Source organism: Populus euphratica, unplaced genomic scaffold (genome assembly GCF_000495115.2).
Source record: "Populus euphratica unplaced genomic scaffold, PopEup_1.0 scaffold500.1, whole genome shotgun sequence".
NCBI classification, from domain to species: Eukaryota; Viridiplantae; Streptophyta; class Magnoliopsida; order Malpighiales; family Salicaceae; genus Populus; species Populus euphratica.
The window spans coordinates 160,161-232,249 of NW_011500179.1; the positions used below are offsets into that span (position 1 = coordinate 160,161).

The window sequence follows — 72,089 nt, forward strand, 5'->3', positions numbered from 1 at the left end:
CTACTCTTCAACTTCTATTATTTTTTTCTTAATCAATTTTGCCACCCGCATTTTATATATACAAAGAGGGGAAAGGAGAAGTCTTGCAATTTGTTGTTTAATTGCCATTATTTTTTAAACATAAAATATTTGGGGATAATACAATTGATAAACAAAAAACGACCCTACACCATTGATGTCAAATAGAAGGGAAAGAAAAGGACAAGGGACAATGGGAAACTAAATCTGGTGATGATATCACAATACAGCCTCTTCCATTTCTTCTTCTTTTTCTCTACTTTTCTTGCTATTTTATTTTATTTATTTATTCTTTATATAGATAAGCAGTTATTTGCACTTCCCTATAAAAAAATTTTAAAAAAAAATCATGGAGAGTACTTGAAATAATGCGATATATTATCAAGAAAAAGAAGAATCTCAGTGGTAACTAGGCCCGTGTTGCAAGCAAGGGTTATATCTCATTCAAACGGATCCTTACTCCAGATTTGAATAGAAAAGTGTTGCTATCCATTAACATCATTTTGGATCCTGGAAGTAATATATATTGCTTGTAAATGTAAATCTAGCTAGAATGAAGACAGTGATTGCGAAAAGCGTGAAGCAAGTAGTTTCTTTCCCCTGTTTCGTTGACACCACTCTTAGAATATAATACCTTGATTTCTTATAGGTTTAAATATATGTCAAAATTATTTGAGAGTTAATAAATATAAAGTTATGAATGACATCTAATTCAATAGATTAAATATTTAGATTGAGATTATTTAAAAAAAAAAATAGTTGGAACTTGATATACATGAAGCATGGCACTCTTTATTTTGAAGCAATTAGTTGTATCTTGATGTACATATTTGAAAGAAAGCATTCTAGGCATGTTCTCATGAGTATGCGGCCATATTAATATATATATATATATATATACTGAATTGATTTATGTGAGAATTTTATATGAAAAAATTATTTATGTATATAATTATATAGAGAACAAATATAATTTAATATAAATGATATATTTTATGCTTTAATATTAAATTAAAATGTTATTGATGAAATAATATTAATTACACTGGGAAATCGGTCATTAGAAGGTTAAGTCTAACTGCTAATGACTTTAATAATATTTGGGAATCATGATACATTGCTAAATAATGCATCTGATCTTCAAATATAAATTAATCAATTATTGAATTGATAATAAATTAAATTATTTAATTTATTTAATTAGAATTATATCATATTTGAATCAACATATTAGAAACCTAATGGGTTTCACACATTAAGAATCATTAGTTAGGAATTAAACTGAGATGATTTAATTAAGTATGGCTTGATTAAAATATATTTTAGAAATTAAGAACTACAATATAATTAATATAGAGATTATATTTGTACATCTAGAAAAATCAAGTATGGAATTGATTGAGTTAATTTCTAAAATTATCATGGAATAATATATGGATATTACTGAGGGGTGAATTGATTTTTGTCAATTTAAATGGTTTTTTCAGTTTTTTCTATAAATAGTAAGCTATGCCTTTTATTTCATAGTGGTTGTTTGTTAAACAGAAAAACTACGTAAATCACAACATAAAGAGCCAGCACTCTAGACATTGCAATCTCTCTCTTCTAAATAAAGATTTATGAGATTTATCATTGGTGGTTCGTGTGGATTATCGTTGGAGGCTTAACAATTGGACGACTTGTGGTTTGTGATAACTCAGCCTTTAAAGAATTATTTAAAACCGAAGAAGATCAAATCATTAGGTAATATATCCCTCAAAAACTCTAGATCTCTCTAATGAGATCCCAGAGACTCCTGAATAATTTTGTTTTATTATTTCTAGTGCATGTAATACATTTAAAAACCCAATATTGCTTACTACTTTTATTCCATGGCTTGAGTCCCTCTATGTTTGCTCCATTTTCAACCTTACTCATTTTCAACCTTACTCCAATTGTAACATCATGATGAACTAGTATGAGCTAACCTGCTAAATGGCTGGAATATTTTTCATTTCACCTATTTAACCTTATTATTTTTTTTTACAGGAAAAAAAACAAAAAGAAAAAAAAACATAAAACTAAGCTCTAAAATTAGCTACACCAAACTAGTCTGAAAATACTAAGTTCAATATTTATCTATAAAATAAAAATGTGTATAAAAACTTAAAAAGGAAAAGTTAAAAGTAACTAAAACACTAAAAATAAATAAGGAATTTGATTACAAATAGTATATTCCAATAAGACCTAGAAATATAGGGAATGACTTAACTAAAAGTTCAGATAAGAAATTCAAAAGTGGTTAAATCCTACAAGTATATGATCTACAACGGTTTGGAAAAACCTAAACTTGGACATTTTGAAATGAAATGTTGATGGTTTTGCTTTGGAAAAGCTAGAAATTTCAAGCATTAAAGGTGTCCTCATAGATCATGAAAGGAGATTCCTTTACATTTTCTCTATATCCACAAGTATTAAGAAATCTAATAAAATTAAAGGGCTAACAATATAAATGGCTATGGAGACTAGTATTACTCATTCTCTTGCAAATAAAGTTTATTAGGTTATAAAACTTATTTAATGAGTGGAATTAAATGGATTAGGGGTAAAGTAGAAAATAAGTCATAAAGAATGTTTTCTTTTCTATCTAGCACCATGTTTAGTAGTAAACTTAATTTTATAACTTTTAGCCATGTAAATAGAATGAAGAATATAGTAGTCGACTCCCTTGTTAAGTAAAACTTAAGTAGACAAAATAAACTTTTTACTTGGATATTGATGAACTTGTTAACAAATTTCATATAGAATATAGGCTTTTAATGATTATATCATAGGTTGATAAAGTGATTAGGCTTAGGGTCCATGAGCTTTCTTGCAAAGAAATTTTCATAATTGAACACGAGACCATTTGATGCTTAAGTTAGTAAGTGCGGAAGGCATTTAGTATGTATATGAAGAGAAATGTGTTGAGAAAAAGCTTTTATGTAACATTATAGTGACTTTTATGGCCTAAAATTTGCTTAGACAATATATGGCTTAGCCTTGTACTTGTATAACATGGAGCTTATATGTTACACGGCCTAGGATTTGTATGGACTATAGTTTGTATAGAAAGACCTTGAACTTGTATGGCACAAAGCTTATATATTGAATGGACTAGGATTTGTATGGCCTAAAGCTTGCTTTGATTGTATTTATACACTAAGTCCTTGAACTTACATCAAGAAAAAGAAACTAGAAAATAGGGTCATGGTTGATGTGACTTGCTTGCATTGTTGGAAATATATGTGATGTTATTGGCTAAAGTTGTTTTGTTATTCCATTAGTAGAGATGTTGGTAGTGATATTTTTTATGTCATATATAGAGATGGTGTAAGAAAAATAGTGTTGCTATATAAAAAGTATCCTTAAAATGTATCATGTATAGAAAAGTTTTTGTGCACAAAAAATTTTATATGTGCTGCACAATCATGGGAAATGACAAAAATATATAGAGGTTTATGCCAATATAGTCTAGCTTGATAAAGAAAGAAATTAAGGGGGGGATGAAGGAAAAGAAGAGAAAGAGGGGAGAGAAACTCGAATTGTTTAGGCTATCCAAAACAACTAATTTCATTTTCAAAAATATTTATGTGTTATCATTTACTCACCCAATTCTCTTAAACAATTATATTTGGAAGACATATCTAGCAAAGCGTCTGGGAAAATAAAATGCTTATTATTTTGTGCTTTGTTATTACTATTTATGAAGTTTTGTTTATGTGTTTGTAGGAGAAATGAGTGTTTACCTAAAACAAATGTTGACCTATAGGTCACATATTAATATTTATAATATATTGTATTTTGATGATAATAATTAAATAAAAAATAAACTATTGATATGCTTGAATAAGATTAAGTTTAAACAACTTTTACATAAAATTAAATGAAGAAATTCATCAACAAGTTCAAAATGCAAAGTAAATGAAGGCTTATCTATTAAGGATTTATTTTAGAGCTTATTGTTAAATATGTGTAACTTACTCAATAGGAAACTAAAATGAATTCGCATACTTCACATTGCATACATAAATATCACTGATATACATTTTATTGGTTTAAGTTTCACCTGGTTTGAAATAATTAAAACTAGTTTTTAAGCTAAATCAGTCAACTGTATAGGCATACAAAGTGAACTAGTCGACCGTTGTTTATTTATGATGAAAACCTGAGAATCTTACAAGAACTGGTTAACCGAATGATATGATCATTTAAATTGATCAACTTCTTTGGGTGTAAAAGGAATTCTAACAACTATAAACAACTAGTTTCTTTTAGAAACATATATATAGCTTTTTCTTATGAAAAATTAAGGAGAGATTTTGAATATAAATCATATAAAAGTTATCCAAAAAAAAACAACAACTAGAAATAATCAATCCTAACATACTCTATGTTGTGTTAAATTAAATCTTTGTATTCTAGCACAAGAGTATAAAATCTCACACCCATTACACTTACACACCTTCAATCATCCTAAATGCTATTGAGTAAGCTATAGAGATTATAATTTTTAATTGTATAATCTATTTTTTGAAAGAGTGAATCTTCTTGTAAACAAATTATAATTGTAAACACCTAGAAGTTTGGATAAACTCGTGGCATTGGTAAGGTATTGTCACTAGTAGAAACATCTTGAAGAGAAAAAATCTGTAAGTGGTGTAATTGCTTGACATGAATTCATCAAGTATATTGTATCTTTCACTTGGATTAGTAAAAGAGTATAATACTCAATTACGGTTAGTATTTGAGGTGTGGATGTAGGTTTGATGAACCATGTTAAAAACTAAGTTTGCAATCTCTCTTTTCTTATCTCTTTACTTTAAACACTTTTATTATATTATTGATTATTATGTTATATGTGCTTAGTGTGATTATTTGCATTATTTGACATAATTATTATGTTGTTGTTGCCTTAATCCTAGAACAATAATTAGTATCAAAGCTTATTTCTCATATATATAAATTCATATGGACTTAAGTAGAATGATAACCACCATATATAATGTTAAAAATAAAAGAGCATCTACTTCTAGGCCACCCTTCTTTGATGGAAATAATTATGTTTATTGGAAAGCTAAGATGATTATCTATCTTTAATCTATTGATTATAATTGATAACTATTTATTGAAAATAAACCTCACAAGCGTATTAAGATTGAAAATGATATAACAATTTCTAAATATCAAAGTGAGTATATCGATGGTGATAAGACATTGATTTTTATGGATGCTAAAGCTATGAACACTTTGAATTGTTTCTTGAATATAAGTGACTTTAATTGAATATCATCTTGTAAAAGTGTTAGGGATATACGACATGTTTTAGAAACAACTCATGACGGTACCAATTGAGTTAAATAATCCAAAATTAATATGCTTATATATCAATATGAGTCATTCAAAATGCTTCCAAATGAATCCATAATTGGTATGTTTATTAGAATGACAACTATCACTAACAGTTTTGATGTTATTCGTAGGATTTATAATAATATTAATATTATAAGCAAAATTCTTAGGTACTTACCGAAGTCTTGAGAAGTAAAGGTGATTACAATTCGAGAAGTTAAAGATCTTATCAAACTTCTAATTGAAGAGTTTACTGATTCACTAAACTATACAAGAACTATATAAGAAGCCAAAAAAGAATTTGGTATTCAAAACTATACACCATATTAATGATGATGATGATGAAGCGGAGGAGGACATTACACTTATAATAAGACAATTCTGAAATTTTCTAATAAAAAAAAAGGAATAAAAAGTTCTTAAACTTTACGAAGGATGGAACTAAGGAAGAATCTAACAATAAGGCACTTAGATGCTACAAGTGCAACTAAACAGGACACATTAATGTTGATTACCCTTTTCTTCAAAATAAAAAGAAAAATCATTATCACAAATGAGCAATGAAAACAATATGAAGTGATGACTCAGACTCTAGCTTAAGTGATGATGAAGAACATGTTGCAAACATATGTTTCATGGCAATTAAAAACAATAATGAGATACTTTCTTTGGATGATGAGTCTACCCTCTCTTATTATGAACTACATGATATCTATGAATAATTGTATAATGAATTTAGAAAGCCATGTCATAAATATAATTCATTAAAAAAAATTCATGCATGTTTACTTGTTGAAAAAGATATATTAAAAAAAAAAGCATGCATTGTTATTAATAGTGACAAGGTTAACCCACTTGAAAAGAAAAATAAAGCTTTAAAAGAAAAAAGTGGACAAGTTGAATACCATACTACCAAAGTTCACTCAAGGTTCTAAGATTTTAGATACCATACTTGCTAGTCAACGATTTGTTTTCAACAAAAAAGGTCTAGGGTATTAACCCAAAAAAAAACAAAAAATATTTGAAGAACTATGTTAAAGCCAATAATCATATAATTAAAAACAAACAGGTCATTATTGTAGAAACATTAGTCATTTGATTTACGCATGTCCTATAAAATAGGAAAGAGTTAGTAACATGACTTAGGTTCCAAAAGAAACTACCACTAATAAAAAAGGACCCAAAAAGATATGGTTACCAAAAAAATCATCTTAATTTTATGTGTGTAGAAATCAAGGGAATAGAGAAATGGATTCTTGGATAGTGTTTGCCCAAGACACATGACCAAAGATAATTCATTGTTTTCAAGCATAACTAAGATCAATGATGGAAAAGTCATATTCGGAGATAACTTAAAAGTAAAGATCATTAGAGTTGGAAATATTAAAGGCAAGTCTTCTCCTTAATAGAAAAAATATTTATTATAAATAATCTAAAATATAATTTGCTAAGTAGTAGTCTATTATGAGATAAAGGGTACAACATCATGTTTAACCACGGATGTTGCTTAATTCTTGAAAATAATAAATTTTTATTTATAGGTAATAGAAAAGAAAATGTTTACAAGATTAAAATTGATAAATGTATGAGGATAAAAAGTTACCTTATTATTAGCATTAATAAATTTTTCTTTAGCATAAAAGATTAGGCATATAAGCATGAACATTCTTTCTAAACTTGTAAAAAATGAGCTTGTTAAAGAACTCCCTCATATTGCATTAAAAAAGAAAAAGTTACGTGAAGCTTGTCAAATTGGTAAATAAGTTAAAAACATCTTTTAAGAGCAAAAACCACATTTCTACCAAAAGACCTTTTAGAATTAATATACATAAATTTATTTGGACCAACTAGAGTTAGATACATAAGCGGTAATAGATATATGTTTATGATTATGGATAACTTTACAAGATATATATGAGTTTTGTTTTTAAAATCAAAAAATGAAAATATTTAATAAATTGTAAAGTTTTTAAAGAAAGTTGAAAATGAACAGGGTTTTTCAATTATAAACATAAGAAGTGATCATAGTAGTGAATTTACAAGGGATTTGTTTGAGATGTTTTGTGAAGAGAAAGGACACCACTATAATTTTTCAACTCTTATAACTCCACAGCAAAATAAGGTTATGGAAATGAAAAATCAGTCTATTTAAGAAATGACAAGAACAATATTAAATAAATTTAATACCTCTAAATTTTTTTGGATAGAAGTCATAAGCACTTCTTATTATGTTTTAAATTGTGTTATCTTGAGACCAGAGTTGAAAAAGACTTGTTATGAACTTTAGGGATGAAGAAACCCCAATATCTTATATTTCAAAGCTTTTGGTTTAAAATGTTTTATTCTTAACACTAAGGATATCATAGACAAGTTTGATTCAAAATCCGATGTTGGCATTTTTCTTTAATATTCCTCCTTTAGCAAAGCTTATAAAGTTTATAACAATAAAACACTTTGTCTTGAAGAATCCATGTATATTGTCTATGAGGAAACTCAAAATGATAAAATTCATGGGATTTTAAATGATATAAATAAAAGTGTTTAATATTTTAAGTCTTATTAATAAGACACCGATGAAGGATAACAATAAAGAAATGAATAAGGATCAACCAAGCTCGAGTCATCAATAAGAAATGGTAAGTAACTCTTTTGTGCCACTGAAAAAGATAAGTTATGTAAGCTCTCATCCTTCCGAGTTAATTATTGGTAATCCATTTAAAGGAACTAAGACTAAAGCATTTCTGAGAAACATTAATTAGCATTGTGCATTTGTTTCGCATATAAAACCCAAATCCTACTTAAAAGCCAGAAAAAAAAAATTCGATTTTAGCCATGCAAGATGAACTAAACCAATTTTAAATTAATTATGTTTAGGAACTATTTCCTAGACCAAAAAATAAATCCATTATAGGAATGAGATGGGTTATTAGGAATAAAGTTGATAAACATAAGATCATAGCGAGAAATAAAGCTAGACTAGTCGTAAAAAAATTATAATCAAGAAGAATGTATTGATTATGAAAAAACCTTTGCACCTATGGTTGGACTAGAATCCATAAAAATACTTTTATCTTTTGCATGTCATGCTTATTTTATTTTATTTTTTTCAAATGGATGTCAAAAATATATTTTTAAATGGTTTTATTATAGAAAAAGTATATGTTGAGTAACTGCAAGGTTTTGAAAACTTTAACTTTCCCAATCATATTTTTAAACTTAAAAAAGCTTTATATAGTTTAAAACAAGCACCAAGAGTATGACATGATAAATTAAAGATTTTTTTATTGAAAATGGTTTCTACATTGGCAAAATTGACACCATTTTTTTCACAAAAAGAAAAGGTAAAAGACACCTTGATTATACAAATATAAAATGATGATATTATATTTGGTTCTACAAATGCATCTCTTTTTAAGGAAATTTCAAAATGCATACAAGATGAGTTTAAAATAAGCATAATGAAAAATTAAATTTCTTCTTTCGATTGTAAATCAAACAAAGGATGACATCTTCATCAACCAAGGCAAGCCTATCAATAATCTACTAAAAAGATTTGGGATGGAACATGTCAAAGAAGCCGACATATCCATGAAAACATCAACAAAGCTTGATAGGGATGAAAACAATAAGAATATAGACATCACCAAATATCAAGATATGATTGGTTCATTTTTATATTTAATGGCTAGTAGACTCAATACTATGTTTAGTATTTGTCTATATGCATGTTTTCAAGCATGTCCAAAAAATTCTCATGTTAATGTCGTAAAATGTATTTTTTGATACTTGCATGGTACAATCGACTTAGGGTTATGGTATTCGAAAGGATGCAAGCTGAATTTAATTAGCTATTCAGATGTAGATTTTTCAGGATGTAAAGTTGATAAAAAAAAAAGTACTAGTGGAACATGCCACTTTCTAGGATCATCATTATTATCTTGGGCAAACACAAAACAAAACTTAGTAGCCCTATCAATAGCTGAAGTGAAATATATTGTGGCAGCTAGTTGTGTTTAGAATTTATGAATAAAACAAACCTTGAGACTTTGAACTTAATTTTGATCATGTTCCTATTATGTGTGATAACACAAGTGCTATAATTTTATCTAAGAACCATATATAATACTCACACACAAAGCATATTGAAGTGAAACATCATTTCCTAAGAGATCACATATTGAAAAGTGATATTATACTTGAATTTATTAGCACAAAACATCAACTTGCAAATATTTTTAAAAAGCCATCAAGTAAGGATCATTTTTGTGAAATACGAAGGAATCTAAGCTTTGTACAATGAAAAAAAGTATAACTTATTAGGGTAACCTTTGACATAGCCTTTAGGTAACCTATAACAATAAATCTTTCTATTTTATTTTTCAAGGTGTGGAATTTCTTAATGTTATGCCTATGGTCACAATGAAAAAGTATAACTTATTAAGGTTTTATATGTTTATATTATTTTTCATATGAGAATATTATACAAATTATTTTTCTTTGATGACATCTAACACATTAGCAAGTGTGGTGGTTAAAGGCATGGTTAAGAGTTCAAAGAAAATCAGGTGATCATGAATATATCCCTTCTACTTCTCTTAATGTTTTGGTAGGCGATTAATGATGTTATACGGTTTCTATTATCTATAAATAAGAAAGTCCATGCTTAATGACACTTATTTTCATACTTGAATATGGTTATATTTTGTTTATCGATGAAGAAATTTTTGTCAAGTAAAGTATACATGTGTTCCCATGATGAGTAGTTGTAAACTCTATTTATTAGGGCCTCAATAGCAATAGGTTCGAGTAGATTCTCCATGTTAATCATTTTTGTGTTTAATCTTTAGAGATATGTCTTAGTTTTTTCATCATTTCATTATATAAGGGTAAATAGCTAAGTTGTTCTCTTTTTAGCTTGAATGCTTATACTAAAATGACTTATGGATTTAACATAAAGGTTGTAAAGGCTAAGGATGAAGCTAGGTTCAAAGTTGTGATACCATACCCTAGTAGACCCATAAAACATTGTAGGTAGAATTTTGCACATACCATTACTCTTTTATATTACAAGCTCTAAGATGCTTCTAACATTTTATATATGCTTTCTTGGGTCCATAAAAATATCATAGTTATTCAAGTTGGCTTTTATGGAGACATGATCTTCAAAGAGATATGTGTGTAAAACTTGATGACATGGTAAAGAGTCTCCCACCTATTGAGAATGGTGTGATTTCTTATTATTAGAAGTTGAGATGGTCTCGTGTCTAAGTTTTTTTTATGATGAAGAGCATGTAATTGAGACTCAAAAGAAGATTGATGGTAATAGTCACACTTATGGCTAAGACTTGTTAAGGAGTGTTTTTTATAACTTCTTTATAGAATTAGAGTATCATGTCTACTTTACATGTTGTTTTACCATGTGTCCTTTAAAAAACTAGAGTTGTTTTTATGCATTTGATGCATGTAATGTTGTGTATTGTATTTCATATCGATGGAATGAAAAAGTATAAAGCTGTTATTGTATAGCTATAATAGCTTTGTTGAGGACTTGCACTTGATAAAAGAGTTAATAAAAATCCAAAAGAATTTTTATAAATCATTTCTTGTAAAGCTAGAATAGTATTATTAAGTACTTGCACTTAATAAGAAAATGTATAAGAACATGAGGGAGTTTTTATAGTAGAGAGATTAGTTATTCTCCTTTATCCTAGAGTTTCATCAATCATTCTAGTGAGAAGAGAAATGAAAGTTTTATATGGTTGTGTCTTGGGTTTATAGAGTAATTAAGTTTAAAGAGCCTATTATTTATCTTACAAAACAAGTTTTATATTGAAACATGAGATCTTTTACTGCTTAAGTTTTTCCATTTAATTTTCTTAACTTGCTTTAAAATTTATATTTTACAAGGAAAAAAAATAGAAACAATACTTCTAGTTAAAAGCATTATGTTGGTGAAGATAAATAAGAAATATAATGATAGAAAAAATTATTCTTTCAAAAAAATTCTAAATGACTATATTTTTAAATTTAATAATAATACCAAGAAATTCTTGAGAATTAAATTATTTTTTATATTTAAAATAATTTGGATCCCAGCGTAGACATACAAACTAATTTAACCCAAAAATACCTTTAACTGAAAATAGCAAACGAAAAAGAAAGTAAAAACAAGAAAAAGAGACTTGTGTTCTTATCCAACATTTGACTTCGAAACACCTGCAAGGAACCTTAAGTTCATGTGATCTATGCCCCTGTTAACTACTACTCACATGTGAGGGTGGGTCCGGTGGGTCCTCGTAGCATTACGTCTCCAATTTTGTCTAACACAGCGATTTGATCCTCTTTCCTCCCTTGAATTCACCAAAGTTTTGTCAATTCTTCGGCAAAATCATCCCATGCTGGCAATAGAATGATTTTTACAAACATTTCTTCAATGGCAATAATTTCTACCCGCAATTCACGAGCTAAATCACTGTTTTCTTTTCTTTTTTCTTTAAATAATGACTTAAATCAGTATTGTTACTAATACAAATTAATAGACTATATAATTTCGTTATTTTTTTCTTCACAAAGAACTCATAATTACGACTAATTTGTCTTGTCGATGCTAATGATCTTCCACTGAAAACCCTCAATATAGTGTTTCGGAGAATTCTTGGATTGAAGCCCTTGGAAAACAAAGAATTATAGGGTAAACAATGGTGATAATACTGGGTGGCCATGTAGTCCAAGAAAATGGCCGGATTTGTAAGAATGGTGACTATAATATTTGGACACTTGCACTAGACAACGTGGCAAAAACCCACATCACAATCTAATCAGCAGCAAAAGCAGTCACGAGGAAAGTAACTAGATAGTGGGGCTTCTTGTTCTCAGCAATGTTTCCACGCCTCGTGAATTCATGGCCCTTGTACTTAATTGGACTAGGAGAAAACAAGGGGAATTTAGGGCAATAAATTATTAAATTTTAATAATTGAATAGTTTGGTTTAGCGTACAATAAAAACAAAAGCAATTTAATTCTTTAATATCTTATTTCTCTCATCTAATTTGAATTATTAAATTTAAAATCAATGATAGGATTTAAAACATGATTCAAGTGGTTAGATTATAACAAAACCTAGGTCATTTGTCTTGAACAAAGGCCCATGAAACCTTATCTATTTCAGTAGGCCTCTAAGTGATAGACCAAAGTATGGAGTATGGATGTGATGCATCGGTCCGTCCATGAAAGAGACAAGTGGGCTTTTGAGTCCATTTCTTCGATGTATTTAAGGAGGCTTTTAAGTGACCTCTCTTCGGCCCAGACAGGGTTATCCATTGCATAGGGGGGTTCTTAGCACACAGCATGATGCAACACCGGCTGCTTTACTTGCACTTCGTTACGTATGGGATGGTAAAGATAATAATATTTTTTATATTTTTTTTGTAAAAATAGGTTTGTATATGTATTTATTTAAATAAATAAATAATTATTTGTTCAACCAAAACGAATTATCAAATCTAGTTTCTAACCGAAAATTAACTAGTCAAATTTTAAAAATTTGATATAATATTTTACTTCTCATATCTATTTTTTTTCATGCAAATCATGTCATAGTGTTAGTGTTGGATTAAGTGGATGAGTGTGCATTAGAGTTTTTATTTAATATTTAATTGTTAGTATAATAAATTAGATATAATGCATGATACTAATGGAAAATTTTAGAGATTTAAAGTAATTTATTGAAAAATTACGAAGGTTGTAGATTTAACATAAGAAACGAGGACTCTTGCTATATGAAGAAACACTTGTGGTAATGAGGAAAATGTTTTATTGGATTTGAACCTGTTTTGTTTGAAGGATTTATTGTTAAATATTCTTCTTTTATGTATTTAAAAGGTGTGCTTGTTGCTTCTGTTATCATAGTATTTTATTCGAGGATTTGTTTAAAAGAATACCAATACAAGCTACCACGACATATACAAGCAATTTGTGGAGATTACGAGGAGCTTGCAGGTGGCTGTCGTGCCAATGGTTGAAAAGCCTTTAATTAGTTGTTGTTACTGGTTTATGTTGATGATTAACACTGGATATGAGATAAGGTGGAGGCTTGTGATTAATTTTGATCTATACAATATACTTATCGCCTCTATATATTGCAATGATTTCAAGAAATCGGTGCTATATATATATATATATATATTACAAGAAACTTTTACGTGCACAATACACACACACACATATATGTACATATATACATATGTGTGTGTATTGTGCACGTAAAAGTTTCTTGTAATATTTATCCAGTGCACACTACTATGGCTCGGGTTGGGTTGAGTTTGGCATGAATGCCTAATAAATATTTAAAATCTGATTAAGTTAGGTTTAGTTTATACTCAATTAGGTTCAGGTAACAATTCTAGGTTTGGATTCAAGCATGAGCATTGTAAAAACTGACTTATGTGTACCATTGTAATTTCTAAGTAAATGGACGGCCAGAATATTAAACAAAATAAATAGGAATAGGAGATAAAATTATTAATATAGTTTATCTTATATAAGATAATTTATGGTAATACTATCTTTCATTTAACATAATTAGTTATTTGTTTTAGATTTCTAAAAACCAATTAGAAATTACTAATAATTATAATATTAAATGACAATTTATTTTTTTATTTTTATTTTATTTTCTAAACATAAAATAAGTTTTTTTATTTCTATAAGTTTGTGCGATGTCGATTTGAACACTCCTTGTTTTTTTTTATATTATTGAACTATCATTGCTGTGTATAAAAAGAAATTAGACAAGAACGTTAATCATTATGCCTATTCAAATCTTCCTCCTTTATACTAAATTGTACATAAAGATTACCCATCTTGAATCTAAATTTAATTTTAGGAATATTGGATTGGATAAGAACTTTTATTTTTTCCTTTTTTGTTTGGATGCCATCAAATAAAAGATTTATGGCAATAACAATGGATAAGGTACCCATGAAAAATACATTACTCCTATCTAAAACTATTCAAAATTTACTTATTTTTTTTATCATTTTAAATTGTATATGATGCCTAAATTTATGAAGCTTATATAACCTTAAAAATCATATTATTGTGTATTGCGACGCATATAATTTACTAAGACTTGAATAATAATAAAAAATTATAAATATGTTCAGTTGAAGAAATAAAAATATATATTTTTTTAATTATTTTGTATTTGTCTCTTCTATCTCCTAACAATAACCAAATATTATCTAAAAATATATAAGTGATTATTAACAAATTGTACATCATCTAAAGTTATATAAACATTGAACAAGAACACTATCATATGTATTGCCAATTCAAAAGTAAAGAAAGCAACAATCTCCGGTTGCATCAATTACATTATGTTGGCTTAAACAGTTTCCAAACGACACTTAATGATGGAACAAACAGTGTTATGAATGGATGTTACCACTCCTTCAAATCCTTCCATAACTCATAGGATCCATCAATGTACAGCACTTTTCCTTCTTTAGGATACAAAGATCATATCCAAAAATTAGCCGGAATGTGACGATCGGCAGGGTGGCAACCTTGAACTTCACCTAAAGTTCTCTTTCTGTTTTTGCCCAAACACATTCTGCATAGTACATGTGATAAAAACTGTCCTAAACAAGAACCCTAAAATGGGCCACTATCTATCAAATTTAATACAGTATGTGTGGATCTGGGGTCCAATAAGAGATAAACAAGATTTCCTCTCCATTCCGACTTGATCTTATTTATATCTTAACTACTATTCCCACGCGCTTTCACGCGCCACCAAAGTGCAGATGCATAGGTCCTCCTTTTTCCTCGAGGCCGAAGTGGAGAGATTGAGTGGGCAGCACGTGCCGTTGCATTGTCTGCTTGACACGCGTGAAGTAGGACCCGCGTTGCCACTGAGAAGAGGATGTCTAACATAGAGGGACCACCACTAAATTTGTACGTTGACCAATATCATCCGGGTAAAATGGAAACATCAACGTCATAGGCAGTAAACCTCGACTTGTTACGTTAGAAAAAATCTTGAAAGGCAAAAGGTGAAGTGTCGTTCATGATAATGGAGGCCGAAAAGCCGGTGAAGTGTCGTTTTGTATGCATACGTAATTAGAATTTTTATCATTAGTATGAAACCAGTGCATTGAAATCTCACTCAAATTCACGTCACTAAGAATCCCAATCCTCTCAGTTGATTTGATACAGTAACAGTTGAAAACAAGGAGGGAAGTTGCTGTGTATTTCTGACAGTAAGTTTAATTAAGTTCTAAGTTTAGTCCAGCAGAGACGAACAATAGTAGAGTGCGCACCAAACAAGTAAGAGAGCTTAGCCTCTCTTTCAATTTTGGACTGAGTTCCAATGGAGAGTTGCTGCATATGGGGTCGTCATCGACATCTTGTTCAATCCCACCGTCGCTTCGTCGGCTTCTCTCATCATCTCACTCAACGTAGTTCATGTGCTGGCTGCAAAAAATGATACGCGTAGATGTAATAACAGAAGAAGAAGAAGAATTTGCTGCACTTATGAAGACCCCCATCAAGAAACCACCACAAGCTTCATACTTTGGTTTTGTGAGACTTTTATCCATATCATAATAGACAACGTAAACCTAGCTAGAACATCTCATGCCAGAATTTGAGTGAGAAATCCAAAATGATCTAATATCATGAGTGAGATTAAAACACCCTTACCGACAGAATATTATGTCAGTGTTCATGCTTAATGTTTGCTGGCATTTTATTTTCTAACAAAATCACTGATGGATTCATGTCATTGGTTAACAAAATTTTACAACGTTTTATAATTCTTTAACAAAATTAATTTGGATATCTTTAATGGTATCATCGATGGAATATCAATTTCCATGGGCAATTTCATTGATGTTTCATTAATTTTTATTCTTTGCATGTTTTTTTTTTGTAATAATTCCAATTGTATTTTTTAAAAACTTAAAATTACAACTACAACAAATAACAAATTAAAAACAAATTATAATATTATTTTAATAGCTAATATCGATATTCCATACAAATATCTTAATCACATCATAAAAACTCCTAACAAGATGAAGCTTAAGAGGGAAGGAGAGGAGAAAAAATCCTCAACTAGTGATCCAGGGTCAGAAGAAGAAGAGTATTACATTGCCATCTAGTGATCCAGGGTCAGGAGAAGAGTATTACATTGCCATGTATGCATGTATTTGCTTCCATTTCTTTAATTTTTTTCTTCTAGCTCAATCTTCAGAACATCCAATCATTCCTAAACTTGTTCTCAAATTATCTCTTAAATGGTTGGTTGGGGTTGAATTATGGTGTGCCTGTAGTCAAAACATTATTGCCCTCCCTTATATCATGGGTTGTAGTTATAGACATACCGTAAACTCAATTTCTATCATGTTCACTAGTTACTCTAAGCATAACTAAGATCATAAGGAGGTTGAAGTTTCTTTTTCATGCTTCGTATCCATACCAGCATTGTATATTTCCTATCAAAAAAAGTCGAAATTCAAAATCCATATCTACCCAAAAACAATTACAATGAACATTTTGGCTATGCTATCGTTAAACTATTGCTCTCATTTCTACTTATCCTCTTTTCTTTCATGTGTTTTCACATATAACTCCCAAGTTATGAAGCCTATAAAATAAATTATTTTTAAAAAAAAGTCTCACAAATAAAAAATAATTATTAATGTAGAAAGAGATCTTATTAGGCATTTTGCATGGTTGATTAAAAAAAAAATCCTCAAGTTTCTTTCATAGCACAATTGTCGATTATATCATACAATTAGCTATAAAATATCAAGAATTTATTGTACCAAGTGTTATAAAAAGAAATCTAGATTAATCATTTAACAAGTACGATATTAAAAATTAATAAGATAAAAATAATAAGACATGTTAATAGCAAACTTTCTTGGATGTAAGTATTCAAGTCTATATTGAGTTTATATTATACATATTCTAATACCATTAGTGAAATCTTTTCACCTTAATATATTAAACTTAGTTAAACATTATGAAAATAAGAAATATAAATAAATGAGAATGTAATTATATAAGAATAGTAAAGAAAATGAAAGGCATAAACAAGATATTAATGAAACTATAACATGAAATAAAACTAGAATATTAAAATTACAAAGAAAGAAAGCAAGTAAGGAAATGATCTTGATTTGAAATTCAAGATGTCTAAATAGATGACAAATACCTCCTTTTATAGGCTAAAATTGAGAACTATTAACTTGATAATTAATTATTGAGTGGGTGGCCACTTCTTGACTTGGTGATAACCCTTATCTTCTTGTCTAAACAAAACGTTATTGCTAACATCAAAATTTAAACAGATAGTGTTCATGAAAGTTTTGACAATTTGTCTCAGCTTTCTAAATAAATAGCTTATTTAGATTTCTAAAAATTGAGACATGAGCTAAACACTAAACAATGTCTAGGCTGTAGAATAGATTCAGACTTCTTTTTTAATGCTAAGATTTGGACTTCCAAATGGCAGAATTGAGTTTGGACTCTCATAAATATTTTAAGCCTTTTTCTTAGCTTTCTAGCCATATAAACCAAATTGAAATCCAAGATCTATAGCTTTGGATGTGACCCAATAATTGAATAGTATTTCAGTTTGAATTAAATCAACATATGTTTTATAAGCTTATCCCTTTTTTTGTCCTTTCACTTTCAATAGTTAAACAAATTAATCAATTCATTAAATTGTGAAACATGTCTGCATTTAAAATGAGCATTTATCATAAATTAAAGATATCTTATATTATCAGACTTGTTATTATAAAACATATTTAAATTAGGGAATTCAATGATACTTTAAGTGTAATATGATGATATAAAACCTTGATAAAAATACACTTTTAATTACTAATCATATGGTATGCCTTATTGTTTAAACAAACTCTCTCTTTCTCTCTCTCTCTCTCTCTTTCTCTCTCTCACACACACACATATTACTTTGTTGAAATATTAATCTATTTAGATTTTTATAATTATAATAAACAATTGATATAGCAAATCATCCATGTCTTTTTTCTCTTTAGATCCAATCATTCATATTCATATCACCAATTTATTTTTAATACTTGTTCATACTCCTTGTACCTTTAATAAGTATGAGATCGAAATTTATGTTATTTACTATTATTTTGGTTTTATTTGCCCATGAGATTGCATGTAGACTATATTATATAATTGTATATGTCACATATGCCAATGTCTAGTCATTACTTATATATCAATATATTACTTAAATAGGTTATAAATTATAATAAAAAATTAAAAAAGCTAGAGAGGAAAAACTATGTTTCCATTCTTTAAACCAAGTGAACAAATATAAACTAGTAAAGGATATTCTTTATCCAATATTGATGTGTCAAATCATAATGACCAACCCCCTTCCAAATCTTAAAGAGTTAAAAGTGATGTTAATACTCTTGAACAAGATCCTAAGATACAGGTTCTATTATGGTAGTATCCTATCAATCAACAATATGAAATTAAAAGATCTTATATCAAAATAGGTCTATATTAACCCAAGTTAGCTGTGTATTCGAAGACCGTTAGGAAAACAATATCGTCAATTTTAATACATTTGGGTTGATCAATTTTCTTAGTTATAGTAATCCTTATAAAAGAATGCAATATTTTATTTTTTGTTTTTTCCTTTTGAAACTACCTTATCATTCCACATTCATTACCGAAAGCTTTAGAAGTTAGAAGAGGGTTAGTGATGGGGTTAAAAGTGTATTCTTAATACATTTAAGAAGTCTCACTTCACCTCATAGTAATGCTATGAAATCTACCAAAGATTTAATTAAAGTAAGTAGACATATTGATAAAGTGTTAAATGCATAAACTATTGAAGAAGTTCAGAAGAATTGGTTATGACTTATAAAAATAATTGAAAGTGTTTGATTGCTTTGCCTACAAGCATATGCATTTAAAGGTCATGATGAATCTTTACCTTCTAATAATCAAGGCAATTTTGTTGAGATGATAAGACTTATAGGAAGAATGAATGTCACTTATAGGAAGAATGAATCTTGATAATCAAATTTTTTTTTTGCGTATTCTCATAAACAAAGTGAGGAAGAAAATTTGTAAAGAAGTTAGAGATACAAGATTTTGTATTTTGGTTGATTAAGCCAAAAATACACCAAATAAAGAATAAATAGTCATTTTTAAAAGATTTTTTGACATTCAGGGTTTCTTACAAGAGTGTTTTTTTTTAAGATTTTACTTGTTTTAGATACTATTTGTTCAACACTTATAAAAGAGATTTCTAATGTGCTCGTTTGATACAAATTGCATATCCTTAATATACGAGGTTAAGGGTATAATGGCACCAGTAATATGCGTGGTGCATAGAACTGACTATAAGCTTTATTTTTTAGATATTGCCCTTATGCATATATGTACATTGCTTTATCCACTGATTATAACTGACATTAGTTATAGTTGTTAGAAATGAGATTTTTATTTCAGTATTTAAAAAATAAATTAACCCTTATCAATCTTATTAGTGCTTCTCCCAAATATCATATCGAGTTATATTATGCTCAGACTATAGAAATTGCACATATGGTAGCTATTGGAGAATGTGAGATTACAAGAGGGACTATTAAAATTGATAATTTACATTAAAGTAGAACAACTCGGTGAAACTTTTATTTTGATTCTATTTGTAACTTAATAGATATGCATAGTGCAACTATTATTTTGCTTGAAAGTATGGTTTAAGAATGATCTTTTAACTCTATACATGAGAAGTTAGTGGTTATTATTATTATTATTATTATTATTATTATTATTATTGTGATGAGATCTTTTAAATTTTTATTCATCTTATATTTGATGTATAAAATAAAAGGTATTACTGATTTATTTTTTTGAGCTTTGTAGTAAAAACGTCTTAACATCTTAAATGAAATAGATCTTGTATCAATTATTAAAACATTGCTTCGAACTTTAAGAGATGTTATATTTGATCTTCATCTTGGATATGTGCAATTTGTTTGCACACAATATGAGATTGATATTTTACATATGAATATTTCAAATAAAAAGGCTACATGTCATTTATATTAGCGACAAGGATTAGTGATAGTTTACAAACACTATCATTATGATATATTTAACTCAATAATAGATTTTTAGTTGGGAGTTACATTCTAGATTCAGTTACGAGAACTCATTTATATTTAGCTTTACTTTAAAATCTAAGGACTAAATCATTTAAAGTTCATGTTATTAGCAAGCTTATTGAGAAATCTTATCCTAAAGATTTCAATAAACAATAGATACATATTTGAGTTCTCACCTACAATATTATCAGATAGATATGATTCATCATGCAAGTTTTCAAAATAGATATATTATTTTCAAATGATGTCGAGAATTAGTTGAAATAAATAAGTCACAGCACTATTATTTGATTGACAGGTTGATTCATCTTGTTTTGATTTTTTTGTTTTTATTGCCATAACAAAACGAGCATTTTTAGCTATGAAGTATATTAGAACTGTGCTTCACAATAAAATAAAAAAGAAGTTTTATATTAAACAAGAGCTTGGTAAAAAACATTGATTTAAATTTAATTATAGATGGATTCTATTCTATAAAATATTCAAAAATACAACTTCGATATCTTAGTTTATTTTTACTTTTTTTTTAGTTTTATTTACTTTGAATTTTATAATTTTATATTTTATGTTATGTGTTTGGATTGAAACTTTATTATTAATTAATATATATGTCAATGACTTATCTTAAGAAAATATTTCTATGTATTTACTTAGTGGCCCATGACAGAAAAAATATATTGACTCCGTCCTTCATGCTATATTTATGCTTGCAAATTGACTTGGTGCATGGCGCAAAGAAGGATTAATTTCACTATGAAAATGATATTTCCCATAAAACTTTAATGATAAAATAAAACCCTGCATTATCATATACGATCATCATGTTTTTACACAAACAACATGATTTTTATTTTTATTTTTTGTTGAGAATCTAGCTATCCATATTGAAGGAACTGAAATGGAGGTTAAGTCGTCTATTGCAATAAGTGCTCTTCCACTCTCTCCATCTCAAAGTCATCTCCCTCTCAACTAAAAGCTCTCCAAGCTCTCCCTCTTTCTCTCCTTTTTAAGATTAAAAATTAAAAGGCAAACAAAAAGTAGAGATGAGAATCAACGAGAGAAAGGAAGTATGAGAGTGAACGGTGCTCGCTTGGTCACTTTGAAGAGCTGCCATATGTGTCATGTAATTGCCACGTATCCCATCTTCTGTAGGCGTTACTCCTTGACGTGGCAACCATTGGCCCCCTTTCCTCCTGAATATATACCCCTCTTTGCTTGACCCTCCTGGTCTCTCACCATTCTAGAGTTCATCATACACTCACTCGCCACTCTCCTCCCAACATCTCCCCTCTCCTCTCTCTTTCAACAAAATTACATATACAAAACCTTCATTTCCCTTCACTCTCTCCCCTTGTCCTCCATTATCTTTTATTTTTTGCCTTTTTTCTTTTAAAGAGGAGAGAGCAATAGAAAAAAACAATGCCTATGTTTAACGGTGTGAAAACTACCAATGGAGACTCACCGGACGGCCCAGATCAATCCAAAGCTCCTCCTCCTCCAGATTCTCGTGACCTGCCATCTTTAATGTTGTCTTCTTGTTATCCTATTACTCTCAAGGTAAATAGTTAACTTCACTACATAAGGAAGTTGAGAATTAATTTTTTAATTTCCCAGTTTTCCTCGTTCTTGACTTATTTTGACTCGTTTTGACTATGAGTTTGACCTGCATTTTTTATTTCTTTCATGCAGTTTATGGAAGTAGGGTATAGAGTGAAGTTTGAGAACAGGAACAAGGGCAGCAATATCAAGAGGATTTTAGGCCATGAACCCGCAATTTGTGATCAAGTTCAAGAACGTACAATCTTGAATGGGATCACTGGCATGGCATCCCCAGGGGAAATCCTTGCCGTCCTTGGTCCATCTGGAAGTGGAAAATCAACCTTTCTCAATGCCCTTGCTGGGAGAATCCAATCAAACAGCTTCACAGGAACAATCCTTGCAAACAACAGAAAACCAACAAAAGAAATAATGAAACGAACTGGTTTTGTTACTCAAGATGATATTCTCTATCCCCACCTTACAGTCCGTGAAACCCTAGTCTTTTGTTCCTTACTTCGCTTACCAAAATCACTATCAAAACAAGAAAAGACTTTGGTAGCAGAGTCAGTCATATCCGAGCTGGGGTTGACAAAATGTGAGAATACAATAATTGGAAACAGTTTCATACGTGGGATTTCTGGTGGGGAAAGAAAGAGAGTGAGTATAGCTCATGAGATGCTGATAAACCCTAGTTTGCTCATTCTTGATGAACCCACGTCAGGCTTGGACGCAACTGCGGCTTACAGGCTGGTTTTGACATTAGGTTCACTTGCACAAAAGGGAAAGACTATTGTTACATCCATGCATCAACCTTCAAGTCGAGTTTATCAAATGTTTGATTCAGTTATGGTGTTAAGTGAAGGAAGGTGTTTGTATTTTGGCAAGGGAAGTGAAGCTATGTCTTATTTCGAAACAACGGGATACTCACCGTCTTTTCCTATGAATCCTGCTGATTTTCTCCTTGACCTCGCTAATGGTACGTATACTTTAATCTCTTGTTTGTAATGTTGTGAGGGATCCCTCTCTCTCTCTCTCTCTCTCATAGGCAGTTGAGTTACCAAGGAATCACCAGAAACCTTGTAACGAAAATAGAACGTGATTGTGCCGTATTGAAAACCTTCACGTCACTTGCGTGGTAGCCGTAGCAGCTAAATAGATCCTAAAAGCAATGTGTCCATTATGAGTTTTCCATAATGAGAAGTTAAGGTCAGGAGAGCTGTAACTTTTTCAAGAGTCAAAACTCAAAAGATGAGATATAACTGCAGAACACTTGATGATGATGGGAAAAGAGTCAGCTCAGGTCGTCCCTTATGAAGCCATCATCTGTGGCTTCTCCATATCTTTACTCTGTCCTTTATGTTGATGATCATAGAGCTATGCAAGCTAGAGTAGAAGTGGGCTGACCCCCTTGGTCCCTTCTAGTATAACTGTAAGTTCCAGGGCAGACCCCCGCTAGGGTATGGTGACCTTTTCCTGCGACACAACTCTAGCTGCAGATGTAGGTGTGTAGATATGTTGTAGATTGTGACTTGGCATTCATTCTTACCCTTGATTTGAGTTGCGGTATTATATACCCTCTCCTTTGCCAACACCTTTCTAGTTAATTAATTCAAAAAAAACACCTGACAAAGTGATCAGCTAGTGACCTTACCTAGTGGTTGTTGGATGGTAGCAGTGATATGAATCGATAATTATTTTAATGTTTTCAATGAGATGGGAAGGGTTTTTTAATAAAAATTTTCAAGGAATTTTTCAGTGGATTCATAAAATTAATAGGGATGCGAATGGCTTTTTGATTTTTGGGATCGTAATGGATGAAGTGGGACATACTTCTGTTGCTCTCCACTTGTCTTCTTGGCTTCCTTTTGACGGTCTCCTTTCCTTTTCTTTATTTACCTCTTTTAGCCCCCTCGATTTGACTCCTTGTACTCTGTTTTTTGCTACCTTCTTTTCTTTCTGTTTTTTGTCCTAGTTATTCCACTCGCACGAGCAGCGCGTTTAGGTAGAGTCCACATGCCTCTTCATTTCACCTCGGGCATCATTAAAAGCATGTTTTTGTATTTAAAATATATTTTAGAAAAAAATTTGATTTTTTATTTCTTTATTTTAAAAATACCCACCACACCAAAAAGACTCTAGATTAGCAAGTAACTGTGTCATGCTTCTTTTTGGGTGTGCAACAACCTTGAGGAAGGAAGCGCGTTTGTATTAATTGTTTTGTAGCGCATTTAGACATGCTAGGACATTTGAACTTCTCATAAAACGAAGGAGATGATCGAATAGATCCAAAGGATTTTATGATCAAAATGAGTAAGTGGCCGTCGAAGGGTTGAGTTTTGATGCTTCTGTGTTGGATGTAGAGGTTTTCTTGTTGAGAATATGAATTTCCTTGGAAGCATTTCCCCTACCTTTTGTCTAATATAGAAGAAGATAATGGTATAGAATGGGCCATCCTAGCATATATCCTTTGCTGTATTTTTAATGGGCTCACGGGCTGTGTGGATGGTTGAAAGAATCACATCATTTACCCTCTTTTTTCTGGGTACTATACAACGTTGAATTCAATGGATCTATACTTGAGCTGACTTGCTTCCATTGGTAGGGTTTTGGTAGTGACAAGTCACGCGTATCTTTTCAATGATGAGTTCCTTCCTTGCATCATGAAGACCTTATTCACATCATGTAGACGTTGAGTGTCGTGTGTAGTGATCATACATTTACTATTTTGAAGGTAAGTATCGTGGATTTTTTTGCCAAACTAGCTGAAAGCTTCCTATGCACGAAAGGAGCAATTAATATCCACAAGTTTTTTTATGTTTAGAGTTGATCGAGCAAGCTGATATTTTGGTGTCCTTTGGTTTAATAAAGGAGGGAGAATTGTGATTATCCCTGTGGATTGCACTCAAAGTTTGAAGGAAATATATTCAATGCATGTCAATCTCTTGGCTTGGCACTACCGCATTGGATCAAAGTCTATATAATATATAAGAATGAAAAATCTAGGTTTGGTGTACGTTAAAATAATGTTGCTGCCATTATTTTGTTAAGAATAGATGGGTGGGGGGATATCACTAAGTAAGAGAAAGTCCGCATATAAATAAATAATTCGTGCAGTTCAACTTTAAGCTAGGTTTATATATTAGATAGAAATCGCACGCAGGAGATATTTTTTAATGTTTATTCAAGCATCCTCTTTAATCTATTCTTGGACACTATGATGATAAGGTGGACTGAGGTGGAGAAAATACTGGTGACGCCATTCATAGCGTGAGAAAGCATCTTTTAGTCTTAAGAGCACTTTGAAGGTGGCAAATAGCATCATTGTCTCTTCATCAATGGTGTCTTTAGCCTTCTCTTCTCAATAGTAGTAGATGTATAGGGACAGATTTAAGTACTTTGGGCAGTGCAAGAGTCTGGGAAACTACATATTTCAGGTTTGAGAGTAAATTACATATAGCAATATCTGAAGTATTTGAATTTATAGATTTTCAAGAAAATTTATCATTATTAAACAGATTATCACACCATATACGTTCGTGCTTGATTACAAGAAACACAAGTTACTGATATTTCTTGGTCCATTATAATAACTAAGTGGTCCTTGCTAAATCTTTTGCTTTGTCCCCTAAATCTTTTTCCTCCTTGGTCAAATCACATTATCAACATTTTGGGAGGGTTTTCCGTCATATGTGACGCTTACATGGGTGGCTTTATGGTCAGTGGTGACACATAGTGGCCACTGGCCATATTCTTGAGATCCTTATTTAGATAGTGATTTCCTATTCAGTTCCATGCTGTGTTGGCAACACACAATCACTACAATTCTTCCTTCACTTCTTTCTTTTGGTCACGTGTAAGGATTTGAGTGGCAAATACTGCTAGACATGATTGTTTTATAATTGACCCGAACATTTTGAAGATTGCATGGCCGGCCACACCACAGCAGTGTTTAAAAATGTTCTTTCACTCTTTTGCAATGCTTTTAGCACATCTTCAACGTAGGATACCTTGAAAGAGGGACACGTGTTGGGTTGTTTCGCATTTTCCTCGGGAATTGAAGTGTTAGAAGTGAAATATGTTCGCTTTGATTGATGTTAAATTAATTGAAACCAAATGCTAATAGAATTCTATAGCAGCACCAACACTAGTGGATTCCCACCTTACCGCAAAGACTGGTCAGCTTTTGTTAGCTAGGCTGTGCTGCTCATTACCCATTCTATTGTATGCATATATGTTTTTAATCTGTGGTGTTTTCTTCTTGGCTGTTTGTTGTTTTCTTTGGATTTTTTATTAGGTAGATTTACGTTTATATAAGCCTGCTCCAATGAGGTTTCAGGTATCATCATTTCTTAGAACTTGGTTGGCTGAAGTAGCTTAGTGGTGCTCGTATCTTCATATATTTTATGGCTGGTCGATCGTTTGCTATCAGTAGAAATTTCCCTCCTGGCCAACCACATTTTGCTTCCAAGAAACACGAACTCCACTCTATTAAGCATTTATCCCTTAATTTTGTGTACTGCTATGAATGTATTCTAACGATTCTGTGTTTAATTCTGAAAGCCTATCTCAACTCAATAAAGCAATGCCCTCTTTAGAGAAGAATAGGTGCTTACCTATCTCGCATGGTCACTTGCCTTAATGATAGCTAGTTATATTCCAAAAAGGTCCCGTCCAAGATAGGAACAGGTACCTGCTAGCATTACAAGAGAATATTTCAGCTATCTTGCTAGATAATCTATATTTAAATAATGTTTTCTGAAAATCAATCTTTGTTTATCATCATGTACTAAGTGGTTGAGGATCTGGATCGGGATCTTGAGCTTGAAAGGCTTAATTAAACTTTGACGGAAGTATTTATAGCGATATTTAAGCTTGAAGTAAATTATTTGTATTTTACATTACTTTCCCAGAAGATGAGGTAGTCTTTTCGGGTTTTGTAACGTTCTTAAATGATTCTTGATGTTCATGGCGGAATAAATTAATCTGCAACACTATATATCTCTCATTCAGTTCCGAGGAAAATACCCTGTATTTTTATTATCAGGCTACAGCTCTGTAGACCTCAAAGTGGCCGTAAAATCCTGTTTTCCTACACTTAGAAAATTTTGAAATCCACTTTTTAATCCATTGAATCTTAAGCTCCATCAATTTTTTTTGTTGCTGATTGAGAATCATTGTTGAACTTGCTACTCTTGCAGTACTCAGCTAGGAAGTTTGTATATATTTTTGATGGAACTACTAAACAGAATTCAGCATTGAGGTTGTGCCTGCAAATCTGTCAGTGCGACTACAGTATTTGAGGGTCGTATGTGGAATCTACAACTAAGATCTCTTTATTGGCTTCTTGATAGTTTTCCATAATAATTGCAAGACTTCATGCTATATTGAGCATTTGCTGATTTACTGCATCCTGTTGGGTTTTAACCTCTTGATTAACTTATGCAGGTGTGTTTCAAACTGATGGTGTGAGTGAAAGAGACAAGCCGAACGTAAAGCAATCTCTCATTGCATCTTACAACACCTTGTTGGCTCCGAAGGCTAGAGCTGCCTTCATGGAGACAACAGAGAGTAGTATTGGAAGCTATAATTCCAAAGAACATAGAAGCAGCGACAGAATTAGCATTGACGCTTGGTTCAACCAATTCAGCATTCTTCTTCAAAGAAGCCTCAAAGAACGGAAGCACGAGTCATTCAATACCTTGAGAATCTTCCAAGTAATCATGGCTGCAGTATTTGCCGGTCTAATGTGGTGGCACTCGGATTTTCGTGATGTTCAAGACCGTCTGGGTCTCCTCTTCTTCATGTCAATTTTTTGGGGGGTCTTACCATCTTCCAACTCCGTGTTTGTTTTTCCTCAAGAAAGAGCAATCTTTGTGAAGGAAAGGGCCTCCGGTATGTACACGCTTTCTTCTTATTTCATGTCGAGAATAGTCGGAGACTTACCAATGGAGCTCATCCTCCCCGCAATATTTCTTTCTGTGACTTACTGGATGGCTGGGTTGAAACCGGAATTGGGTGCTTTCCTTTTGACTCTTCTGGTTCTGCTTGGCTACGTGCTCGTCTCTCAGGGTCTTGGACTTGCTCTAGGTGCAGCAATAATGGATGCTAAACAAGCTTCAACTGTAGTTACAATCACAATGCTAGCATTTGTCTTAACAGGAGGATTTTACGTGCATAAGCTGCCTTCATGCATGGCTTGGATCAAGTACATTTCCACAACATTTTACAGCTACAAGCTACTTATCAATGTCCAATATGGTGAGGGCAAGAGACTTTCATCCTTTTTGGGCTGCTCACTACCTCATGGAGGTGACAGAGCAAGTTGTAAGTTTGTTGAACAAGATGTTGCAGGGCAAATTAGCCCTGTAGTTAGTGTTAGTGTCCTGATATTCATGTTTGTGGGGTATAGATTATTGGCTTACCTCGCATTAAGGCGCATAAAAGCTTAATAGGTTGTACTTCTCTCAAAGGTTCTTGTTACTTCCATGTCTCTAACTGTAATTCTTCAAATCAGAGAAAAATGTCATTAGAAAGAAAGATTCACAAAGATGGGTTTCTTCGACCCTTTTATTGTATTCTCAACAATGTCTCTTTCAGAAAAAGTCAATCAAATTTCTGATAAGCTGACTGGTATTTAAGCAAAAATTTCCATGACGAAACCTACAATTCATGATAGCCCATCTGTTTCCAAGCTTTGTGTTTTACTACTCCGCGTACTTCACAACGGGATTCTCTAAACTTGACATCCACAAGAAAATCATCTTTCCATGGATTTGCAATATGCACCTCCAAAACCAGAAGCAACAACTCCAAGTGCTACCTTCTCTCTACTAAATACATCAAATAAATTTTCATAGCTAGAAAGGTTATCTCTTATTTGCAGCCATACAAACATTAAGGCTTCAACATAATACCCTGTATTTTAATGACCAGGCTTCAACTCTATAGAACTCAAAGTGGCCCCAAAATCCTGTCTTCCTACACACGGAAAATCTTGAAACCAGTTTTTAATCCAAGGTATCTCAAGCTCTATTAATGTTATTGTTCCGGGAGTTCTAGAAATCTGAATATAGTTAAAAATCTAATAAGTATTCAGACAATAACAATTTAATATCTAGACAGTAACAGTTAAACAATAACAGTTTAATATTTAGACAATAACTATTGAATAGTTAGACAGTACCTGTTGGACAATAATAATTCAATATCTAAAAAGTAATCGTTGGACGGTAATAATTGGATAGTAACATTTTAATATCTAGACAGTAACATTTGAACAGTAACAGTTCAAAATTAGACAGTAACAGTTAGACTTTCACGTGAATACTACATGTAAGAACATAAAAGAATTGACTCATACGAACACTTGTACATTGAGATACTAACTCTAAAAATATACATGATATATGTATATATGTTATTATAAGAAAATGAATATGTATAGAAAGTAATATATGAGTAATAAATATAGATTCTCTATAATATTGACTTGAAGGAATCATAACTAAAAACTTCCTTGTGATTCAAGAGAAGCAACCAAGATTGGATCTTCTATTATAGGAGGTCACGAGACTGGCGGAGCAAGTGTATGATTTTTCCTCCTATTTGCACTTATACAATTTAAAAATCTTCTAGTGAATGCAATTATAATAAATATCGTGTTCAATGTAAATAAAGTCTAGCGTATTTACAAGATTAGCTTTGGCTAATAGCATCCTTGATAGAATTATCGAGATATAAATTACAAGATTAGTTGTAGCTAATGGTATCGATGATAGGATTACCGGAAAATGAATTGGCATCTATGATAAAATTACCAGAAAAATAAATTACAAGGTTAGCTTTGGCTAATGGCATCAGTGATAGGATTGCAAGGAAATAAATTACTAGATTAGTTATGGCTAATGGCATCCATGATAGGATTGCCAAGAAATAAATTACAAGGATAGCTTGGGCTAATGATGCCTGCATTAGGACACCCAAGAACAATTGATAATGACCTAGGGAAATTGATAAATATATTTGCCAAAAAATATCCAGGTTGGACTTTACAAGGTCACCCGGCTCAACCAAGTAAATAAAAGTATTCAAAATAAGAATATGCAAACAAGTGTTAATTAGATTTAAATGATTAACAAGCAAATATAAGTTGTTTGTTACAATTGTTATAGATCTGAAATAAAATTTATATTTCATTTGTTTACATTATATGAGCATATATATATTTCTTTTATTAACATAATAATATGTTTATTTATGTAATAGGTCCATCAAATATCCAGGAAGATCATTAGTTTAGAACTCTACTTTATCAAGCTTATTAAAAATAAAATTAATGTGTTTATGTAGTATGTTTTTTTATAAACCTTGATGTATTTATAAAAGTTCAGCTTAACATGTAATACTTTAGTTAATTAATCCGTTTAAAATATTTAAAAACACTTATTATGTTGTAAATGCTCTCTTTGCATGTTAGTATTTCTTTTTCTTTTAAATTTTATAATACGATATGATATGTGGTCATGTTTTCTGACTAAATGACAAAAAGAAAAAAGAAGGTAGTTTAAAGGTGAGGATTACTTAAATTCGAGTAGCAGAGTTTCTTCTTGTAACTGATAACAAGTCTCACTTAAAGCTTCTTCATAAATTCATTGTTAGCAAATAAGTTTTCAAAGTGAAAGAGAAGGATGGAGGTAAGTGATTATGGATAATAAAAGAATTAATTTTCCATCATTACCATTAGATGAATAACCTTTAATTTCAATTATTATATTGAATGCACGTAACCATTTTTTTTTTCAAGAGCCTCTTTTTTAATTAGAATGACCAACCTAGCTATAAGAATCCTAATAGTTATGTTTAAGATAATTTATCTTAAGAGAAGGTAAAGAGTCTCTCATTAAAAACTAATAACCCTTTAATTTTTTGCGTATTGAATACATAATGACTTAAAGGGCTACTAATGGATCAATATTTTTAGTGCCTTATAAAAAATGAATTTTGAACCAAACTCTTTATTTATATGGTCTAAAGACATGGTGATAACCCATTAATCAGTGGGCAGGACTTGCTTCAATAGCCAACATCCCTAGGTTTGGCACCATGTTAAGCCCAAGTAGGTATAAGTTTGGCAAGTTTTCAAATCCAGTGTCTTTGAGCTTGACTACATGCCAAGCCTAATAGGGCATAAGTTTAACAAGTTGTTAGACTCTACACTCTTAGGCTTGGCTATATATTGAGCCCAAAAAAACAAAGGTTTGGCAAGCTATCAAACCTACAGCCCATAGGCGTGGCACCGTACCAAATCCAAGTGAGTATAGATCTAATGAACTGTTAGACCAAATGCTCTTAGGCATGGCTATATGCCAAGCTTAATAAGGTATGGGTCTCCCAAGCTGCCAGACCTATTCCCTTGGGTATGGCACCATATCAAGTTCAAGTGGGTATAAGTATGGCAAACTGCTAGACCCTGCGCCTTTAGGCATGGCTACATTTCAAACCTAATAACATACATGTCTAGTGAGCTACTAGATCCAACACCCTTAAGTTAGGCACCACAACCAAGCCTAAGTGGATAAGGGTTTAGCAACTTGCCAACCCCAATATCATTATGTCTGACTATATACTGAGTCCAATAGGGTATAATTTTGGTGAGTTGCCAGACCTAATATCATTGGGCTCGCCTACGTGTCAAGCCCAATAGAATAAAGGTCTGGTAAACTATCAGACCCATCGTTTTTGGGCTTGGCACTATAGTTTAGCTAAAGTAGGGATGAGTTTAGCAAATTACTAGGACTAGCACATTTGGGCCTGGTTATACATTGAGTCTAACTAGCCATAGATTTAATAAACTGTCATACTTATCGCTTTTAGGCTTGGCTGCATGTCAAGCCTAATTTGGCATGGCTCTAACAACCTTCCCGATCCATCGACCTTGGGCTTTAATGCATGCAAGGCCTAATTAGGAATGGGTCTGGCAAGCTGCCAGACCCTACACACTTAGACTTAACTATGTGTTAAGCCCAAGTATATATGGGTCTTTTTCACTGCCATATACGTTGATAGTGGGTTTGGTAATGTGCCAAGCACAAAGGAATAGAGGCTTTGAGATCATTATAGGCCTTATATGGGGCTACAATGATCCAATTATTTATTCTTATAACTTTTGAATATAAAATGTTAATGTTATAGATACTCATCTCCTATCCCTGGTTAATGTTAATATCAAGGATATTTATCTCTCATCTCCAATTAATATTAATGCCAGGGATATTTGTCTTTCATCCCTAATTAATATTAATGTCAAGGATATCTCATCTCACATTAATATTAATATTATGGATATTTATCCCTAATGAGTGCTATAAGGATAAAAGAACATCTTAAACCCTTAAGAGATATATTTTTTATAAGGTATAATAAGTATAAATATCCTAAAATCACATAGATAAAATGTTTATAATCTTTATTTTCAACAAATATACCTTCTTAATTTCAAAGCAGTTATCATATTAAAACTAAGAGCAAATATTTTTATTGTTAAGAATAAATATTTATTCTCTTATTTACTGTAATTATTTGCTTAAAAATCATTGATTCTGTGATCTCATTATCCTCGAATCACATTAAAAAGGATTGTTTTGTAGGTTACAAGTCTTTTACAACAAACTATAAGTTTCATAAAAAATAAAAAATATTATATCTTGTTATAACATGTAATTAACTTATAATCCAACCACTAAAAAACATATTCCTAAACTCTTTGGATTTTGAAATCTCATCACAATTCATGCTTAGAATAACTTTCTTAGTGAATCTTACATGGCGTTGGGATGATCTTAGAATTAAGGAGGATGGATAGTTGCATCAAGCTTAGAAGGTAGTTGAATTAGCATGTGCCGTATACGGATCGATGCCACAGTACTCAAAAGACACTAGGTTTATTTCCTCAATGGTTAAATATGAATCCTCGACAAAATGCAATGATGAAAAATGAGAAGACAATATCGTGAATAAGCAACAGAACTCCAACGACAAGTTTCTTGCTTTTGAGTGGTTTTCTTCTACCTAACTCTTTTGGGCCAAGGCATGGGCACTGATTGGAGATGTTCGTGTTGAGTTTCGTTTCATGAAGGGTAATGAGTTCTGAAATCAAACCTATCAGAGACAAAATCTTCTGCTATGTTGAGAATATCAACAGAGGTCGTTAAGGAGGTACAGAGGATAAAGAAGAAACTGAGGCAGCCTAATCAGAACTGCAGTTCATGTTCCTTGGTGAATTGTAGTAGCCAAAGTGATAAAGTCAGTAGATGTAGCAGTGCAAGTAGTAGAAGTGGAGGTAAGCACTCTGTAGGTAATGGCAGAAGGCATGGTAAGAGACTCCATGCTAAGGGTGCCACTTACTAGCTCTGATGATGGCTGGGCACATCATAAAGAGGAAAATAGGAGGCATTATGTTGAATATATTCAGCTTGACAGAGGCGATTAGCTTCTGGTGTTGCAGCTGATAAGCATGGGGGAGATGCCTTGGCAGATGCTAATTGTAATGTATTAGAGGGTAATTTTGTCCAAGATTATTTTTTTATGTGTTTTTATTTCTTATTTTTATACTTATATTCTTAGGTTTAACATTTTTTTATGCATTTCTTAAAAAAAAATTATTTTAAAAAAATTATACAAATTGTTCTTTGTTATATTTTTTATTTTTTCTCAATTCACTAGTTTTGGTTTTCTTTATTTCTTCATATTTATATATTAGTTTTCAATTTTTTTTATTTCTTATATTTTATGAATTTTCTTAATAAATACAGCATATACTACAGAATATCCAAGAGTTAAGTAAAGAGACTAACTGGGTATGAAGAAAAAGGGTTGGATTAATAATCTGTTTGGAGAGGGTCCATTTGCATAAAAAATAAAAGTACAAGGACCCCAAACTCAATAACCCTGTCCGATTCAAATCAGGAAAGAAAACGACACGTCTTTCACATTGATAAATGATGACCGCCTTAGAAATCCGGAAAGAATAGGGAATAATGAACCGACCTAAAACTCCTACAAAAGAACAAAATGTCTCTCAGCCTACGCTCTCAATCAAGAGATCGAAAGAGAAATTTAGAGATCAGATATTGAAAGAAAGAGAGAGGGTTAGTTCTTTGATAGATAGTTTTGTTGTTTCTTAACTATGGGTGTCATTGGCGAGGAAGAGAATAGAAAGATACTAGAGTTGGTCAACACACCAGCCTTAGACTGGCTAGGGCAAGGTTGTTATTCTGCTGGTAGCTACGTCAAGGGAGGAAGGTATGGAAGAACACGCGGTGGCCTTCCGAACAAAACACCCCCGGAAGGTTACTTATGTCACAGATGTCATGTTGGGGGTCACTTCATCCAACATTGCCCTACTAATGGAGATCCCAACTATGATGTCAAACAAGTGAAAGCGGCTACTGGGATTCCGAAATCAATGTTGAAAGCTGACCCTGAAGGTCGGTATGTCTTATGTAATGGCGAGGTTGCGGTCATGAAGCCAAACGAAGATATTTTTGAGAAAGAGATGGAGGGGATACCTGCTAGAAGATCATCATGGTCTGTTAATGACGTCGCACCTGATCTTTTGTGTCCCCTCTGTAAGAAAATCATGAAAGATGCTGTCTTGACGAGCAAGTGTTGTTTTAGAAGTTTCTGTGATAGGTGCATTAGGGATCACTTGATCAATTCGAGGTTGAAGTGTGAATGTGGAGCCACTGATATGCTTACTGATTATCTCATTCCTAACATGACTGTTAGGCGTGCTATTAATAGGATTTTGGAGTGTGATACTTCTAGCAGTAGTGGCAGTGGTGATGGTAGTGGTTCCAGAAGCACCTCTTTTCAAGTCCAAGATTTGGTTTCATTTGTTCACTGGCCATCACAAACCTGCAAGGTTTCATCTACTGCATTGTCTGCTACATCATCATGCTCGTCATCTAAAGAACAGCAGAAGCCAACTGACAGAGTAAATTCGCTGCCCCCGATGGCTAAAAGAGCAAGAATTGCAGATTCTGCTGATGAATCTAAAGCTAAAATTGCGCCAATGAATGTTAAGGAGATAGCATCAAAAGGGAATCTTCATGGGATCGTTGAGGAAGTTGATCAGAAGAAGCCTGTTAGTACTGAAAACGGAAAGAAGAGGAAGAGGAATGCGTCTGATCAAAACTTTAAAGCTTGTGAGAACTACATGATGATGCCTACTGGCTCTGGTGCGTACAATCCATACTGGACTGGCATGTGGGGAGGTATGGAAGGATCATATCCAGAACCATATTATACTGATTCAAGGGGTGGTTATGGATATAGCTACTTAGGCATGCCATATGGTAATACCATGCCTCAAGACTTTTGGTACACGATGAACAGCGAGCAGGCAGGGGAAGAAGCATTAGATGCAGGATTTCCTCACTGATTTTTTACTCTAGACAATTCTGATTTTTTGATTTTTCGTTTAATATTTTTTTTTATCTTTTTAGGCTATGATGTAAACACTAACTGCATTGATAAATGCAAATAGATTTTTGTGGTGTTTATCTGTTGTTTTGGTCCTGTATTTTTTGACTTCCGTATTTTAATGAATTTTTTCTTAATTTCAAGCTCTTCCCGTAATTTCATTGGTTTATTTGCTTTCCCTTCTCTTGTTTTGCTGATTATGTTCATCTAGCTCTTGCTTTTTAACAGAGGAAACTTTTTTTTTCCCCTACATCTGCTTTGTTTATCAGGTTTGATATGCATCTGTTTGATGAATAACATGCAGGATGTTCCTCAGTTCATTCATTACTTTCCCATTTTTATTGTTGAAGATCATATAATGAAAGCTTTCCAGATTTATGATCACAATCATATTTATGTGTGTTTACTCTAGCGTATTTATAGTAATCTCTCCAAATAAGGAACGAATAAAAAAGGTAAAAACTGAAATCTGCTATATCAACGCAGCTACTGAGTATAGACTCTGACAATTTCTATTGCATTTGAAAATATCACATACACAACAATGTTACGAACTCATGGACAGATAATTAATTACTTCGGCATCTACACAGAATTTGCTTTCGGTAAGTAGCTGCTTCTGTCAGTCACTGTGTTCTGTGGACTGTGGTTGAACCATGATGATAGATGAGATGCTACTGTCGATCTTCAAAGTACGTAAATCAGATTATGAAACTTCATTATCGAACTTAAAAAGTGACAGGATCCTTCTAACACAGAAAAGGATACCATCAGTTATGTAATTCTAAGTTACTTCAAGGTTATCCAAGATCTTAGATATGCCGAATTATGTAGCAAATGGATTTTTTGTGAACTGTTTAAGAGTAAATCATCGTTGTCCCTGTTTTTCAGGATTTATATCCTTCTCTAATGCTCGTGTAGGAGGTTGCGCACCTACTTTGTGCTACATCTTAAACATTTCGAGTTCCTAACTGCACAAACTATTCCTTTCACATACTTCCTTCGAATGCAGTTTTTACCCGCTAGGCATCAGCTAGTACAGTGAATTGCTTTTCATTGATCTGCTCCCCCAACTCCTCATCATCATCTATCTGCCCATCCTGCTATTTCTGTGATTCATACAATGAAGTTGGAGCTCAAAAGACTCTAATTATGCTTCACAAAAGTAGTGTTTTTTCTTTGATTCATCAGAACACATGGCTAATTCAAATCCAGCTATTTCCAGAAGACACAAATAATCCAAATACGCTGTCAGCCATACGGCCCATACCGTTGTCTAATCTTAGATAACTATGGCACCTAACACCTACAAGATTTTGAAGCTGAGAGCTGCCTTAGTTTGCCTCGTGGCTCTTTTGAATACAATCCATGCTGGGATACAGTTTCCCATTATGATGCTGGTGCAATGGATGGTTATCAATTTGGCCACTTTGACTTTCTCCATATATATATACACACACTTATAGGAGGGGTGCTACGCCTCAAAACTCTTTTATTTCATGTTGAATGGCGAGAAAAGGTGAGAAGGAGAAGAAGCTGAGAATGCAGGACTGCTTTGCTAATTTTGGAAGGTAAATAATCCTGATCTTTGCTTCTTCTTTTTTTGTTACATTCTTATGACTTCCGCACCATGTTTCGAACCAACCCTCTATTATAATTGAACTCAATTGATAGATAGGTCAGAATCAAATATTCAGAACAAAGTCTTTCAGCTAGATTCAATTCATTTTGTTTCATGCATTACTCTCTTCCCTTTCATCTTCTTGCCTTTCTCCTTCAAAAATATACTCCAAAACTCCATAGCTAAAGAGTTCACATAAAAAAATCACCCAGACAAAATATAGGTACAAATTAATACTGGCGGCAGCTAACAGGACACAAGTATAAACTCTGAATTTATAATTTTATTCTCTAAAATTTAAGCATACGATGATTGCCCCTTCAAAATGTTTACAATACCTTTGAATAGGATAGAAAACCTTTCTCTACTAAAAAACAACCTTAAATCCAAAAAATATTAAGAAAATTAAAACATAACCTAAAAATAAAATATTAAATCCAAAATTCTAGGAAAATAAAATATTGTCCCAAACAACAACTTATAGGCTTAATTCTAAGAGGTACAATAGATAATAAAGTAGCTTCTTACAATAAAAGTGATTTAGAATCACTTGAAAAAATATAAGCTTCATTCAACGATCGAATCTACTATTATCTCAATTTTAAGGTGCTAACACAGTTTAGTATGAGTAGACCACTTCTTGAATTTAAACTTATTCTATTAGTCTATAAAAACATCAGTTAAGTCATTTATATTATCTTCTTAGGTCAAATTCTTTTTTATTAATATCGGATCATCACCTAAATGCTCAAAAACTTGAGTTTCTACAAGTTCAACTGCATTACAAATATTAGCTATTTAACCCACACTTTCCAAAGAAAAATTGGATATGCAAGCTTTTTATACTCATTTTTTAAAATAAAAAAATAAGTATAAATTAAAAAGTTTATGCAAACATATAATTAAACAAATTGATAATTATATATAAAACAATATTAAAAAAAATAGTTTTAATGATAACTAAAACTGAAACTAGAAAAATAGAAAGATAAATATAGATTAAGATATTTAATCTTGCAATATGAGACATTTACTTGGTTATGTTTACTGAGTTTATTTATTAAAATTAATTTTTTATTAAAGGAAATGATAATAAAAATATACATGTACATGAAACTAATTGAATAAAATAAAATAAAAAATATCATGCGAAACTGCACATATTAAAAATATTTTTTTAAAATATTTTTTTATTTTAAAAAATAAAGTTCATCTATATAAAACATAAAACAATATAGATGAATCATAATAATATCTTAAACACTTAAATACATAAAAATAATTTTTTAAAAAACACTCAATTCAGAAAAGGCTAAATAAGCAAAATAAAAATTATATAGGAGGGATATTAATTGAGCTATAAATTAAAAAAAAATTGTTTAAAAAAATAAATAAATAAGGTATCAATTAAAATAAAAACCACAATAATAATTTAAAAAATAAAAAAAAAGGCAACTATAATCTAGGTGCTCCAAGCGCATTTAAAAAAAATAAGAAAAACAAATGATTTGGGTTACAAACTCGATCGAGTTTGAAATAGACAATAAAAAATATATAAACATAGCAAATAGATAAGATATATATATATAGATAGATAGATAGATAGATAAAACTTGGAAGTAATAAAAACTTGGAAGTACAAAATTATAAATATATAGCATTAGGTAATGTGATAGATATGTAACTGGTGTAATATTGGGTGACCACCTAAATTAATCTATAAAATATGTGACTTAGGTTATGAGACTAGTATAATATCGTATGAAAAAACACTATGAAAAACTATAAAACTAATTTTTTACAAAAACTATTTTCAAAAGATAAAATCAAAAGAAGAAAAATGAGCTAAAAAAAGATATCAACTCATATTAACTTCTCAATTTTACAACTTAAGTCATTATATTAGAGCACCATAAATGAAAAAATTATGAAACTCAATCCCAAACAAATCAAATGTTAGATGATGAAACCAAAAAAAAAAATCAAGTATACAAAATGATTTAAAATAAAACACATAAATAAATTAAAATAATAAAGATGAAAATAAAAATAAAAAATAAATTAAAAGGAAAGAAGAAAATTTTGATTGGAGAGTTAAATTTAAAAGAAAAATAACTTTCATAAAAGGAAAGAAATAAAAATAATGATGATGAAATTAGAAAAATTAATCCCCTGTAAATTTTGATTGAAAGATAAAATTGAAAATAAATATATATATATATATATATATAAAAAAATAGCCAAGAAAAAAAAAGAAAAAAAAAAAGAATAAGAATTTATTTGAAAAAAAATATATAAAAAATTATAATTTAAATAATAAATTGAAAACAACAAAACCTTATGAAAAAATAAAAAAATAAAAAGAAAAATAAAAAAATAAAAATGAAACTGAAAAACAAAAAATAAAATAGACCAATATACACCTTTTAGGTTAGAACAAAGAGAAGAAAAAAAAAATGACCATAAGCTATAACTGCTCATCCTTCATCATCACACACTCTACTGCCAAGAAAAGGGCATCTGCATGATTCCAGTGCCATGGTAGGCGGGATTTGGTTGTCGGAAGCTATTACACATGTCGCTCGAAAGTGGAAGCTGCATCCACCTTTTAGCTCACGTTTGTCACGTTCCCACAAATTTGTTTTAAAATATTTTATATTACTTAAAGATAAAAATTCTCATGAGACTATCAAAAATAACAAAAACAAAAACTAGTTACAATGGCGAAAATACCCCTATAGGTTAGTTTTATCATTATTTGATATTGAGAGCTTTCAGATCTTCTTATTGTTCGTTTAAAAAGAAAATGACCACAAATCCTCTGGATAAAAGTTTTTTGTGCTAAAATATTATTGCAGTAATTTTACTATTCAAATAAAATGCAAAAACACTTTTGTGCCTCCAGTGAGTTTTTAAAAGAGATGTGTGTTCCGTAAAAAACCATAATATCTCATTGCTGGCCTTTAGTTTTGTGTTAAAAAAGGAAAAATGGAAAAAACAATATGAATTCATTGTGTACATCCACAATTTTTCCCCAAGTAGTTTAGAGTTTTATTATTAATAATAATTAAAAAAAGATGAAAAAAATAAATATAGGTGTTCAAAACTTGATTATCTTAAAAATTAATTAAGGCATGCAAGTTTGTGGCCCGCCATAGAAGACATGTGGTTACATACTTAGTTATCTTGATTTAAAGAAAAAAATACAAATTAATATGGGTATTTAAGCTAACTTGCATATATTTCGACTAATCTTATAAATTCTGAAATTAAATGATCATATAAACCTCTAATAATTATCATATTAACAACTATAGAGTTCGAACTTGAAATCACAAAGAGAGCAAACTTCTTACTCCCAAACTCATATACTACACCACCTATTAGATGGTTATGATTTATAAAATATTAGATACGTGGCTCAATATTTTTTTATCAAATATTTTTTATTAAAGAAAAATTATATATGCAGTCTTTTTTGATATATTTTTATAGTTAAAAAATTCTAAGTAAAAATAAAAAAAAATGTATATATGAAATCAAATAAATCATAAATTATACGTGTTAATAAATGAAAAAGAAAGTCAAAAAAGATAAATAAAAATAAAACTAGAAAAAACAAGTGAGAAGTGTAAATTAAAATATTTAATCTCGTATGATGGAATATTTACCTGGTTATGTTTTCTAAATTTTTTTATTCAATCAAAAGATAATATTAATAGACATAAATTAAATTGATTGAATAAAATAAAATAAATATTATGCAATGACGCAATATTAGAAATATTATTAGAAAATAAATATTTTTTATTTTAAAAATAAAAATCATCTATATAAAAGATTAAAAAAAAACATAGATGAATTAGAAAAATATCTTCAAAGATAAAATGCATACAAAATAATAAAAAATAATCATCATTTAAAGAAGGCTCTCTAAACAAAATAAAAGAGAGAAATAGTATTAATCTAAATATAAAAAAATTAATTTTAAAAAACAAAAACATGTATAAAAAATAGGATTAATTTTAAAAAGAAAAAAAAAAAGCAAGTCATTGCTAGGACTAGTAAGTCAAGCGAGCCCGCCTGATCTATTTTATTAGAGCTCCCATGACTTGGCTTTTTTTTATCTGCAACGGGGCATTGTTTTTCTAATATTTTTTCAAAAAAATAAATTTTAATAATATCTCATCTGTATTATTTAATTTTCAGCTATTGTGGCTGAAAAAATAAGGTTAAAGGTTTTCAACTGAAAAGCTAAACTTTCAATTCATTGTTTTTCAAAAATACGTATAAAATATTATAAAATATTTTAATAAATTTATATGTAATCTTAAAAAACATTTAGTAATCTAAAATCAATCCAAAATCAAATGTTGATCAAGATTAAATCTTTTTTTTTTTTTGAAATTTCAAGGTAAAAAACCCTAATGCGAGCCCTCCTTATCAAAATAAATAATTTGATATCAATTTAAATTGTTTTGATGGAATGGAGATTTTCTCTTTTTATTATCAAATTTTAGCGACTTAACCTCGCAGGCTACAAGTCAAAAAAATAAAGAAAATAAAATTTGAGATAAAAATTAATTATTTTTTTAATTTTAAATATTAAAAATATCTAATATTTATAATTTATAAAACATAGAAACTATAGTAAATATTTTATCTAGACTTTTTAAATTCAATCATTCCCTGCATGTGTTTTTTAGTTTGTTCCCATCTTTTAATTCTATCCTCTCCTTTTAATTTGGTGTATATAAAAGGACCCCAAAAAAAAAGTCACTGGCATGGAAAAGAAAAGGACGAGAAGAGCACAAAAGACGAGTGATACAGAGAAGCGTTCCACAGGATATCCAAATAATGATCTGACAGAACGACGCCTTTGTGGGATTTGCGATTAATCGGTGTCTCAAGTTATATTTTTTTGGTTGAAGGAATGCAGCTATATCTATCATCATCGTTATTAAATTTAGACTGATTCAGTGACTTAATCTGAAAGGATTTGTTAAAAGATTAGTTTAGTCAAACTTGATTAATTTATGCCCTGCGTGAGATTTAGTATTTTTTAAAAATATATTTTTTATATATATTTTAGTTGGTTATTATTATTTTTAAAGTTTATTATATAAATATTAGAAAAATAATTTATTTTTTTAATATAGAATTTAAAAGTACCATTTAGTATGTATATTATATATTTCAAAGAAAAAAATTATATACTAAATATATTATATATTTCAAAGAAAAAAATTATTTTTTTAATATAAAATTTGAAACATTTTCTTATATATACTCTATATTTACAAACAAGAAAAAAATAATTAGGTTAATCTCTAAACTGGATTTAATAACTATAATTTTTAAAATAATTTTAAAACAAATTTAAACATTATATAATATCTTCAAACAACTTTTATATTAGAATCGACTAGCTATTATTTTTGTGACTGAATTTTAAAGTTGTTTGATATTATAGTAATTGTTATAATTATAATTTTAAAAAAATTATTTTTAATTATGATTGGTTTTATTAAAATACATATTCAGTTAAAATTATAGTTAAAGTTGTTCATAAAAACAAATGTTAAAATAATAATTTAATTTGATATTGGTAATAAAATAACATGAAAAAACAACATGTATTAATACTTTATTTTATAATTACATTAATATATATTTTATTATTAATATATTATAAAAATAATTACTTATTAAACTTATTGCAATCTCATTATAAACATAATCTGTATATTATAAACATAATCTATACAGGAATACCTCTGATTTTCATGGATTTATGAACATTAAACCACATTGATTAAAAAATTCTTAGAAACAAAATCAACGCATTCAAATTATATAAAAATCACATTTTCCTATAACTTCCTTCCTATATAATCATGTATTTTCATATTCTTCAAAATTAAGGAAACAGCAGTCACGTGAACCCCAGCAAACAAAAAAAAAAAATAGCACTAACTAATATGATGCAAGTTTGACAATGCTTTTTGATAACGCACGAATAATTTTAATTAAATTAACTATAATTAAAAATATTTTTTAAAAATTTATTTGTTTAAATTATAATCACAAAAAATACCACACTAAAAATTATTATTAAATAAAAAAGCATTGTAAAACAAGCTTTTTAGAACCTAAGATCACCCATTCACAACCACGATGTGATCATACCTGATGGTCAAATAATCGTAACAATATAACTATTTAAACTTCAACTTTAAGTTATTAGAAAAACCTTAAAAAATAATAATTTTATATTAAGCTTTCTAGAAGAATATAATATATATACAAAAAGATTCGTTCTTATGAAGATGGCGTTCTTTTGCCTTGACCTCTAGAAGCTTTGTGACTTGCTTCATTATTGCCATGTAAATATATAAAATATAATCCAGCATTCCCATATTGATGGAACATTGATTTTTCATAAATTAATTAATTAATTAATAAATCTTCCTAAGAATTAGCCTAATGCTTATAATATGAAAATGGCTGTTAGTTACTTTTTTGTCCCCCGTGAAGCTATTAATTACTTGATGTGGCCTCAATTCAACCTGTTAATATCTTTTACAAATTAGAAATAAATTATGATGAGGAATTTATTTTTATTTTTTTCCTTCAAACTATCTTTCAAAATAAATAAAAAAATATTTGAGATATAAAAAAAGTGTAAATAATTATATACATTGAAACAGAACTCTAAAACATTACTCTTTTTATTCAAGAGCTTTTTAATTATTTAAAAATATGAAACTAAAAAAAATTGTAAAAGTCTTCAAGATTAATAAATTAAAAGAAGTAATAAATATCATTTGGAACACCACCATAAAATTAGAAAATTAATAAAAAATTTAAAAGATATATATATATAAAAGTTAATGATCATATAAACCTTTAGTGGTTATCAAACGATCATATAAACTTTTAATAGTTATCATATAAGCAATTAAGGACTCGAAGATAAGACCATAGAGAAAGCAAATCTTTTAATTCCAAATTTTTAGTATTTGACCACTACTTAGATGGTTATTTTTAAGGTAATTTTTATTTGGTATCGTGGCAGTTATGATTTTTTATTAAAAATATTTTTAAAGTTAATATGCAGAATAATATAAAAATATTAAAAAAAATTATATTTTTAAACACAAACAAGTCTATTGTTCATAGCATTTAGCTTCCGTAACAAGAGTCTTGCCTCGCATTATGAAACTCGTGCCATGTTCTTTAATTTGTTTTAATCTTCAGTTATCTTTCGGCAACAACAGTAACAATACCGTTATCTGTCACGTCAAGCCTTATCCATGGTGCTTCTTTAATGTTTTTACATTTGTTTGATAAAAAGACATCATCTATCTGGGTTCCAAATTGTGCAGTAAAGACAGTTAATTTGCTTGCTTGAATATTCAATCTTGTTCTTCGATGCAATTGTCAAGGAAAGAAGTGGCGGTCGATAGCTAACTTAAACTCATTTATTGAACAACCAAACAATATTATTGCAGCTTTCTTGATTACTTAATCTACCAGATGATCATGTTTTACATGTAATGAAAACAGGAAAACCATATCAGATGATGTCCAAACAACTTATTAATTACAAAGCAATTCCCTGTTGAAATGGACTAATGCTTATTCATTCTGGTTTCTTCACAACAAGGACATGGCACTTGGCATTATTCAGGCAATAGTTGCTCAGTCTCCCCAGAAAATCCCTGTATCAAAACAAAATCTGATTTCAGTGCTTCTGGTGGAGCTTGTTGCATGAGTTTATAGGGTTGACAACCATGCCAGCATGTTCCAGTTCTTGAAATAACTCATTTTGAATCAGGTTCATACAATTTATACGACTTTTGAGAGTTGTCGGAATGATTTTTGAAGTTACAAAGAAATTTCCTAACCTTTTGAGAGTTCCATTAATGGATGTGTTACCAATCACGAGGAGATTAATATTGTTCTTCTGAACAGCATTGCATATGAGTTCATAAGGCTCCGCCGCTTCTAAAATTGTTTCTGCTTTCACCTATATATGGAGTCAAAAATAAAATGAACACATATATCCTTCACTACTGTTGACTGTAAGATTGCTGGAGATGAACAAATACACAGAAAGCTTGAATTCAGCTTACTTGATTTATTGCTTAATGAAATACTGAAATATGAACAACTAAAACAATATTTTCCAAAAATGAAACACTAAGCTAATATTTTGGCACATAAAGATAGTGATGCAGTGAGCATACCCCTCGACTAGCACAGATATTCACAGCTTTCTCCAAGATACCTAATAAGATCTTCTTGTTTTTTTCTTGAAAGGCACAGATCAAATCTAGGGCTTCCATGAAATAAATTGTGCACAAAACATTACATGTATCAAAAGAGAAGATATATTAATGTAGTAAATTCACCACAAAGTTCGGAAACAGGAAAGAAAACCAGAAGAACAAGAAGAAAGAAGAGCAAGAAAACTAACTGGGAGAGACTGGACAACAGCGGGCAGGGTGCCAAATTGTTCCCCATAAAGAAATTTAATTGTGCACAAAACATTACATAAACCAAAAGAAAGCATTGATTAGTATAATAAAATCACCACAAAATTCAGAAACAGGAAAGCAAACCAGAAGTGGAAGACAGAAGAGCAAGAAAACTAACTGGGAGAGACTGGACAGCAGAGGGCAGTGGTGCCAAACTGTGCCCCATAAAGAAATTTACAATTAGGAGCAGGAAGTGCAGCAAGGATGACAAGCGGCGAGTCAGTGATAAATTCTTTGAGATTGTCAACTACCCACATGAAGGAATGATAACTGTACTCGCTCTCATCTATGATCACCATCACCCTCTTCTTAGACCCTTCTATTTGTTTCTCCATTTTCCACTCCTGATTTTCTTAGCAGGCAGACTTTCTTGCTGAAATATTGCACCTAGACTGCTACTATTTATAGGAAAAAAACACTTCAAAATCTTTGTTAATTTAAGAGATTGAACGCGCTAACTAATTCTCACCTATTCCTCTCCAATATGTCGATTATCAATGTTTTGCAGGTGACTCCTTAATATTTTAATGAAAGGGGCACAAATTTCAACTTAATGATGTTGATGATATCAAGTTAATCCTTTTAATTTTTTCAACTTCACATAATTTTATATTGAATCTGGATTCTGTTTATGACCCTAAAAGTGTCAGCATGCCATGATCATCTTTTAAAGTCAAAATGAGTTTCAATCGAGATGATGCATAATGACACAGAACACGTTATCTAGTGGGGCTTTCTCACAAAAACAGTAGCTAAATGCCCTGTGTACAAAAAAGTGGTGCGCACTGCAATTCTCTGTGTTTACAACTAACAAAATCTCAGATCAATCTCACAAAAACAGTAGCTAATTTTATATGCATGTCTTATATTGGTTTTTTTATAATTTTTTCTGACGAAGAATTAAACACTCACTACCATGATAATGCATGTTTTTGAGAAAAATATTTACGTATAGAAAATTATTTTCAGAAAACATATTGTCAGTAATTTATGTATTATGAATCATTTTGTCAGGAATATTATCATAACTAGGTTGAAAGACATAAATAAGCATGTCAAACAAAAAACATTAATTAGCATCCATTCAGTTAGTAAATTACTGGTAGAATTATTATGAATTCATAGATGATGATGATAATTACTGATAAAATTATTTATTGGTAATTTTATAAGTAATTATATGTATATTATCGATATAATTAAATTATTGAAGAATTATATATAACAATGATAAGTCTTATAATTTTTTTCTACTTTCTGGAATTTATTATGACTTAGTCAATCAGTAATTCCATTTGTAATTGTCAGTAGCAAAGTCTAGTTTGTCAATAATTCTATCAATATCGTATTAGTATTTTTTTTAAAAAAAATAAACAATACAAAAACATAAAAAAATAACTAAAATAAAATAAAAAAACCAAATTTCTTTATTAATTTAAAAAATATTATCAAAAACAATTTATGTAATGAATAAAAACTAGAGGAAAAGGAGAAGCAAGCAAATCTTTGTCAGAACCATAATGGCAATGAGATTGACCATACCTATCATTAAGGGTTGCCAATAGATGCTTAAGAACATTCACTTTATCCCTCATGTCAGCCATCATAAACCTCAGTTAGGTCATCTTACTATTAAGCCAAGTCGTCTTAGCTTAAACATGTTCTTATACAATCATCTAAGTGGCTAGAGATTGCTAACTCGATTTTGATAACGATGGGTCAATGATCAATACACTATAGCCCTTCTGTATTTCTTTAGTCGTAATGTTGGAAATTATATAAACTCGATTTCTATTGAGTCCACCAGATGATCCAGTCTCCAACCACAAATCCAAATCAAGTTTTAGATGGGTTGAAAGTTCGTCCTCGTATCTTTATTGAAATTAGGAGTTATATGTTTCCTTAAAAAAAAGTCAACATGTTTTTTTTTAAAAAAATAATAACTTAAAAAAATTATTGAAATCCAACTTACCATGAAATTTTGAGCTTGGCTATTCACAAGTTGTTGCCCCATTTTCTAACGATCCTCATTTTGCATATGAGTTTCAATAAAAAGCTTCAATGGTCTTGAGTCATGTTCAAGTACCATATCCTACAAATGGAAGCTACTATTAGTTAAATATTTTCATATAATACAACAATTAAAAAAAATATCTTATAAACTAAAATATGACAATTTGCTTTGCATGTGAAACGAACAGAATGCATTTGTCAATGCATGTGGTAATGTAACCTTTAGTCTGATTCTTTGCACTAAATTATGACTGTCATACAAAATTCTCAGACATCACGTGTTAGATATAATCATCCTAGATAGCCTTTGAGAAGAGCAAAAATCTTAAATCTCTCCACACGAGCACGTCTTCCTAACTTGAAAAACCTCTTTCTTTTATATATTTCTTTGTGCACCTCATACCAGAAATCACACAAGTTAGTTCATAGAAAAACATTATAGGTCAATATTATAAAAAATAAAATTTGAACACTTTTAAAAAATATCACATTTTGGATTTAATCTTACCTAATAGCATTATGATTGTCTCACACTCTCCTGGCAGCAGCATTGTTAACCTCCTCCCAAAAACAAATTTCCTTATGCATCAATTTCATAAAAGTATATTAAAATTAAAAAAATTGATTGTATTAAATAATAATAAAAATTATTTATGTGTTACTAACCTTGAACTTTCTAAATCAAGCATCAATCATAAGCTTTCATTCAGTATTTTTTATAACCTGACTCCATTGAAACAAAGGCACTTCTATCAATGATTTTATTGTTGATGTTATCCTGCGAATAGTTTTCACATTTGTAAACCTATAAATCCATTTGGTTCATTTAAATTAATTATTCAAAAATTACCCTTTTTTTTATCGTGCAGGAAAGGAAAAAAAACTTACATGCTATGGTTGGGCTTTCATTGAGAAATATACATTCTAGTGTATACATCTTACACAGAAAGGACACCTCTACGGGTTACCCCTGCACTTGACAAGCCTATGTCAAGAGAGGGTCTTGTGCTTGAGGTTTGTGGTCATGGTTGGCGCCTAACGACTCACGGTCATCAAAAATACTATCAGAATAATCAATAGCTCTTTTTTTTGTATTACTCTCAAATGACCTTCTCTTTGCAATATAAACAAATTAAGTATAAAAAAAAAAAGTATTAACATTATCATTATATTATATTTTAAAAAAATCAGCAGAACCTTTCATATATAAAAGACTACTTAAAATCTTATTACATGCAAATATACATCAATAAATAAAGTCACAAACTAGTTGGTTTTATTTATGACTACTATTTAATTTAAAAGGCATTTAAATCATTGAATCATAATCAAACTTTGTCCAGGTAGAAAATTACCAATAATAATGACTTGTGTTAATCACAAAGTATTAAATCACCCTTACATACCTTCATGTATTATAATTTTTATAGATAATAATATATACATCCTTAACTATAGTAAGATTTTTAATCGAATTTCTAGAGTGCAAAACTAAGCAAATTACCCTAACAACAAAGTAACTCACATAGAATAAATTGTTGTGCAAAACCTATATAAACCAAACAATAGTAAAAAAAATATTATTGCATTCAAGAAATGAGATTTTAGCAATAAATAAAAGGGTAGAGCATGAGATTTGTTTGGCGTAGAGGATGAACACTTCTCAATTGTCTAGCATTAAGGATAGAGAGAGAAAGGAAGAGAGAGAGAGGGGATTATAAAAGGAAAGTGATGGAAGAAGAGAATAAATTAAGGGGGAAAGAAAGAAAGGAAAGATATAAAGAAGATATTGACATAAGGAGAAGAGATTAATAAAGAGAGAAGAGAGGAAGAAGATGGGTTGTTTTTCTAAAATCTAGGATTCTAGTCTTTTAATAGGGGTTTTATCGATAGAATTATTGATGGATAATTAAATATTTATTAATTTTAAAAATATATTGGTAATTTTGTTGGTAATTAAAACTAAGATTTTTCAATAAAACCTATTTTCCACCCCCCCTCAAAAACAAAAAATAATCCTCCAATGAAATTCTGATTTGTTAATAATATCATTAATGATTTATAATTTTTCAGTGGAAAAGTCCTGTAATTTGTTTTCAACTCTCTGGAACTTTCTAAGACATTTAGTTCGTTGACAATCCCATTTGTAATTGTCAATGGTAAGTTGACTTGTTAATAATATCATTGATGATTTATAATTTTTCAGTAGAAAAGTCCTGTAATTTGTTTTCAACTCTTTGGAACTTTCCAAGACATTTAGTTCGTTAACAATCCCATTTGTAATTGTCAATGGTAAGTCTTATAATTGTTTTTCCAACTCTCTAGAATCTTTGAAGGACTTAGTCTGTCAATAATTTAATCCATAATTGTCACTGATAAAGTCTTGTAATTTTATTCCAATTCTTTGAGAGAGATTTAGTCTATTTGTAGTTCCATATGTAATTATCAATGGAAAAGTCTTACAATTTAATTTTATTTTTGCAATTCTCTAAAGGACTTAGTTCGTTGATAATTTCAGTGGTAATTATTAGTGGTAAAATCTTGTGATTTTTTTTCAACTCTCTAAAATTCTCCAAGGAACTTATTCCATAGGTAATTTTATTAGTATTTTATATTTTATCAATAATTTCATTGGTATAAAACAATAACTTTGTCCCTAATGTTTTTGTACTCCATATTTATACAATTTGTGAATATACTGAAATCACTATTCATGTTCAATAACATAATAATAAAATCACAACACTAAATATTTAAATTATGTTAACAATAGTTCATTGTAAAACAATAACCAAAAAGATTATATATAAGTCAATTTCATTATACATTGATGTTTTATATTTAAAATCAGCTTGAAATATTTTTAATCAAAATTGTCTTCTTTTTTTTTTTTAATTCCATCATTGTCATGTACATCATAATCTTTTTCTTTTTTTTTTAATTTCATCATTGTCATGTACATCATAATCTTTTTTATTGAATTGAAGCTCGTGAATCTCATTTTGTATGTCAACTAGTTCTCAATATATCATTTAACTTTTTAACATTAATATAAACAAAAATGTTCTTAACTGCATGAAAATTTAAATTTTCTTCTAAGGCCATAGACAGAGCAACTTCATATAAATCAACTAACTTATCAAGTTGAACCCAAATTTATAATTTCATCCTTATTAATCCTCAAACATTTAATTTGTATTGTCTTAACCTAATTCTCAAATTATTTTTATTCGTTCATCATTTTTTTGTTTTTTATTTTTTTTATTTATATTTAAAAAATCAAAAATTAAGTTATGACAGTTATTATATTATTCTAAAAAAATAAAAAGTCCAATGAGCCCCTAAATTCAAGCTAACAAATCTATAATGACTTAAGGAAATAGTTCTATTATGCCATTCTATGAAAAAAAACCAAACCACCCCCAATTAAATCAATAATGACTTAAGGACCCGTGAAAAGAACTAGTTACCCCTCACAGAAAGCCTTGTATTTTTGTTTTAAAAGGGCAAATTTGTCCCTCCATTAATTTAATGAATAATGATTTCTCTCTTGTGTTACGAGATTAAAGTTTTGGATAGACTAGACAAAGATTTATTTATTTCTTTTTTATAGTTTAGTATTTTTGTTTTTTTATATTTGGAATTGATTGTTTGTTATAACTAGAAATAAGTGTTGTTAAGCTTTTACAAACTTCATGATGATGATATTACTAACAGTTACATCTTTGCTTTTCTTTTTAGTGGCTTATTAAAATTATTTGCTATATGACAATTAGAAGAAAGATATATAAAAACCAATCTTTTGCAATCTGTTTTTGTTGTGATCATCATTGAGAAGTAAATAGAAACTAGACTTTTAAATTACAAAAAAAAAAAGTAAATTCAAAAGACTTCATGTGTTATAGATGTAAAACTAAACTAGATAGAAAATGATCGCAGATTCAAGTAAAGTGCTTCGTTGATCATTGTAGCTACGTTTCATTTTTGATTTGTTGTTAAATAGACTTTGAAGAAAAATAGCAAGGGTCACCTACACTGCTTAAATTCTAATGATCTACAATCACCAGAAAATCAAGCTAGTTTATTTCAAACTAAAAGAAGTTTATTGTCAACCATATTTCAACTGAAAAAACAAAAAAAAAACAAAAAAAAAACAATCTAAACACCTTCTAAAATATATTTATAGTCTCTAACAACCTAAAAATTGACTTCAAAACCCATAATCAATCCAATAATAATTTTTTTATTCAAATCCACCATTTCATACAAGTTTAAGGAATGAAAAAAATATTTTTTATAAACTTTCTCCATTAAAAGAAACTTATTGACACCAAAACCACATGCTTTTATGGTTAGAATCGATCTTAACCAATATTTTTTTTTCTACAATTAGAATTCAACCATTTTTCTCTTTCTTTTCTCAAATCAAAAATCAAAAAATACAAAAAAAAAGTTTGGGACTAAAATTGAATCTTATAAATTGTTAGGAATTAAAATTTTATAATATGAAATGCTGGAGGATCAAAGTGCACATTTAACCCCTAGTTTAAAAAAACCCATCTCTTTTTGTTGCTCTTTCCATCTTAGTCTCCTAGCCTTGAATCTTATTGTTATTTAATAAATATATTTTAATTGGCTATTAATTTTAGCCTATAAAGATGTGATAAAAAAACTAAAAAAAATAAATCATTATAGCAATAAATAATGATTTCTTTCTTGATAAAAGTGACATTATCCCGACAGCTTTTGGAGTTTTTCTTAATTCTTCATTGCCATCCCTGCTTATGAGCTGCCATGCCTCGAGACTCTTTTAGTTCACATTGCATGGTGAGAAGGGGAAGAAGCTGGGAATGGAGGTGCAGGACTCCCATACTGAATCTTGACAGGAGACCATCTCTTGTTTATGAATTATTGGTTAAGAATTTTTTGTGACGAACACACCGATCAGCTAAATTTTTTTGTCCTGTAATTTGTGACTTGATGAAATTCTTATTTCCATAATCGCAACCAGTAACTTAATGAAATTCTTATTTCCGTCATCATCATCTACGTTTAACTCGTAGACTTCCACTATCAACTATCAAGTCCAGCATGCAGCATCCCTCTTACAGTCAATACGCAAGCATGTTCGTCAATGTATTAATTAGAGCATTCCGTTTTCATAATCAAAATTTATTATCACATTACAAGCAATTTTGCACATTTTCTGCAGCATGCAAAAGAAGTATTACAACTACAACGATGACACGTATTGTCAACCTTCAATTGGGTGAATCTTGAGAATAATGAGAATCCTATGAACACAGAATTGAGAATAATGAGAATCCTATGAACACAGAAAATGGCTAGCTTTAATTTAGCTATTGCTTTTTGTACCGCTGCAATAGCTGCACAATGTATTGCCTTCAATTAGCATCTGAGGTTGCATCTTTCATCCCCAAGGCATCAACCCCTAAGGCATCGGCTAAATTGAAGTTCAGATTGTTTCTCATGGTTCTTGTCCTCCCAACTCCTCCATCCCCCTTTCTCATCATTGCAGCAAACTCCCCATAATCTATCCGCCCATCCTGCAAAAAGTAGCATACTAACATCATCGAATTTGGGACTTGGGAGCTTAAAAGACGTCATGCTTAACAAAAGTAGTGCCAGTTCTTTTATTCATCATGAGACACGGAGAAGAAAACTCATGCAAATTCAGACAGATGTTGAGTGATTCAGACTACATCAACATAGCACCCACACCTTCAATAAAAACACCTTGTGGTTGGGAAGAAGAACAGATTTAAGTCTGAATTCATTATCTCCTGGCCTGATGCTTCATCAACAGTAAACCAGTTCCAGCAAATACACATATGCCATGATCCCAATGCAGTGAAGCGGAAGGTAAAAACCAAGACCGACCCTAGGAAAGAAAATGCAAGATTTTCTTACCACTTTTCTAAATTTTCTTTTCCATCTACAATCTGTGGATTCTTCTAGAACAATCATCATGATCCAGAAAATCAATTTCCACCTTGCTACCAACTGCTTAGATCTCATGTTTGCAAACAAAGGGCTGCTTCAACCAAACTTCAGGCCCACAAGCAATACATTAATTATACTGGGTGGCTCATATAACCACCATTAAACTTTTATCTGAAGGTAAAAGGTCAGATAGGTTGTCAGCCCATTATAAGGCTGATATAAGATGAAGATTATAGCACCATTGAACTATTGTCAAGTCTATATGTTTAGTCTTGACAGTAGACCAACATTGAACTAATAACGAAGCAATTGTGGTGACAATAGCAGCACTGAAGATGAAGATTATATATACCAATTAGGATTATATAGGCAAGTGAAACTATTAGATGTAGACCAAATATAAACATATAGACTTACATTGTCTAGATCAATTTCTTTGATGGTCTCATCCAGATGAACATCACCAAGACCAAAATCTTTGCAAGCCTGTTGAAGCTCATCAATGGTGATGTAACCACTACCATCTTTGTCAAAATAGGAGAAAGCTGCAACCAAATTGTCCTCTCTCTCCATCTTATTCAAGTGCAAAGTAGCAGCAAGAAATTCACCATAGTCTATTGTTCCACTATTGTCTATATCAGCCTGTAAAAGTTATCCATGCGTGATTAGCAATACAAATCAACAGTTATCCAGACAATCATGTTAGTAATATAAAAAAAATAATGGCCAGACTGTAAGGCTTTCACAATAGATAAAATAAATTATTATTCTACAATTTCAAATAAGTGTTTACCGCATCCATTAGAGCCTTGATTTCAGCTTCTGTCATCTGAGAACCTACTCTCTTCAAACCATGTTTAAGTTCTTCAAATGTTATTGTCCCACTATTGTCTGTGTCAATCATTTTAAATAACTCTTTCAAACCACCAATTTCTTCTTCAGAAAGTCTTTCTGCTATGACCTAAAAAAAATGCTCAATGTCATGAATGAAAGCACACTTTATATAGTTATCAGAAAACAGCTGTCCTATCAAAGCAAGACAACAAAGTAGAGGAAACAGTTCTGACCACCAAATTTCATAACAGCTTTCATGAAACACATCTAGAAAAAACAGAGAACATCATATCCAATTTTTTATCATAGAATGCAAGTTCCTTCGTTTCTTAAATCCAACAAAATATCTAAACAAGGAGTGAAAGCTACCACTGTTGCAAACTAGTTTTGTGAACAAATGTTACATGCCCTTTAACAAAACAAGACTTTGCCCCATGTTATGATAATGTGCTTATTTAAATTATGCTTTGATCAGTGGTTACACCATCAATGTTGAAGCAAACAGTTTCTCTCCCCCCTCCATCCATCCCATGCAGTCACAAAGGGCTATTAATAGCAGAATTGTTCTGAGCAAAGAAATTGAAGTAGCAGTGAGATAATCCCTAAAAAGTTTATAAATAATAAGCTTAAGAGAATTGGGTGACTTTAGGGTGTAGAATCTAATTGTTTCAGGATTCTGAGTTGTACTGTAAACCAGTGCTGTTGAGTGTTGACAGGATGTCCATTAGTGAGACCATCAATCAACTGCCCTAGCTACCTTCCACTTGATATGCCGAACAATCAGGCTTCACCATTATTCAATATTAGTGAATCAAATCAAGATAAGAATTTGTGTTTGTAACATGCTTACAGCTTTAAGTTAAGCATGGTATACTATGGAGAAATTAAGTACGGTGCCTTAAGTGCTGCACATCCGGTTCTCCAATAGGCAGTGCCACATGGGCATGGAGACATAGGTGAACAGTGCCTAAAATGAAGTATCTAGGTTATGTCATCAGTAATGCTTGCTCTGTTTGTCAAGTTTCTCCATGAATGTGCAGGATGCCTAAGAAGCCAATTGTCTATAAAGATGAAACACATCAGAATATCCTCTTTGGAAGATTTATCACATCACAACATGAACATTGATTGTTAATCATCTTTCTCCTGATCTCACTTTTGTGCTTATAATCTGGATACCACGATTTTTTCAAGGTTTCAAAGTTTAAATGAATCCTAAACTAGATGCCTCAAATAGTGGAAAAGGTGCATAGGTGTTGAACATTATCAAACAGGTTAAGTACAGCAAGAACATAATGAAGAAAAAAATGAAACTCTTCTTCTACATGACATACTAAAATTCAGTGAAACCCATTCATAGGATGACAAATATGTAAGAAATATACCTATATATTACATACAATAGTGTCTCAAAACTGGTAAAAAAATCTTCAGCACTATAGTATTTTACTCTTAGAAACAAGCAAGCAAATATCTGTCAGAATTGAGTCAGTGCATCCAACTATTAAAGCTTAATTTTAGTTGTTTTGCCTCTTTTTCCCATGGACATTACCTAAACCAGCTACTTTCACTTTCTAAAGATTAACTGAATCGTTAAGTTGCTATCAAATTCCTGTGGCAAAATTTATTATACATACAAAACTCTACATGGAAAATGATAACAGGTAAAGCAAGGATAAGACATACATGCAAAGCCATCTTTTTAAGTTTATTCATAGCCGAGAATTGCTTCAGACGTGACAATACTGCAGAATCAAGAGGTTTGTCTGGAGCAGCCCTGTCATCTACAATCCATGGGTTACCTGATAGTACAAACAACCACTGTTAGGTCTTGAACAAGATTAACAGCTTTAGAAAGGGTAGGACATATCTGCACTCCTACTACATGGAAGTCCAAAACTAATGTCGCAGTGCAAAAGAATGAGACCACCTACACAAGACTTCATGAGCAGTAATCCTTTGCTTCGGGTCCCTGTCAAGCATCTTTCTGATCAAATCTTTGGCACTTTCTGATATATTTGGCCACGGATCAGATTCTAAATCTAGTTTTCCTTGTAAAATCTGTCTGAAGATTCCTGATTCTGTTTCTGCAAGTATTACGAAAAAGTAAATACCCTTCATATAAAAAGAAGACAGGCAAAAAGTATCTACTTTGTTGCAAGTCTAAAACTGCAAAGAACAAGAGAAGATATGAACTAGGATCGCTACCTGCCCAAAAAGGTGGAACCCCACTTAACAGGATGTAAAGGATAACACCCGCACTCCAGACATCTGCTTGAGGTCCATAATACTTTAGCAAAACCTCTGGTGCAACATAATATGGACTCCCAACTACATCATAAAAATACTGTCCTGTAGGGAAAAGGAATAGTAATGAAATTAGCCAACCATACATCTTTGACAAAGCACTATTCAGAAACTAAGGGAACACTTAAAGCATATGCGTAATTCCAGTCACCTCAAGTTAGAAAGAGCAGAAGAAAACAATGCACATAAGTTTCTTTAAGAGGCTATAACCCCATCCATATACTCAAATAATAGCGTTATAGTTGATGTACAAGACTTTTATGAGGGAGCATCCTCATTCTAACTAATTCTATAGCAATTCCCTTATATTTCCATTTGTCTTTGCTGACAGGTTATTATTACAGTGAAAAATAGGGATGCAGGTTAAAAAGAAAAAAGCAAGATTGAGAAAGCAAAATAAAGGAAATAAATAATAGAAGCCCGAGGCAGAAAATAGAACACCCTAAAGTAGCTCATCTGTATCCATTTAGAAAGGTGATAGAACAGCAAGAACCTATCCAGTAGTCCAAAGTCCAAACGGAAAATGAACAAATACAGAATTCCTGAAATGATGCTCTGGTCCAAAAATATGGTGAAAGTTTTTAGTCGGGCAGATCACAGACTGAACCAAATGTTTGCACAAGAAAGAAGAAATGATGGCAAAATATAAAAAGCAATTCCAAGAAACAAGAAACAAGATTTTTCTAAACAACTAGATGAAAATCACATAACACGGATGAATTAGAAAACCAAGGAGCAAGAAAAATGAAATTTCTAGAGCAGATAAATAAATAGAAGATAAGCTTCCATAAAACACACTCAGTTCGAATAATCTAATCCAAGAAAGAACAGGAATGAAACCTAAAAACTTAGAAATTAATTTAAAACCAGCCTTTCTTCTAATAAATCGCAATCACAGGAAATTCACAATCAAATAATGAAATTTATAAATATTTATTCCAAGATTCCAAGACAACATAGAATGCAAGATTACCAATCACACAGTAGGGATTCAAAATCAACTAAAAGATGAACCAAAAGAAACCCCATTTCACAAAATGAGAGATCAAAACCACCATTTCGAAAGAAGAAACACAAGAAGTAAAGAAAAACCAACCTGGCTTGTAAAAGACAGAGAGGCCGAAATCTGTAGTCTTGAGCTTGGCATCATCACCAGGTTTATCAAACAAGAAGTTCTCGGGCTTAAGATCTCTATGCATAACCCCCAAAGAATGACAATACTCAACCACCCCAATTATATTTTTGATCAAGTTAGCAGCCTCTTTCTCACTATATTGACCCCTTTCCACGATCCTATCAAAAAGCTCACCACCTTCACATAACTCCATGACCAAATGTACAAACATTGGATCCTCATAAGTATCCTTAATTTGCACCACATTTGGTTGCCCTGATAAATGGTGCATGATCTGGATCTCTCTATAAACATCTTCATAGTCTTCTTTACATAAAAGCTTCCTCTTTGGAATTGATTTGCATGCATAAAGATTGTTGCTTGCTTTATGGGTACATAGATATGTGGTTCCAAATTGACCCTGCCCTAGTTTCTTGCCTACCAAATAGTGGTCTCTAAGTCTAGGGGTTTGGTGTGGTAAGACTGAGGTTGTGGGCTTTCTTATTGTTGGTCTTGCTCTTGGTGCTGGTGCTGGCTCTGCTGTTGACGGTGGTGGTGGTCTGGTGGTTTCTTCATTCATTTTTGTGGAAAAGACTGAAGCTTTTTTGGGTTTTTGGATCCAAAGAAACTGTTTTTGATTTCTTTGCGTGTTTTCTTGATGAGAGAAAGAGGGGAAGGGGCTTGTTGCTTTCTTGTTTGATTTTTGATATTATGGGAGCTGAAATGGCATTCCAATTCAGGATTTATCTATCTCTAAATATATAATTTAATTTTGTTTTTTTCGGGCTTGGGATTAGGATTATGTGGGGCTCCATTTACTGGATTGGTGGACTCCAAATAGTTTCTGCCAGTGCTTTACAGGCCATCGTATCAGGCTATGAGAGTGAGGTAAGCGACGACCCTACCCTTCACTTATTTTTCTTTCTTTCAATCTTAATTTCTTGCGGTCTTAATAATGGGAAGCAATTTATATTTTATTTTGAAATCAATTTAAACATCATGACATGATGGGGAACTTCATAATTACCAAAAAAAAACTGTTTTTTATTTAATTTACACATCAAACAAGACTAAATTCTCCCTTTTTTTCAAGAATTTATCTGTTTCTTGATGGGCTAATACTTTTTGAGAATTTATTTTCTCTAGATACTGGTTTTGAAGTGTGAATTCAAAGAAATTAAATAAAAAAACATATTCTTTAAACTATTATTTTATCTGGGAATGAAAAAAATTGGGACCATTGACTACGAAGAGGTTTAGATCGTGGAGTTGACCGAGCTTGATGGATCTTAGAGGAAGACTTTGGCAAGGTCTTCATTTACAAGGCCTTCCTGGGGGGGAATCAACTCTCTAAAGAACACCGACTAGGAAGACTTTGGCAGGTCTTCATTTAATTGTTTTCAAAAGTTCAACAATTAAATTTGGGGTAATACCACATTAATCCCCCATCCAAATTCGTTAATATTGCCATCCAAGGTAACTATTTTATGTGCCAAAATGATGTCTATTTTAAGAGAACTTAGGGTTTATATATATATATATATATATACACAAGAACTTAATTGGGGATTGTTGTATAAGATGACAATGTCGTGTAACGGACTGCAAACAAGTTTATGGACTGGATAAATAAGGTCAATGTTAAAAAGGAGGTAAAGAATCCCGGATAAATAATTTTGAGTTGTTACTGGTTATTTTTTATTTGATTTAATTTTTATTAAAAAAATAATTAAATTATTTTAAAAAAATTAAAAATAGTTCAAACTGATAAATTTCAGTTCAATTTGATTTAATTATTTTGTAAAAAAAACAAGATCAAATTAGTTTAGCTTAGTTTTTCTGATTTGATTCGATTTATATTTTGTTTGGTTTTTTTTATTTTAGATTTATAAAATTAAACCGGTCAATTTTAAAAAAAATTAAAAAAAAATAATTGGTTTTTTTCATGGATTGATTTTTTCAATATTTTCTTAATTTTTTTAATTTAATTAATTTTTCAATTTTTTTATTCACCCATGTTATACACTGCCTCAGAGAACGTAATTAAGGAATGGGTAATAGTTGAAGGGTTGGTGTGCAAGTTGGGGTCCCCATTGATAATAAAAAAATAGGGAAATTGGTAATAGTTTGGGACTACAACGCCAACGGAGACAAATCCTTCTGGGGGACAATTTGATTGAAAGAAAACAACTATACATCTTTAATTCTGTAGAGAAACTATGGTAAATTGTCCTGCTCTTTGGTTTTCTGTAGAGAGGAATCACAGAGACATACATCTTTCCCAGAGGGAGCATTTCTTCATATTTGTAACAGAGCATGAGGCATGAAAAACAAGATTAAGCCCTCTTAATGAAGCCAATCCCCACATCTTAGTTTAGATCACCAATTAGTTAAAAAATATTTGAAATTATAATAATAATTGCAATTTAAAATATTTTTTACTTGAAAATACATTAAAATAATATATTTTTATTTTTAAAATAATAATTTTAACATTAACACATCAAAATAATCTAAAAATATAAATAAAAAATTAAATTTTTAAAAAACACAACTATAACTCATTCTCAGAATCCAAAACTGCATAGATGGATCAATGCATGCCAAGATTTCTCTAAAAGCACAATCATTCATACATAAATTATCAATCTACCCAGATAAGTTATCGATGGCTAACCAACCATCTTACCTTGTACAGAACAGAATTGATGGCTAATTTTCTTTTCTCCAACACAACCGGCTGATTCTTTCTTCTCTTAGAAAACGAAGATGGGAACCTAAAGAAAATGCATGATAAATTTAGTGTTTATGCATGGAGTTCTGGGTTTTATCCACCCATATAGCTGTTAAACTCAGCTTAATCAAAGCGGATTAATTCATGAAATTTAAGATTTGAAATCTGGTTCGAGCCAAGCATTGAACAAGATTTGAAATCTGGTTCGAGCCAAGCGGATGAATTGGACAAGATTTTGACCCGATAAAATGTATTTTGATACTATTATTTGTCTCGAGCAGGGATACTTGTCTGCTCCCACGAACAACTGTCTTCCATTCCCACAGACATTGCCAGCTCTCCTTGCACTATTATTTGTCTCGAGCAGGGATGCTTGTCTGCTCCATGATGAAAATCATCTATTTTGACATGATCCTCAAATAGAATTCGTCTTCACAGCAGTGCTTATGCACTCATCTTTTCGTTCTGAACGTGGCACGCATCTTATTAAGTTATTTTTTCCCATGGCAGGTTTCGCTTGCAAAATTTACTCCGGATTTCGTTCGCCCAGGAAATTCAGTGGCTTGCATTTATATGAGGAAACCCAGAAGTCAAAGAACAATACTACTACGTGCAAACGTCTTCTCTCTTGATCTTTTCCAGCTGGTGGATGGATTAAAGTCAATTCTGATGGGGCTCTGTGACTAAGCAGGTAGCAGCAGGGAATGTTCTGAGAGATGATAAGGCTGGCTGCGGGTTTTTTTTTTTTTTTCAGTGTTCAAAGAAGAGCTTTTGGGAGGTGATGACTCGCTTAGGCTCGGAAAGAGGGCTACAGGATGGTTGAGGTTGAAATATACTTTAAATTTAATACTACAGTAGTGATTATTTTTTATTTTTTTATTTTTTAAAATAATATTTTTTTATTCATTTTTAAAATTTATAATTGAGGTTGAAGTAGACTCTAAGTTAGTGTTTGCATTATGTTAGTGTTTATTTTTTATTTTAAAATATATCAAAATAATTTATTTTTTAATTTATTTTTAACATTAGTATATTTAAACAATAAAAAAAACTAAAACAAACATTAATATATTTAAACAATAAAAAAAACTAAAACAATCATTTAAAAAAAATAGCATATTCACGTAAATAAACACACCCTAAATTAACAGAGATATTATTAAGCAACACTTTTAGATTGTGTTTAATTAGTGTTCTGTAATTAAAAAAATAGAAACATATTTAGTGGAAAAATTCATTTTCAACTTTTCAAAATATCAAAAAACATTATTTTATCCCAATTATTTTCATTTTTTTATTCCAATACAGTAAATAATCAAACACTGCCTTGTCCTTGTAGTCATAACTAAATATGTTGTCCGCGCGTCACCGTAAGCTAAATAAATGATTTTTTTGTAAAAAATAATAGGTTAAAAAAATATTAAGTCTCGAGTCATTGTTCAAAGTGATAATTTAAATAATATAAAAAAATAAACTAACAAAAAAAAGAACCACACCCAATTATATTTGAATTATTAAACAACCCAATATTAACTTAATTAAAAAAATTAAAAGAAATAAGTCAAATTTCATAAAGAAAAACAAAAAATATCAGTTTAAAAAACAAAGAAAAATCAATCTAAGCAAACCTTCTAAACCTAATATAATTTTAAACACTTGCAACTTATTAGATCATGAATCTAAGTTCAATCAATAAACTTAAATGTTGTCACCGTAAGCTAAATAAATGATTATTTTTTTAAAAAAATAATAGATTAAAAAAATATTAAATCTCTAGTGATTGTTCAAAGTGATAATTTAAATAATATAAAAAAATAAACTAACAAAAAAAAGAACCACACCCAATTATATTTGAATTATCAAACAACCCAATATTAACTTAACTAAAAAAATTAAAAGAAATAAGTCAAACTTCATAAAGAAAAACAAAAATTATCAGTTTAAAAAACAGAGAAAAACCAATCTAAGCAAACTTTCTAAACCTAATATAATTTAAAACACTTGCAACTTGTTAGATCATAAATCTAAGTTCAATCAATAAACTTAAATGTCATCCAATCTAAGTTTAAAGGGTAGAATTGTTGAAAAAACTATTGATAAAAAAAACTTGTGAAAGAAAAAAATAACAAAAACATAGAGTTAAAATATGTCAGGAAAACACTCAATGAGGATGAAATATGAAAAAAAATCCCAAAAAAAATATAATTAAAAAATTTAGGACCAAACTTGAAAGTTTAAACAATCATAGGGGAAGAAATTGAAAATCATTTGTAATATGATACATTATTTATATATTAAACAATATTAGAAGATGAAATAGCAAAATAAAATAAAATTGTTGAGGGCTAACTCAATAGAACTACATAAAAAAATTAAAAAGAAAAAGAATTAAAGTGCAAAAAAAATAGCAAAACAAAAGTAAAAAAATAAGGATAAAAATAAGAAAATATCAATTTAGAAAAAGGGAAAAAATAGAGCAAACCCGACAAACCTAGCAAACTTGATCTAATCTCTAAAAATTACATCCCGTGAAATTTTTTACCCGAATTCAAAGCATAATTCTCAATTACTTTAATTTTGAATGATGAGATTGGTAGGGAAAATATTATAAAAAAAAACATGCAAAAGCAAGAAAAAGCATGAGAATGAGATTTGATAGTACAAACCCAAAGAAGATGCAATTTCATGAAAAAATAAAAGAAATATCAATTAAAAGAATAAGAACTAAATTTTAAAGATTAAACAAAATTATAGGGGGTGATATTAAAAATATTTATAAAAACTAAGCAAACTTGGACAAACATCCTAAACATGGTTAAATATTAAAAAGCTAGTAACCCATGAAACTTGAATTCAAATCTTATCATGAAGTTTATTATAAATCAATTTAAGATTTAAAAAATTAAAAACTTGTCAAAGTAAATAAAAAAAAAGCCTTGACAAAGCCGGGTAGGCAAACCGGATCAACAAATCAAACACATGATTTTAGATATGAAATTGAGATGACCCCGTAAATAGAAAAGCAAAAAAAAAAATCATAAAACAATATTCAAAAAATTGCTTTCAAAAGAGATAAAAGTCGACAATCCTTCAAATTTATAACCCGGATCATTAGACCGAGGTGATCCCATTAAATGCAAACCAAAACAAAAAATTCTTAATCAAATAAATATTGAGGGATGAAATTGAGAAAAATCAATAAAAAAACACGGCAAAACAAAAAAAAAAGCAATTAAAAGAATTGAGACTAAATTCAACAAAAATTAAGAAAAAATCAATAAAAAAACACAGCAAAACAAAAAAAAAACAATTAAAAGAATTGAGACTAAATTCAACATAAAATTTAAATGAAATTAAATGTTTAGAAAAAAATCAAATGAAATTAAATGTTTAAGTATGGAATTGTAAAAAAACAAATCCTTAAAGAAAATAATTAAAAAAATTAGGACTAAATTTGACATAAAAATTAAATAAAAATAAATGTTTAGGAGTGGAATTGAAAAAAAAAATCAATCAAGAAAATGATTCAAAATAAAACAAAATAAATAATAATTAAAAAAATAATGATCGAATAATGATGAACATGTGTGAAGCACGGATCAACAATGTTTTTAAAAAAACTGAAAATGCTCTTAAAATTAAATAATAATAATAACAAACAAATCATAATAGAATCACAATCAAACCCTTAAAGCCAATGATTAAAAAATTGAATGTTAAAGGTAATGTTGTAATTTAATTATTTTATTAAATATAAAAATACAAAAATAGCTTTATCTAGAAAATATTAAATTATTTTATTCAAGGATTATAATTAAATAATTTTACATCAAAATAACAACGCACAATTTTCAAAACACATTTATATCATAAAAAAAAAATCACTTTATCCCACTGTAAAAAGAAAAGATAAAATGACAATAACAAATTCATAGCCCTGTTGTTATTGTTAGTGAATAGGATTTTATGTACTGAAAAACAAAGTAAAATCTCGAAGAAAATTAGTGCTTTTGGATAATAATGATTACTCTCATATAGGCAAGTATATTCATCAACTATTGCGGCAACAATAAAACGACACTGGATAATAATGATGTGTGGATTTGCTTGCTTTTTATCATTATATAAAGCTACTCCAAAGTTTTTCTAAGATCATGCTCGAAGGCATTCGTGGGTACCACTATCTCTTTAAAGCTCTCCTCTCTCTTATTTTATTTAATATATATATATATATTCAAAGTTCCAATATCTTGTAACATGATTATAAAGAAAACCTTATGACATTGTTTGTAGAATAGAAAAAGGGTTGCATTATTGATTAATTAAATTAATATCCTATATACTTTATAGGTACATATTAGATTATGGATTCATGCTATATGGGAGATTGGGTCCAATTTAATATAAAAAAATATCTAAAAGTTATTAACGTGTTTTTTAACTTAAAAAGATCCTAGTCATGAATTCAAAATCTATTGTATATAAAATAATATTAAAAAAAATATTGAAATATTGAAATATTGAATAATATATTTATTAAAAAAATATTGAGATAACTATATATTAAATTGATCTAAATCAACTTATATTAATCTATAAATTCATGATCCGGGTTATAAGATTATGTTAATATAATAAAAAATAAATTATAAAACTTAATTATCAATTAATATAAAATAAAAATAAAAATAAAAAACCTCTCGATTCTTTCCAAACTTATTATATAAATTATGAAATTAAAATAACTTTATAAAAAATAAATTAAAAAAATTATAAAACTAAATTCTTAATTAATTTAATATTAGAAGATGAATTTATAAAATAAAAATAAATAAATAAACAAAATGATTAAGTTGTTGAAGGATTAAATCAAAGATTACTTAAAAAAAGAAAGTAAAAACAAAGTATTGTTATATGTTAAGTGAGTAGATGAAGTGTAATTTTTTAGTTTAAGTTGAATTGAAATATATATATATATATATATATATATATATATATAAATAGTTGATGGGTCAAGCCCGTGCTTGGGTTTTCTAGGAGATGTTGACATGTCATTCATTTTTTTTAAAAAAAATGTAATTTATCATTGTCTCAACTATCCGTTAGGAGATGCTGACATGTCATTCATTTAAAAAAAAAAACAATGTAATTTATCATTGTCTCAACTATCCGGTGATAAAAAAAAAAAATTAGATTTAAGTTTTTGAACCCTAGAAATTAAATTTTTAATTTATATTTGTTTAAAAATATCTCCAAAACATAATATAAACTTCAAAAAAACATTTAATAACCCCAAAATCACTCTAAAATCAATTAAATAAAAAAAATAAATGGATTTTGTTATGCTTTTCTGGTATGTTTATGGGGTGATATCAACTCTTATTGATAATAGAAACTCATGAATATAAATATCATTTTTTTTTGTATTTGTGGCCAGATAATTATTTATTATTTATATTAACAATAAATATCTTTCCGGCTCGCGAAGTATAAAGCTATTAGTATTACTTTTTTACCCCCTCTAAATTTTAGTGATACATGGTTTGAACCTGGTTTAAAGTTTAAACACGCCATTACTTTCAATGGAGCTAGGGACCAAAATAGAAGGCATATGAGCCTGAGAGGCTAAAATGAAAAAAAAACCTCATCATGAGAGACCACAAAGGCCCATCAAAATAAATAAAATCACAGAAATGCCATCAAGGATAATAAAATGTGACTTGTCCTAATGAAGAGTGTCTTGTCCTAATGGTTAACTATTAATGTAAATGTAAATGTAAATGTAGAGATTTATACTTTAGCCTGTGGAGAGGGGATATAATCGGGAATGGCTGATTTTGTCCTTATGGGATAATTCTTTCATCTGTCATTATATTTTTAATTGGACCAATGTGATCCTTGAGTAAAAGATGTTTATCCACTATGATCTTCTATTTATTTTGTTCATCCAAACTAACAAAAAAAATCATGTGGCTTGTATATTACATACAACTAATATAATTTTCAAGGATAAAATAAAATAAAATATACATTTTTAAAACTTGCCTCAAATAAAAAACAAACTAGATAACTTGGGTTAATTTCAAAATTAATAAAAAAATATTTATAAAAAGATAATAAATAAAATAATAGAGCTCAATCTCTAGTTGAATAAAAATAGAAAGATAATTTTTTTTAAAAAAAAACATGAGCTTAAACCAAGGGAAAAAAATCAAGCAAACTCAAATAAACCTTCTAAATCTAGGTTAATTTCTAAAACTCACAACTCATGAAATTTTAGACTCGAATTCAATCAAAAAATTAATTCCCAACTAATATAATGTTGAAGAATTAAATAAAAAAATTAATTTAAAAAAATTTACCAAAGTAAAAACAATAGCAATTAAAAGAATGAAGATCAAATTTAATATGAAAAAAACTTGAGGGGCATGAAATTATAAGAAAAATCAATTTAAAAAATTATCTCAAATGAAAAAAATAGCAATCAAAAGAATAAGGATTGAATTTAAAAAATAAAAAAATAATGAAGGGTGAAATTGAAAAATAATTTGAAGTTTATAAACTATTTCAAATAAAAAAATAGAAATAAAATCTAAAGTAATAACAAATTGAAAACTTTAGTTGAGATTTTAAAAGGATAGTGCAAAAAACAATGAGAGAAAAAAAATAATTGTTAATATCAAATCAAAAGCCTATTAGCCACACGTACCATCATATTATGGAGGGGACACGGAGAGGATTGATTAAACATCTTTTCTGAAAGTAATGTTTAGTCATCGAATAACCCTACACATGTTGAATTGTTTTTATATATTTAATATTTATTCAAATATTTAAATATATAAAAAAGCTTTTGAGTGAACTAGATGTTAGCAAAAACAAAAGGAAAATGAAAATGACTAAAAAGTCTATAGAAAATAGTTTTGTAAATTTTTTAGTCAAGGATAATTAAAGATAATTAAGTAATTTTACTATGCTAAAAAAATAAAAAAGAATTTAAAGTCCCTAATGTAAGTTTATATATTTATATTTCAAGGGTAACAAAGTCATTCTAATTTGAAAAGAGAAAGACTAATCTATCCTTATATAATTTGAAAAATGATAATTAAATCATGCTGAAAAAATTGTTTTACTTTCAATTCATGGTTAGAGGTTTTATAATTAAAGAATAAATTTATTATTATATTATTTTAATGAATAATATTATATGAGTAAGCACACTTCTTTTGAAGATTTAGTTTTTTGATAATCATATTTTAAAGTTGTCTCCAATATATATATATATAAAACTAAGAACTAAAAGATAAAAACATAAAACATAGTAAAATCATAGAAAACATAAAAACATTAAAAAAAAAAAACATCTTTCAAAATAAATTAACTTGCAAAGCCTAAAAAGTAAAAAAAGTTGCGTCCATAAAACTTCATTTATGTCATGGCAACGAAATAAGTTTTACAACTTACATAACATGAATTTTTTAAAATTTTCATTATTTTTTATTTTGATGGGTTATTTCAATTTTTTTTTGGAATCTTCCAAGATCTTATGTTTCTAGGTATTTCAATTTTTTCTAGTTTTTTTTTTAATTTTTCTTTTCTTTTCTATGTTTTTCAAGCTTTTATTAAAGTTTTTTATTGGTGTTTTTTAGAATTGATTTAATGGTTTATTTTAGTTGTTTAAGTATATAAATATCGTAATATCAACAAAAGGTTGTCTAAATAAAATTGGATTTTATTCATTTAGAGCAATTAAGACTTGAGGATCAAAATTCACAATTAAAAAAAAATAAAGCACTAAAATTAATGGACATGTTAAGATTGCTTGGTGCGTACAATGCACACACTAGTAAATGAAGGAACCTGCAACCCTCTGCTAGCATGTACAGTTTACTCTAATGACAAAACACCATGTTTCGTAATGAAGTTGGAAGCAACATGACATGAGCTTCCATCTAGGATGCCAGTAATTTATTTTTTTTATCATCAAAAATCAGAATTGTACTCTTATTTTATTGTCATTTAAGGTTTAATGCTTATTTTTTATTGTTAATTTTTTTTCTATGTTCTTTCGTAGAATTTACTCTCTTTTTTTTTCAATTTAAAATTTTAAATTATCCATTTTTTTAAAAAAATATTTGATTTTTATTTTGAGTCATTATGTAAAATTGAATTTTGTTTTTCTATATCACCATTCAATCCAAAACTATAAGTTTTCCTCTCAAATTTCCTTTTAATTTAAATTTTATCTTTGTCATTTTAATTGCAATTTTTTTTATTAAGTACTTTTGTAGAATTAATTTTTTTCAATTTAATCCATTAATTTTTTTCAATTTAATCCATTAATATTAGATTTGTTAAAAATTAAGCTTTGTTGTTTTTCTTGATGATAATCTCAATCTTATGATTCAATTCATACTTTTGAAAAGTTATCTCGGATTGACATTGTTTTTTCTTTTAAGTTTGATTTTTTTACTGTTTATTTAATTTTATCATTCGACATTGTTTTTTTTTAATTGGGCTTTGTGAATTTATTTAATTTTTTTATGAGATTATCATAATCTCAAGATTTAAATTACAAGTTTGAAAAATTAACCTAAATCATCTCGAGCCTTGCTTTGAAGTTGTTTTTTTAATCTTATCCATCAACATATGGTTGGTTTTATACTTGCACTTCATATCTTTTCTCATTTTCCCTTCTATTTGGATTATCCCATGATCCAAGTAACAAAGTTTAGGGTTTAGTGGGTTTGCAAGTATTTTGTTTTGTTAATTAATTTTTTACTCTTTTTTTTAGCTTTGTAGTGTTTATTTTATTTTATTTTTGTTAGGTTATCCTAACTTTATAACTAGAGTTGTAGGTTTGATATACTAACTCAGGTTAATTTAGGTCTAGATTTTGTTTTATCTTTTCAATTTAATCTTTCCATATTGAATTAGTAAGAAATTGAGTTTTGATATTTTTTCTTTAGGCAAGCATTTTTTTTGACATATTATTATGATTAATTTTTTTTGTTTAATTCGGTATATTTATTGTCATGGTATATTTTTTATTATTTAATTAAACAAATACTAATTTATTTAATCTATTTGGATCCATGATCCAAGATGCAAATTTTTCTTAGCTTTTTGAACATGCTTGCAGTGCTTGAATGTTTTTTTTTTTAAACATAAAAAAGTTGGCATGACATTTTAGTATTCACTAAATGCTTGTTTTAGAGTTTGGTATAAATTGTGTTGTAAAATATTTTTTATTTAGAAATATATTAAAATAATATTTTTTTATTTTTAAAAAATTATTTTTGATATTAACATATCAAAACAATGAAAAAAAATAAAAAAATATTTTTAAACAATTTTTTTAATTTTAAATAAACAATTTTAGCCATGATGCTAAACATGTCTTAAATCGCTATAGTATTTAAAATCCAAATGGTAAGCAACGGAATAAAAAGCCTTCTATTTATCCCACATCGAAAAGATGTGAGTTTAGGGTTTAGGACCTTGAATATAAATTCAGCTTTAAGAAGAAATAATGGGTTAACCCGTCTTGTCAGGGGTGAAAGGCGACTTGTCTATGATCGTTTAGAGATGGCGAGTCGTGCCGACACCTTATACATCGAACACATCTTTCAGGCGAGTGAGTTCAGCCCTACTTTAGGTTGATCTTGCCCGCCAATTTTTGGAAGTCTCCCCCGCGGGAGAGGCTGCCAATAATTCTAAATATTAGACTATGTAGATATAACTTAATAACCTGATGTCCTTGTATTTTTATGAGAGTAAAGAAGCATCAATGACGTCTTATGTGGGGTTGTGTCAAATTATGGGTTTTGTTTTAAAGTTTTGAGTCTTTATTGGTGGTGTGATTTAAAGATTTTGTATGCTTCAGTTCATTCAAGTAGGAAGAGAGAGAGGAGATAATTCCTACTTAGTATATTGGGTTGTTGGAAACATTGATGTTTTAGTTTAATGAGTAATTATTGGTTGAAATATGTAGTCTTTTCTTATGATATCAGTACGTTTTGCTTCGAATTTTATCTTAATTTCATATTTAGTGCTTGCTCAGTGGAGGGATTAGTTGTAGGGTTTTTTTTTTTTGTCAATTAAGTGTGTTAATTTATAGGATTTTTTTAGTGTTTTGAGGTATATTTTAAGTTAATTGTTTATCAAATGTGTGGTTAGTTGAGACAAGGAGTTGATTAGTCTTGTTGTTGTAAATACTGCTACGTTTACTGGAAATAGTTTTATGTACTTATCCGCCTTTTGTCTAAGATCAAGTGTAATCAGTTATTTTTTACGAAATTTGTATGTGTAGGGACAGGATGCAGCAGCTGTAGGCGCATATGATATGCCTTCATGTGAAACTTTGATTTATTTTGCCATGTCTTCCACTTTTTCGGTTTGGTTAATGTGTTTAGATGTGGGATTTTTTGTGTAGGGAACTTACCTGTCTAGCATTTCTTCATATTTGCAACACAACATGGGACAATTTTGTTCTACTTCAATCTTTGTCATGGGAAGACGACATCATTTACTCAATGGCCCGGCAAGATCATTATTTTGACATGATCATCCAATAGAATTGGTCCTCGGAGCAGTCCTTTGGCATAATTATTTTTCCTGCTTGTACAAAAAAACCCTAAATTTGCACTTGTCTTAAGATCACGTCTCGACCTTTTCAAGTGAAGTTCATCAATGGACATAATACGCACCTTAAAGCAAGGTTGCCCAGGCACATTTTAACATTCACATGTAGAGGTTTATGCTTTAGCGGACAATAAGTGGAGAAAGCATATAGAACCTAAGGGCCCTTTTTGACCAACTTCCTCTCCAGATACTAAAATGAATTGAATCTCAAACTTGTGAATAAATATAAAATGCCAGATAGTAAACTGCTTCATGCAATCATGTTCATAAGTATAAAAGCAATGTAAAACAGAAAAAAAAGGAGAGGTTTAGATCCAGAACTTTATATATATGCTAAATGTTTGCGGTACAAACACGGTGCACAGGAGTGCAGGTCACAGGATAAACTTGTTTATACAGATGGGAAGAGTTGGGAAGGGCTTAGATAGCTATTTATTTGTCAGATACATAGTTCCAAATACTTAATGCAGCCTCCCAATCCCAGGTCCTGTATGCAGCTGAAGTGTCTTGCTGGGGACAACCTGAAGAACACCTGGTAGTTCTGCAATGAAAAGCAAGCACATGATTATGAGATTAAAGACTTATCAATACATTGCTAATGGCAGAAAAGGACATGTGAAAATATATCCAATGCACAATTCTAATTGGTAATTGAAAAGTCAAACATTCAATAGTTTCGGGAGCTACAGACACCGTCTTAAACATGAACCAAAACCACCAACTACAATAA

The 72,089-nt window shown here is 29.9% G+C and overlaps 5 protein-coding genes across 8 annotated transcripts in view; 2 read left to right on the forward strand and 3 right to left on the reverse strand.

Moving 5' to 3' along the window:
- Positions 1 to 59, reverse strand: part of LOC105111485 (uncharacterized) — a 1,371-nt gene extending 1,312 nt beyond the window's left edge. Inside the window, exon 1 of the mRNA XM_011006849.1 lies at positions 1 to 59. This exon is cut by the window's left edge and continues 717 nt beyond it. The gene's annotated coding sequence lies outside the window, so the exon portion shown is untranslated.
- Positions 60 to 21,810: 21,751 nt separating this feature from the next.
- LOC105111487 (ABC transporter G family member 25-like) lies at positions 21,811 to 40,998 on the forward strand. Of its 2 annotated transcripts, XR_839608.1 has the most exons (4): positions 21,811 to 22,121; positions 22,254 to 23,079; positions 27,549 to 28,625; positions 40,988 to 40,998. XR_839608.1 is itself a non-coding variant. In XM_011006850.1 (3 exons), the coding sequence occupies exons 1-3, from the start codon at positions 21,984 to 21,986 to the stop codon at positions 28,550 to 28,552; spliced, it is 1,968 nt and encodes a 655-aa protein (XP_011005152.1). In that variant the 5' UTR covers positions 21,811 to 21,983; the 3' UTR covers positions 28,553 to 28,665. The 2 variants fall into 2 exon arrangements, 1 of the variants encoding a protein (XP_011005152.1); XM_011006850.1 differs by lacking the exon at positions 40,988 to 40,998 and having other exon boundaries at positions 27,549 to 28,665.
- Positions 34,288 to 35,544, forward strand: LOC105111496 (uncharacterized). The gene has a single exon (XM_011006862.1). It carries the CDS (start codon positions 34,288 to 34,290, stop codon positions 35,542 to 35,544), a length of 1,257 nt encoding a protein of 418 aa, XP_011005164.1.
- A 3,695-nt stretch (positions 40,999 to 44,693) lies between the features above and the next one.
- LOC105111488 (uncharacterized) lies at positions 44,694 to 46,324 on the reverse strand. 2 transcript variants are annotated; one of them, XM_011006851.1, is made up of 5 exons: positions 45,868 to 46,324; positions 45,689 to 45,697; positions 45,459 to 45,550; positions 45,117 to 45,238; positions 44,694 to 44,930 (listed from the first exon to the last, which is right to left on the reverse strand). In XM_011006851.1, exons 1-5 carry the CDS (start codon positions 46,082 to 46,084, stop codon positions 44,852 to 44,854), a joined length of 519 nt encoding a protein of 172 aa, XP_011005153.1. In that variant the 5' UTR covers positions 46,085 to 46,324; the 3' UTR covers positions 44,694 to 44,851. The 2 variants fall into 2 exon arrangements, with proteins under 2 accessions (XP_011005153.1, XP_011005154.1); XM_011006852.1 differs by lacking the exon at positions 45,689 to 45,697.
- Positions 46,325 to 52,877: 6,553 nt separating this feature from the next.
- Positions 52,878 to 58,767, reverse strand: LOC105111490 (calcium-dependent protein kinase 11-like). 2 transcript variants are annotated; one of them, XM_011006853.1, is made up of 8 exons: positions 57,964 to 58,750; positions 56,769 to 56,912; positions 56,495 to 56,647; positions 56,247 to 56,362; positions 54,520 to 54,687; positions 54,144 to 54,368; positions 53,089 to 53,329; positions 52,878 to 53,056 (listed from the first exon to the last, which is right to left on the reverse strand). In XM_011006853.1, exons 1-7 carry the CDS (start codon positions 58,559 to 58,561, stop codon positions 53,168 to 53,170), a joined length of 1,566 nt encoding a protein of 521 aa, XP_011005155.1. In that variant the 5' UTR covers positions 58,562 to 58,750; the 3' UTR covers positions 52,878 to 53,056; positions 53,089 to 53,167. The 2 variants fall into 2 exon arrangements, with proteins under 2 accessions (XP_011005155.1, XP_011005156.1); XM_011006854.1 differs by lacking the exon at positions 52,878 to 53,056 and adding an exon at positions 53,694 to 53,831 and having other exon boundaries at positions 53,240 to 53,329; positions 57,964 to 58,767.
- Positions 58,768 to 72,089: the final 13,322 nt, after the last annotated feature.

Coding starts and splice junctions, on each gene's coding strand:
- LOC105111487 (XM_011006850.1), top strand. CDS start 21,984: ATGCCTATGTTTAACGGTGTGAAAACTACCAATGGAGACTCACCGGAC. Junction 22,122..22,253: donor GTTATCCTATTACTCTCAAG/GTAAATAGTTAA, acceptor TCTTTCATGCAG/TTTATGGAAGTAGGGTATAG. Junction 23,080..27,548: donor TCTCCTTGACCTCGCTAATG/GTACGTATACTT, acceptor TAACTTATGCAG/GTGTGTTTCAAACTGATGGT.
- LOC105111496 (XM_011006862.1), top strand. CDS start 34,288: ATGGGTGTCATTGGCGAGGAAGAGAATAGAAAGATACTAGAGTTGGTC.
- LOC105111488 (XM_011006851.1), bottom strand. CDS start 46,084: ATGGAGAAACAAATAGAAGGGTCTAAGAAGAGGGTGATGGTGATCATA. Junction 45,239..45,458: donor ATATCTGTGCTAGTCGAGGG/GTATGCTCACTG, acceptor CTCCATATATAG/GTGAAAGCAGAAACAATTTT. Junction 44,931..45,116: donor ATTAATGGAACTCTCAAAAG/GTTAGGAAATTT, acceptor GTTTTGATACAG/GGATTTTCTGGGGAGACTGA.
- LOC105111490 (XM_011006853.1), bottom strand. CDS start 58,561: ATGAATGAAGAAACCACCAGACCACCACCACCGTCAACAGCAGAGCCA. Junction 56,913..57,963: donor CTCTGTCTTTTACAAGCCAG/GTTGGTTTTTCT, acceptor TTTTCCCTACAG/GACAGTATTTTTATGATGTA. Junction 56,648..56,768: donor GGTTCCACCTTTTTGGGCAG/GTAGCGATCCTA, acceptor TAATACTTGCAG/AAACAGAATCAGGAATCTTC.